The sequence below is a fragment of the Sander lucioperca genome, chromosome 14 (genome assembly GCF_008315115.2).
Source record: "Sander lucioperca isolate FBNREF2018 chromosome 14, SLUC_FBN_1.2, whole genome shotgun sequence".
In the NCBI taxonomy this organism is placed as follows: Eukaryota; Metazoa; Chordata; class Actinopteri; order Perciformes; family Percidae; genus Sander; species Sander lucioperca.
This window is the reverse complement of record NC_050186.1, coordinates 18656619-18728707: the sequence shown is the minus strand read 5'-3', so window position 1 is coordinate 18728707 and position 72089 is coordinate 18656619. Positions and strand designations below refer to the sequence as shown.

General features: G+C 40.0%; 2 long non-coding RNA genes across 2 annotated transcripts; one reads left to right on the top strand and one right to left on the bottom strand.

Moving 5' to 3' along the window:
• The first annotated feature begins 18402 nt into the window (after positions 1–18402).
• LOC116047487 lies at positions 18403–19134 on the top strand. The gene is made up of 3 exons (XR_004104392.1): positions 18403–18508; positions 18621–18699; positions 19063–19134. It is a non-coding gene; the product is annotated as an uncharacterized LOC116047487 (long non-coding RNA).
• Positions 19135–39136: 20002 nt separating this feature from the next.
• On the bottom strand, positions 39137–64487 carry LOC118493120. The gene is made up of 3 exons (XR_004895086.1): positions 64475–64487; positions 49118–49123; positions 39137–39386 (listed from the first exon to the last, which is right to left on the bottom strand). It is a non-coding gene; the product is annotated as an uncharacterized LOC118493120 (long non-coding RNA).
• Positions 64488–72089: the final 7602 nt, after the last annotated feature.

Sequence of the window (72089 nt, the reverse complement as noted above, 5' to 3'; positions counted from 1 at the left end):
GCAGGTGGCCTGAATCTTAGAGGGCTGTGTCTATACTCATAGAATCTGGAGTTACAGTACGTAACTATCGTTCTATTTCGTATAGGCTTCGCCCTCCAAGAGCTATTGCTATTGGGTTAAGGGCAAAGCTGATGTAGTCAATGCCACCTGCGACACAAGGTCCACAAGCAGAACATAGACTAATTTGTCTTCCTATTCCCACTGAACAAGGTTTAATGAATCAAAACACATATTATTTTGATGAGAAAACCCTGTCGTCATCATCATGAGTGCCTACTACTGATATCGAGGCCCATGTCATGTGGATTGTGAAAATGTTTTATAGTGACAAAAAATTAATATCACAATTAATAACTGCAAAAAACCCTGCATTCCTCCAAGCTACTCAAGTGCAGGAGTATGGAGACAGCAGCAAAACCAAACCTGACAGCGCATCATCTGCCGTCAAGTGCGGGTAAAACTGCGTGAGTCATGGGGGACTCAGACGCACCGCGCAGATAAAAACGGATGAACGGGCACGGGGATGCCCAGGAAGCCGCTGCGCAAACGTCGGCCACCATCATGCCTCTTAGGAGGCTGCAGACGCTGACAGCGCTCTCATGGAGTGCGCCCAAATGTTCTGAGGGGGGTTCCACTCTCTCTGCGCTATAGACCTGGGTAATAGCTTCACACAGTCAATGAGACAGACGCTGCAGCGAAAGAGCCGCACCCTGTGAACGTTCTCTGTAGTGAACGAACAGCCGCTGTATTCGCCTGATGTCTGCTGTGCGTAAAACATACTGGAATAACGTGCGCACCGGGCAAGTCGGAGAGACACGACCTCCGCGTCGTCGTTATAAGGTGGAGGGAAAAACTTGCTCACCCAAAAAAGATTGTTAAAACTTTCGGTTTAATGATGGATTTGGCGGTAAAGTGGCAGTGCTCCCATCCCCTCTAATGGAGAGGCAGGATGATGAAACCGGCAGCGCGCATAAATCACTCACCCTCTTAGCCAACGTCAAGGCGAGGAGGAGCGCTGTTTTCAGTGACGGCATCCTGAGAAGGGCTTGTGTCAGAGGCTCGAAAGGAGGATTCCCCAGAGCTCGGAGCACCAGGTCTAAAACTAGAGATGTTCCGATACCGATACCAGTATCGGTATCGGCTCCGATACTGCCTAAAACGCTGGTATCGGTATCGGAAAGTATTGGAGTTTATGCACCGATCCGATACCACATAATAAAGCCCTAAAGAAAATCTACGTTAAAGTAATGTATTTATGTTCTTTTTTCGTTATAACTGACATAATAAAAGAACGTTCTGGGCCGTTCATTGTTCATGTTTCACAAAGAGTTTAACCTGAGCCAGACTGACAACAAAGATATAGAAATAATATCACATCCATGCAGGGATAGTAGTATACAGTTGTTAAAACATAATAAAATATATGACACACTGGTATCGTATCGGTACTCGGTATCGGCCGATACGCAAGTTCAGGTATCAGAATCGGTATCGGGAAGCAAAAAAATGGTATCGGACCATCTCTATCTAAAACCCATTGAGGTGTGAGAGCGCACAGCAGGTTTCTGTCGTCTGACCCCCTTCAAAAAATGTTTTACCAGGGGGTGCGCAAAAACTGACCTCTCTCCATAGCCCTCATGGCAGGACGAACCTAGGGGTTAATAACGTGTACCTAGTCGAACGTTCTCTTGGACATGTTTTCATGCTAATGGAATGCGTCTCTAGCTTTTAATAAGCTACCACAAAACCGGTGGTTATCCGCTAACACTAGCTTTCGAGGCATGGGGTAAATCACTATTTTCTACCACTAACAATGCTCAAAATAGCACCACACTTAAATGTCATCCAGGAAAAACCCTGGATGACATGTTTACACAGCAGTGAGTATCGCGCCCTCCCGCCGCTGTGAAAGGCGGTAGTTCGACTCTCACTCAACACTCTCATCATTCCACGTAATCAGCTGGGAGGTGGAGAAAAAACTGAGTAGGTTATAAGCACGCACTGAGTGGGTGTGTGAGCCTATCAATTCTGACACAGTGTGGCTGGCTCCGACAGCGTACTGCATGTGGGCATGGCAGCGAGCCTGTCTGCGTGTGTGCGAGGTGAAACATGAGGTTCAGCGGCCGCAAGATGTTCAGGAGGGACAAGGCGGACTGACTGAGAGGGAAAACTGCTTTTTAAGGGAACTGTGTGGTCCTTAAAAGTGCCGTTATGTTTCCAACTCTAGCTGGAGTGAGACGCGTTCCTAGTGCCCCGTCATCGTTGTTCTTTGAAGTCTTCAAACTGCTTTTCGCTGAAGAAAAAATGGGAACAGATCTCTGGTCGCGCCACTGTAATATACAGTATCTGTGGACGTAAGAGAGGCCCGTGCGGGGAACAGGGCGTGAAAGAAATCTTCACGACTGCGCATGCACGAAGGGATTAAAGGATTAACCCAATGGCAATAGCTCTTAGAGGGCGAAGCCTATACGAAATAGAACAAAAGGTTCCTTTATCATTGCTTAGACCTAGACAGTCAAAATGCAAAGACATCTTGTCAAATGACACTGTACTCTAAAAGTGTGATAGTTACCCACTTTGTAATATTGTCCAATTGCTAACATTGTATATTCAGGCAGCTGAATAGTATTGATGTCAGCCATGGCACAGACTTTACTTGCTCAATGTATGTACACACCAGCCAACCAAAAATACACAAAGGAATACACAAAGATATACAACAGCAAAATAATCAGGAACTGTTTTGCAAGATGTGCAAAAAAAAGAAAATATGTTGCAAATGCATCAACCTCAAGGGTCATCCAATCTCTTCTCTGTCTGGCCACAAAATTTTATTGAAATCACACCTGATATCCTACCTTGAAATGCGGGAAAAAGAGGGAAAAACTTTTTGCATGACGCAGCCACCCCCTACAACAATCTGCCGTCACCTGTCTGTAATTCAATAGCAAATGAATGCAAACTATTTTGATCTGCAAGGCTTACTCAATGCATTTTGTGCCAAAGCAATGACAAATGACTATAGTCGTGAACAACTGACCTAATGTTCATATAAATAGTCTTATAGTTTGACAAAGTTAAATAGTCATTTCATGATTGTGCCAAAGCGATTGAGAAAAACTATAATGCTGCAATAGGTTTAAAGTCAAGCTGACAAATTTAGAAGTTTGGGAACAGGTTTTGAGGGCCTACCGTTCTTTGTACAGCCCGTTCTCACTCATAAAATACTGACAGTTGGTCAGTGGCTCTCAGCGTCAGATACCAACGCAAATATCACCCTTTAGTGTTTGTATGGGATGCAGCGGGCATAACAGCAGCTTGACCGCGGCGCTGTAAGATGATGTAATATTACATCATCTTAACAGCGCCGCGGTCAACGGTAACGAGCAGTATGAATGACCGAAAATTCGTGTAGGGAGGTTGGTTGGGGTGGTGGCAGGCAACACAGGGCTTTAACAGAAGAGACCAGGGCTGGTGTCCCGCGTGTCACTGAAATGTACATTTTTGTAACCCCACCCATGATCTTTTCCTAACCTTACTGTCCCGTTCTTCCTGACCCAGAGCGTCAAAAAGTGACGCCAAGAGTCCCGACCAAGCTCGTCTAAATATGATGCCAAAGGGCTAGACATGAATCCCAAGAGCGTCAAATAGTGATGCCAAGGTTCCTGACCCAGAGCGTCAAAGTGTGACACCAAGAGTCCTGACCAAGCTTGCTAAATATGCGCTAAAGGAGACCTTTTGCGTCGGTAACAAACGCCAAAGGCACCTGACCAAGTGTCGCTTTTTGACACGATGGGAGTGAGAATGTGTTGCTTCGTAAGGCCACAGGTGTCGACAAAAGTACCACACAGCTGTGATTGGCTGTGGCCTGATTCACTGAGAAAAACAATGTAGGGTCACGACAAGTTGTTACAACTCAACTGGTGTGAGTGCTGCAGTGACTGCTGTTTGGATGAATGTGATGGACCAATTCGTCAGCAGACAAACACTGTGCACGCCAACGCACACAGCACTTCCTTTGGCTGACAAGATCAACCAGGAGTCGGACACAGTCATAATAGCCACTCCAGGCCATTGCTTCAATAAACCCCAGGGTGAGCAAATAGGATAATAAAACATAAGCCAGTAGAAAACCTGAGTGAGCGTGGGCAGGAAGAGAGAACGTAATACTTATATATTTTCTAAATCGATTGATGCCTGAGTAAATGTCCAATTAATTTGCTTTATGATAGCAGGATGAGCTCTGCAGGATGGAATATGTATGAGGTTATTCAGACAGCTCTGTGTTTAAAAAATATTTTCATCCTATGGCCTAAGTGTGGCAGATAAGTGTGTGTGTGTGTGTGTGTGTGTGTGTGTGTGTGTGTGTGTGTGTGTGTGTGTGTGTGTGAGTTTACTTCATACCTCCTACTCAGACCTCTAGGAACCTATCGCTCAGGGAGGAATGGGCTTCATTTCTGGACACACATATTAACATAACCGTAAACATGCATAAATGGGCTTATCAAGCATGTTAACCATCCATCTTCAGAAACATACTCAAACACTCACAGACAGACAACAAAATACAAAAACAGACAAACCCAAAACATGTGCTCAAGTTCTTCAAAACAAGCACAGTGCTACCTGTAATACACACCACACTCAACACAATTATTTCCACACACACAGCTGAGCAGTAGCAGAGTCTCAGGCCGAGTGATCAATCAACCTTGATTTCCTCTAAAGCCAATAATGGGAGAGGATCCAGAGGCTGTGTTGGCAGGGTAATCATTGTGTTTAGTTACACCACACCGTTATCTCCCCTGGGCTCACTACTGCTGCACACGTGTGTGTGTGTGTGTGTGTGTGTGTGTGTGTGTGTGTGTGTGTGTGTGTGTGTAGGGAGTAATCCTGTTTGTATTGGAGCAATATAGCTATAGATGGTGTGTGTGTGGGGCCCATACCCTATGTATCGTCTCCTCTTGACCACATGCCACTGCCTCTTACAGGCCACAGAAAGCTTAAGAGGTACTTGAGAAGTACTTTGTATGAACATGGATGTATGAAGAGGTACAGTACACATCCATTCTCATGCATTTGTTGTAGTTTGATTTTGGTCGTAAGTGTTGATAAGGAAAAGATGCAATTAAGGCTGATGGAAATGCATTATTGTATCATTGTTTTTTTGATACAGTGTTTTGTTGTGTGTTAAGGTATTTTCTAGTAGAGTTGTGTGTGTTTTTATAAAGGCCCATCTAGCAAGGCAAACTTTTACATAGCACAATTCATACACTAGGCAGTTTTGAAGCGCTTTATAGACATTTAAACTTTTAAAAGGGATTGGAACCAAACTTGTGTGTACATGTTTACACATTTGGAGGCAATACTGATATTGACAAAACAAATTGACATTTTTACAAATAAAGACATAGAAGTGATTAACACAGAGTTGTGTTCAGAGCAGAGAAATTAATTAATTCCACCAGCATGAATGCATTCTTAGTTGAGAGGCAGCTATGACGTGCCATAATGTGCCACAGTTACAGAATTCTCATTTTAATTTGTAATCTTGTTATACCCTTTTTATATTCTCATTACATAATGTTCACATTACAGTATATCCACACATCCAGCTGAAACACTCTCTGATTTTCTTTGCTGATTGTTGCAAAATTGCTTAGAATGAAAAAGTAAAGTAGCTTATGTTGTTTGTTCCTAGTGATGCTTACATGCTTTGACTGCTTGCGCTTTTATATGTGTGGGTGTACATGCAGGGTTTTCCCCACCATTATAGGCTGAGGCGCAGCACTCAAGACGTTTTGGGCACCATCTTAACTGACTGAATGTAGCATCAAATCTAACTAAATTACTTTTCTCAGATCTAATGATTGTAGTTGGTCCCCAGTGGACTTCTATAGCAAGTTTTGTCTTTAAGCTTTTTGAGTGTTATTTATTTATTATCTGCTCTAGTTTTTCCAATGTTTTAGACATAGATATGTAATAATAATGGTCCAAAATTATGTTTTTCTAGAGGGAGGACCCCTAACTCCCCCCATCAAATAAGTGCACCTAAGTCTTCCACAAACTTAGGGAAAACCCTAACATGTTTTCTCACATTTGTGCTTGTGAACGGGATGTACAGTACATGCTGCCTTATAGAGCAGAGCTACATATCTGTGTGTTTCCAGGAGAACATGGATCGTCTGCCAACGCTTAAATAAAGACATAACGCATGAGCAGACGAGCGATCGATAAACACAAAGGGACTAATAGAGATGCAACTAATAATAGCACTGCTGAAAAACATGATTGTTCAATAAGTCGAAAAAACAGTAAAACCTTTAATTAGCTGAAATTGTAATTATGTTGATTTGTGTGTCTTTTTTACCAAAACATTGTGTTTTACTGCTTGTCACCTGCATGGCTTTTCCTTGAGTGTCACGGCGGGTCTGGAGAATCTCAGCTGACATTGGGGGAGAGATGGGGTACACCCTGGACAGGTTGCCAGTCAATCACAGGGCTGTCAAATATTAAAAGCACCTCATTCCAATTTATTTACGCCACTGACTTATTTACCAGTTTATTTGATAACAGCAGATTTAGAGAATATTAAAAACCCTTATCATAACTGACCAAATTTAGATTAACTTCCCCAGTCTCGCTGTGTTTCAGCTGAATTAAGTCCATAATTGTGCGGTTGTACAACATGGTGAGAGCTCTGATCAGTGAGCCAGAAAGGCTCTGATCCTCTTATCTTCCCTCCACATTTATACATTTAAGATCTATCTCTGTTTTTTATTCCCCCGAGTTTTGCTCTGTAAATTTGCAAATGCTCCAGTGTTTCTTTTGAGCATGTGTGTGTGTCTCTGTGTGTGTCCGAATTGGAAAAAGCTGTGATGTCTGGCATTATGCTTTAATTTCCATGAAAATAGGTTGCGGGAGAGTGCCCAGAATGAAATGGGAATTTCAGAGGCCCCAGCACATACCAGTTGCAATTTAGCAACTGGCTTTTTGGTACACAACATCAATTCCCACGCACGCACACACACACACACACACACACACACACACACACACACACACACACACACACACACACACACACCTTAGACTGCCTCATTCATGATGTGTCAAGCTACTATTTACTTTAAAATGCAGGATGGAAACATCAGAATCGGTATGAGCAGGTAACTTGGCTGCCATGAGAAATATCTACTTGTCGTAAAATTATTAAAAAAGCACACCCCTATTATTGTTATTACTGACATGAAAAAAACATGAGGCTTTTTTACAGGAACTATCTTATCTTAGATCCAAAAGAGATTACAGGCCCCCAAAAAATGGTGCTGATGGAATGGTCACGACAAAATGCAGTCTCCTAAACTGTGTCTAATTGGAACTGACTCAATAAGAGCCTTTTCCAATATCTTCCCCACACCTGGGGCCTCTGCTGCCACACCAAAATTACTCTCTGACACTGCCTAGCAGGCATGCAAAGCACATAATCACAAAGGCAGACATAAAGACATCTGCGCCTATAGGGTGTAAAGAAAAGAGGTTTTAATATTACCCAATAACACATGCTGCCATGGGGAAGGATCAGAGTTGAGGAAAAATGTGCTACCTAAGCCACGAGTTAAGGATCATATAAGATGCAATGTGAGGGTGTTAATAATCATAGATGATTAGCCGGGTTGAGGGTGCAAGGTGGAGGACAGAGGTGGAGGACAGAGGGAGGGTTGAGGAAAAGGAAGAGTAAGAAATATAAACGAGTGGACGTGCCCTCAAAAGGCCTGGCATAAACAAAAGTAGAGAAGCAGGACTTTAATATTCATAACCTGGGACCAGACAGGCCTGTTGCTTTCATGTGCACAAGGAAACAAGAGAGGAAGGCAGGGCGTTGGGGAGAGATGAGAGAGAAAGAGATAAAGGAAATGAGGAGGGGAATAAAAGTTTGCTGTTAAGTTAGAATATAGGGCGATTTCAAGCTCAATTACAGAACACATGAAAGCCTGAGCCTTTCACGTCTTCGTTCTTCTGTTCTTTCTCTTTGTCCTTCAGTTTTTTATCCCTCCATCCCTTGTCATCTTTAGCAGCCACATCCCTCTGCCTCTGCCTTAAACTCTTGCCCTCTGTCTTTTCCTTAACTTTCTCTCGTTTCATCTCTTCTTTTTTCTTACTTCTCCTCCGGAGGGCATCTCTGTGACGTGGAGCCTTTAAGTGAGCAACAGTCTGGCTGATGTCAATATATTTTCACATTGTGGGTAGAGCCAAACCCACTTGACAATATCTCTGAATATCAATTCCAATAATGAGATGCCCTTTATTTGACTTGCAGACACTTCAGCACAGGTAACTTGCAAAGGGAATCTAACTTCTCTTCACATGAGAGTTACAGCTCCCAAAAACTTGTGGTGTAACAACAGCGAAGACTGTGAACTGGTCTCAGGGAGTGAGGGGGGAAAAGATGAATAAAGGGGAAAATGGATGAAAGGGTTTGAATGGACAGAACAGTTGATTGGAAGAAATGGCTGAACAAGAAGGAAAATAAATGTCCCTTGTTGATAAAGGAAACAATTTACTTTCTGGTTCCATGATGTTCCAAGAAAATAGCAAAACACTGTATGCATGAGGCGACAGGCTCATATCTGGTCAAGTAGCTGTCATTTAACCCACCGTACTGTCTCTATTAATTAAGTGTCATTTCCAAATGTTAACAAATGCTCCACTTCAATGTGGCAGCTGACCATAAAAATGATTTGTTTGATCTATCTCCTCTGACACAAAACCACCATCCACACAGAGTGCACCAAGGTAATAACCATGCAGTATCATTACCTAAGATTAATAGGACTTTTAATGTAGTCATTAAACTCCAGTCTGAAATATAGATGACAGTTGTCAGCAGAGATAGTATTCCATTTCATTTTAGGGTGTTTTGAAGCTCCTTTGGGTGCCCGAGTTATAGGTTCCACCGGTGCTATCAAGAGCTAACAACATCCTTTGGCATTTACACTTCACTGGTTTCCAAACTATGAGCGCTAAACTCATCTGCAGTGTGGCAACCTATCAGGCATGCAATGTCCTTATCACATAATTTCTAAATGTAGCTTTAAAAAAACTTACAACCAGGATATCAGTTTGAGGTTACTTATTAAAAGTGTGTCATGCCTTATTAGACAGTGTACAAAAACAAATGTTGCTAATTACTCATCCTGTGGACGGCATATTACCCGGACATCTTTTCATCTGTACTTGCACTATATTTGTTATAATTAGAGTTATTTATTCTTGATCTGTACTGTCCCCCCACGACCCCCTGGCTTAACTGATAATTCTGCTCATCTCATTTTCGGGTTGTAGCTACCGGTCTTGAACATTAATTAAGCTGCTACTAAATACTGCAGTACTTCTGCATTCTCAGCCAACAAAAGAAAATGTCAGATTTTTGAGTTTTAGTTATCTATAACTTTAATTACTTGCAAATGTTGAGAGCTAAATCTTATTAGATTCGACAATTATTTAAATAAGTGGATACAATACTGGTTTCTGATTCAATAAATTGCTATCAAATCCTGCTGTCAATCTCAGAAACTTTTTATTGTTTATTTTAACATTTATTGCTGTATATATTGTCAGTCACACCCTAAAACAGGCATTATGATCAAAATGATCAGGACAAAGAACTCCTCCACAACCATGTCAGACTCAGAGAAAACTGCACCTCAGAAAGTATTTTTTTTAACCTTTACATAACAAAGCAAGTTGTTAAGAACATATTCTTATCTATAGCAACAGCCTGGGGAAGAAGTATGTGGTCAGACAATTACTATTTAAATCATTTCACAGTTCTATGAAGATAAAGTCGAATGCTCGAAAGCTCTTTGCCTGATTCACTCCTGACCTTAGCTAAAAACAGCATGCCTTGCCATTTCATAATGTTGTTAGTACATTAATAGATTGTTACCACAGCAATAACTTCTCCTTATGTGAACTTAAGGGTTGCTTCAGTACAAAATCCCCTCTGCAGTAGTAATAACCCCAGTACTTCTGGACCTTTTGACAGGGGTTTCAGGTTTTTATTTGTCCCATACGATGAAATAGCACATCCCTTTAGATATGAAAAGACTAGAGATATTTCAACCGTGCAACTGTAAAGACTGGGGTTAACACTGGGCAATAGGAAAAAGCAGAAACCTCGGACTGGGAGGGAGAGAAATCAGAGAAACAACATCTGTATCGTCAAATCTATGGAAAATGCAAAAAAAGGCAGTTTTGGACCCAGTCTTAAAGGAAGGGTTGGTAAGGTTGACAAGCTAGCGAGATTTGAAGGTAGCATCTCCTCTGGGCTTTGTCTAACCCCTCTCCCTGCCCACGGCGCTCCCACCAACACACAAATGTGCGTGAGCACCCCTTCAAAGTGAGACCCGCTCTGCTTCTATTTCAGAGCAGAGTGGAAAAAGGACTGCAATTTCCTTAAAACTCCTTCATTTTACATACAACTACACAATTGACATAGTTTTCCTTTTTTATTTATTCCCAGGAGGAATTAACAGTACAAAGTACCCTTTGTTTTATGATAAACAACTATCAACAAACTATCATAAACAACTATCAAGACATTATATCTCATCTCCGTTCATGCTGCACAAAATAATTACAACCAATGTGGTGTAAAACTTGTTTATTTTTCATGTAAACAATAATAAATATATAGTAATCAAAACTTTGTCCATGGCGTCAGTGTTAGCAGACAGGTCTGGCTCTGGATGTGGCAGCTGTGGTTATTATCAGCTGTGGCAAACTGTTCTGGCGGTGATTGTCCTTGAGAGAGAATATAGGAAGACACCCACAATGAAAAAACAGTACTCTTACCATTTCTCTGGCGCAAATATTTAGTACCAATATCGTTGAGTACGTTTATATGCACACCAATATTCCACTATTATCCGAATATGACAAAATTCCGAATTTGATACAGGTCATGTAAACACCATATTCCGATATTCTGTAGAAGGCCTTTTTCCGAATATAGTATTTTTCGATTAAGACATGTAGGATATTCTGGTGTTATTTGGGTTTTGGACATGCATACAGCGCATTCAGAATATGCGTCTCAGTCAGGGTTTTACCCCAAGTTTACGGCCTCTTGCCTGTTTACAGCTTATGTACACAAACCACCCAGCCAACAGTTTGCAAGGCTGCGGACCCGGTAAGAAGGAGAAACACAGCTACTTTTAAACATTATCAAAGACTTGGATATCAACAGGTTTTTGGCCATGTGCACACATCGCTACGCCGACCTTTTCGAGAAGCTGGCTGAAGGAATGAAAGAGGGAGGCTGTGTTCGCACGGTCCAACAAGTCCACCACCGCTGGTAAACTTAGAAAAAATCTTATTTTGCACGGCTACACGTAAACGGGAATATCAGCGGAATATTCACTTTCATTAGCCATGTAAACAGCTTAGGGGCCGCTCGGTATTTATGGAATGGACCACCGGAGCAAAATAGGGGAGGGTCATGTCTTTTTATTCTTTGTTGAGGGGAGGGTCACCCAACTTTTGTATTCATGAAAACAGCAAAATTTCAAAGTGGCTTGTTTGGTGCATATTCTTCCATGTAGCTCTCAGTCTCGGCCCCCCATCACTAGCAGGTGGGTCTGACCCAACAAAAATTGCACCGCGGACTGCTAGCTGGAAGCAGAAAAACCTCTGTTTCACTCCAGACCCTGTCGGGTGAGGAAACATAAACGTATAATTTGTGCTGATCCTTCCAGCCTTAGCATTTTATGAAAAGATAAGGAGAACATATGAGTTTGTGACTGAAGGAGGCTCCGCTGTCTGTGCGCTGACGCACGGCACAGATGCGCACCCGCCAAGCAAAACACGTTTGTCTTCTTGAGACTCTGCAGTCGTCCTGAGTGAAGCCGTCATGGAGAAATCGAAAAACTTCAGGGTTGACGCCCTGCTTGCTGATGAGACCAACCTTGTGAGCCGAGACCGCTCCCCTGTTCTGAGCAGCGACAGCCCAGCCGGCAGCCCGTTATCCTGCCGTTGCACGGACACCTTGTCTCCACGGGCCGCACAACTTCAAAGAATAATCCACAAACCGGGTGTCCTAAATCTCCCGCATCCAGGTCTTGCTTCAATTCCCGGCATGTATCATGCCCCTATGTACCCGTTATCCGCGTTGCGTGGAAAGCACCCCGCGTTTGCATACATCGGTTTCACACAACTAACACAGACCTACCCAGAGCACCTAAAGGCAGTTGCCATGGCGGGATCTCTGCCCCTGGAGCACTGGATCCGCGCCAGTATCATGATGCCACGACTACCAGATTACAGCAGTAGGCTAAGTATATGATGAAATAAAATGATTTTAAATGCCAAAAATATCCAGACTTTAAAACACAAAAGATTTAGTACATACATATTGTTTATCCTGACCAGATTTAATTTTTCAAACACAGGCACACATCTGTCACTCAAGAACTGTTTTCCGTTATCAGTTTTTACAGTTTTTAATGAGCTCTGAAGAACCGCTGAGGTGTTGTAAACTCATTAAACACACTGACTGTCAAATAAAACTGCAGTTAATTTTTGACTCATAGTGAATAAATCTACTGAAATGGCCACCACCTTGGTGGAGTGTGATGTGTAAGATGAGAAAGCAGAGGTTAAGTCATGTAGCCTATGTCATGATTGTAAAAAAAACAGTGGCTATCTCTTTGCCAAGCGCAATACCAGTACAGAAGGCATCAATAAATTGTTGGGGAGGGTCATGCCTCTTTTCCCAATCATTTTGGAGGGTCATAGAAAAATGTATGGCGAAGGGAGGGGCAAGTCTATTTTGACTAAAGATCACAAAACTCCTCCGGTAGTCCTTTAAATAAAAAATTAACAGTCCCTTAGTCGGAATATCGTCTTTTTCAGAATAAGGGCAAAAACCGGAATATGATGTGCATGTGAATGTAGTCATTGATAACCTATGTGTATGTATTGCCCATCAAAGAGAACAGTAATTGTAATCCATGTTCACTTCTGCATCAAGCTACAGTATAGGCCTAACCCTACCTTACCGAACCCTAGTTACCGATCGGAGAGTGACTTTGAAACAATAGTTGACACAGCAGGGAGAGGTGGTCTCATCAATCTGTGTTTCCACGGTGTCGACGTCGAATTATCCTCGTCATAACTACAAAATAATAATAACACAAAAAAATGCAGACCATGCATCTGCACATTTGTGAAAAGCCAATATGTAAATGACACATATTCAGACTATGGCGACCATATAGTGTTACATAAATTAGTGTTTTGTTAGATAAGAATATGTATGTTATATGTTATATATGTTTATATGTCATATGTTAGCTTGTGTAACTTACGTTAGCCTAGATCGACAGTGAAGCTAACGTTAGCACTGGGCTAATATGACATTTCCTGAAAACAACAAATCATCCGCCCTCCCAAATAAACCAAACAAAACAAAAACGTAACGTACCTGTCCAACAGAAAGACGACAACCACGGCTTCACTTTCCATGCCATGCAGCTTCCTCAGCGATCGCCATTGCTGAAAAGCTATGCCAATGTTTACTCCAGTTTGTCCTCTCAGTATCTGCAGCCCTTTTTAGTTGCCGCTTTTTCAGCTTCAGTCTCTTTTCTTGACCTTTTCAGAAGGGCGGGCGGTTGCAAGTGAGTGCGTCAGCGGCAATTTGTGCTGAGTTTTTCCTCCATTCTTCAGCAGACTTGAAGTAATTCTGGCGGCGACACGGCGTGCACTAAGATCAGGCTTGTACACCGGAGGGGTAGAGTATGCGCAGCGGGGCAATGAGGCCTTTTATTGGTTCTTAAACCAATCAAACTGAACCGGCCGTTCGGTTTGATTGGTCAGTGTTTTTACAGGATTACAGCAGCTACAGGTGATGGATCTTTTTCACTCCTTTTTCAGAGTCCATAAGTTTTTTTATAGCTATCAGGGTGTAAAGACCATTTCAAAAATATATTTAAAAGTGTATATTGGAAAATGTTACCGAACCTACCTTTAACTGGATGAAGTTTTTTTGCATCACCCTAAATATTCTTTGAATGTACGTTAAATACACAGGTGTAACTTCACCACTACAGCAGTAGAAATTTGAAAAAGTACTACTAAGTTTTGATTCCATAGACAATACTGTGGGTAGGCCAAAGGTGTTGTAAAAAAGAATTATGAGAGTAACGAGAAAACTGGATTCACAAAAAAGACTAGCTGTCAAATTAGTCACAATGTCCCTCATGCAAGAAAGAAACAAAGTATAACAAGTGAAAGAACATTTATATCCCATATAGTATAAGTACAACACCAGAATTAATAAAGTAAACATTAACATCAAATCCAGGAAAGTAAAAGTAAAAAGAGCTCATAGTAGCATGGACAGCGACAAAGAGCTTAAAGCAAGAGCTAACCAGCCACGAGAAGCTACTGTCAGACTTTCCATTTCTCCACTGGAAAGACAAGGAGTCTGGTGGAGCTTTAACAGTCACTAAAATCACATGTATGCCCTTCTGTGAGGACACCTGTGTTGTAGCTGTAGCCTGACATTTTCTGACCAAATCCCAAATGCGAGGTATTCTGGAACCTCTCAGCACATTTTCAATTATAATGAGGTATCAACAGCCGTCGACCAAAATGGCTTTGGACCCGATTGGATAGAGCTACAACCAATCAGAGCCATCTTGGTTGTTTTTGAAAATGCCTCAACGGCGCTGCTTTTTACTAAGATAGATTATAACCTCGACAAAAACAAAGTCAACACGTATTTTGCTTAAAGTTCCCATTATTGTAAAAAGTGAGATGTCCATGTCTTTCTTGATTATACAGCACGTTGAGGTGCTATATAAATTCTCTGAAAGTATCAAAATTCAATCCACAGAGAAATGCATACACCTTTTATTTAAAAAAGATACCTTTAAATGAGCTGTCAGGACTTTCGTACGGTTGTGATTTCGCCACTATACTATGTATAGGTAGAAAGTGTGGCTACAGTTTATAATGTCGTGGACAGTCCCCTTTAATTAATAGTACAGGAAAAGGAGCAGTTTAGCCTCTATGGCTAATTTCCAGCTGTAGCTTAAAGAAACAGGCGCAAAAATGGAGCGTTTCAGACAGAGGGTGAAAACAGGTATACTCAGACTTATACCATGGTCTGGGTGAATACTCGATTCTGATTGGCTGCAGGGTGTATAAAAAAGTGTTATAGGACACCTACTAAAGGAGTTCCGGTGAAACTGACTGTTTACTGTTCTAAATGAATGCGCTACATTAAAACAAACAGGAAATGTGAATCTGTTATTTCCAGCACTGTGAGGTGCTTCAGTGCCTCATCCTCTGAACACCACAGGATGGCGCTAACACACAAGCTGCAAGAAGTAAGTTTTAGTGCCCCTCTAAACTGACTTTGTTTCACAGCGAATAACGTTATCTCACATCCCGTTTGCTGTTCAGGTCGCTACTTCAGGCTGCGGCCACATCGCGGATAAAATTGTTCGTAAAAGTCATTATATTGTTTTGGGGACAATGACATGACTGGATAGCTAGCTTGTCTTGTTGTTCAACATACTGTCAACTTATTTTCACTGATTGCCAACTGTACACAATGTTATTGACTTTGAATCTTGCTTGCTTTCTGGCTCATAGCTAAGCTGAAGGGTTATACGAGCTGATCGGACTATAAATATCTCCCGTTGCTAAGAGAGGCAAGTCGTATATAAGGTCCTTCCTATTTCCTGGAGGAGTGAACAACGTTTGCACTGCATAAGAACCTTGCTTCAGGTATTAGTCAAACCCTCAGCCGTAACCAGGGAAACAGAGTTATTGTTTGGAAAAACTTTAGATTTTGATTGTAAAACAAATTAAAATATAAACTAATGTTTTAAAAATATGTTATTTGGCTGCGCGTCGGACGGTTCACACCTCGCCGTCGTCCATTAATACCTGACAATGGACACCACGTCGGGCATTAACCCTTACATAAAGTATGAGAAAAATAATGTATTTTTTCAACATTAAAGCATGTTTTAGTAGAAACGCAAAATACATATGTAATAAGTAGGGATGTCCAGATCCGATCACGTGATCGGAAATCGGACGTTACATCCCGATCAGGACTCGGATATATATGTATATATATTCTCATTATTTTTTAACACATCTATAGTTATGCGGTGGCACAGAGTTAGACCCTTTTGACTCCACACAGAAACAGCAATGCGTGCGGCATGACATCACTTTGTTGCAGAGACGCTATTGGTTAAATGCCGGCAAAGTAGAACACGGAAGCAGCTTGAAGCGGAAAGCGTGAGTATGTCTGCGGTCTGGAGGTATTATAAAGTTGATGACAACAACATTTCCATAGCAAACTGTGAGATATGTAACAGAAGTGCTCTGTTTGTTAACAGAGTTGTTGAATGTTAAAATAAGGTGATTTAAATAAAAAATAAGGAACATCCTGGATCTGTTTTTTCGCTCTTCTTTATTCTTTTTTTATATATTATAGAAGTATCGGATCGGGACTCGGTATCGGTAGATACTCAAAATCAAATGACTCGGACTCGGACTCGAGGGCAAAAAAACCTGATCGGGACATCCCTAGTAATAAGTATGAACCTGAAAATGAATAATATGGGACCTTATCTGTGGGGTCATGTGTTGTGTTTAGCAGTAAACTACTGAATAAATCTATAAAGAGGGGAAATCCACCTCAAATTTTTGAAATCAAATTTGAAATCTGACACACAAGCTAATTCTGACTAGAAGAAAAAGATGGCATTACACACTATGTGTACTGTTGAAAAATCATTAAATTACATTACAGTTCCTCTGTCAGCAAGAATCATTTTAATTCATCACAGAAAAACTAAACAACCCACAAATCAACAATCACAAAATAGCTCTAATAAAAAGAAGATGCCGATAATGCTCGAACAAAGACATTTGCGGATAAGATAAAAGTTGCATGTTTATATTTGCTTGGTCACAGAGGCTGGATTTAACAATGTCAGTAAACTGCCATAGAAATTTGCCAGTATTGGTTGCTACTAGCAACAGAGTGTTCAACTAAAACCAACTGCAGGTGGCATGAAAAGATAAAACTAGGACAAAAAGAGGAGCAAATATCACATTTAAGTTATAGCGCATGTACTGTACACATCTTAACAGCATACTTTAAATAACACCTGTCTTTATTTGACATGTAATTAAGTATACAGGATGTAATCTTGTTGCATGCACAAAATAAGAACACACTGGATTACAGTCGCATACAGTATATCTCATATCTCATCTGCTTGACAGGGCGATAATGCCTTACATCACTTTTCTCCGAGAGTTAATGTGTCATTATCTTTGTAATTGGGTTTGCGTGTCCTCAGGTTGATGTCAAAACTCTAAAAATCCATTATATCTCCCTGTTGTCAACCTAATCATCATGGGTCTTATCTTGATCCCTCTGTTCTGACTGCTGTATCACTAATTGTGATTGTGACTGTGTGCGCTGCAGTTCTCTTCCTTTAATATGTAATCTCATTGTAACTGCCATTACTGATAAGTTTGATTTAATTAGGTTTGAGCCTGCATTCATGTCTCACAGTGGTAGGGTCTGTGCCGAAAGTTTTATTTTATTACACTGGCACTATATGCTAACCTGACGCACCGGATGGTTTGTTACATAGAACCATCTGAGAAGCCGTCATTAGAAACTGATTGGAAGAGGGCTGGCGCTTTCAAAAAATACCTGGCAGGTGACTGGATAAACCATCTGTCTATCATGCCTCCAGTCTTGTTTTGAACAAACAGTCATGGCCGTTACACACACCTTAAAGGACAATTCCGGCGCAAAATGTACCTAGGGGTTAATAACATGTGTACCGAGTCGATCATTCTCTGGGATCTGTTTGCATGCTAATCGAATGTGTCTGTAGCTTGAAACAAGCTAGCTTGCGCTAGCTTTCAGGGCAGAGGGTAAATCGCTATTTCTACACCACTAACAAGGCTCAAAATAGCACCACACTTCAACGGTAGCATAGTGAGGGTCCCTACATGTAAACCGAAGCATTGAGAACTTTGTAAGTGTACAGACAGTTTATTAAAAAGACCACGAACGCTGTGTTTGAGCTATGTTACTGGTTACTGGTTGCACAGCGTTCGTCATTCGACTGGTCATGACTGTTTTCCAAGCCACTGGAACTACTCACATCATAAACCACTTTGTTATTGTCTCATCCAGGCCTCTGCTCAATAACAATGTCCGTCAACATTGTACACAATCAATCAATCAATCAATCAATCAGTCAGTGAACCAAACATTCACTTAGATTATTCAGAACACTTTTCTTTCAATTACTTGACAAACAGTGCTCTTCCCAATCGTCGAAAGACAACCGGTCTGGATTCATAGTTTCACGCAGAGCACCCTGCAGGGGCCTGACTTACTGGACAGCCTCTCTGACAGCAGGGGATGCCAGATTTTCCACGAAACTAGAAGGTATACAGGATTGTTGATTGGTTGCTGGATTTTGTTTTTGGCTCATTACAACATGCATGTAAGGACGTGGCCGTTTATCTTACCCCTGTTCTCTATTTTCCTATTCTTCCAGTCATTTCCTCCATTTTCTTCCAGCAACAAAAGACGCAAATGCATACACACTTACAAATGATGTGTTGTTATCACTTCAGGTGCCTTTAATTTTCTCCTTTTTTTGTCTGTTTCAACATGTAGACATAAAAAAATTCACCATAAATGACTATGCTAAAAAAGGAAATTCATATTACTAAATATTGATTGAGTTGAGATACTGGTTCTCAAGCTGTAAGGCCCCTCGGGGGAACTTTGGGGCGGTCACAAGGTACAATAACTTAAAGAAAGAAAAAAACATGTATTTCAGATGCACACATTTATGCTAATGATCATACATCACATGGAAAAATGGAAATGTACTGCCTTTAGGCTATTTAGAATAATTAATGAAGGAAAAATTGTCTTACCGTAAAATAAATAATAAATAAATAAAAATAGTTTGTGTTGATGTGCGCTTGCAGCAAGAGGTCAGACGTGGGTGTTACTTCATCTGTGGTCACTTGTTCAGGAGGTTGAAATCAATGCCAATAAGATAGGAAATAATGCATTTCTTTTCACTTCAAGAATATCCTGAGGGCTGATCATATTTCTGACATCTCTCATGTAAGGTTTTGACTTGTAACCTGGTGCAAATACACACTGACAACAGAAAAACCTTCTTTGGGGGGGTTGTATGATTCAGTACTGTATTTAGAATACCAACACCTGAATTATGTTTCCTTCCTGGTCTCACATGGATCCACAGTCTTGAATACACACACAGGCATCCAACATGCCTACAGGCACACATTCAAGCACACACACCTAACCTTTTTATATAGACATTGTGACTCGTGGTTTTAATGAGAAATCGAGGCTGCCCAGTTACATTGTCTGATGTTTTCTGGAGAGCTGATTAGTGTTTCACTCTGCCTACAGCTGAATTAATTCAATGATGGTTTGAAGTATTTCATTATTTTTGTATCGCGCTAATTTCACTATCGCATCCACAAGGCAGAACTTACTCTCTCCTCATGGCTTCTCAAAACAGGGGGCTCATCCATTTTACATGTAACATGAGGAAAGACGTGTATAAAATAGAGGCTTGGAATGCTGGAAGGGTAAAACCAGTGGTGTAGTCTACGTGATACGCAGGTATACACAGTATACCCACTAAGAAAGCTTGAGGATTTCCATATACCCACTTAAATGCCCCATGACACGCAACAACATACTTTCCATTATATTTTTGATATATTTTGAATTGTCATCTGTGGTTTTCTTCTACACAAAATAAAGGTATGTCCATCATAAATTGGTTCATAAAAGTGTATCCGAATACAGGAAATAATATCATAAATTACGCTTTATAGGTCTTCATGTAAGTAATATCTAATTAATGCAGGTCAACCCAAAAAAGTCCTTTGACCCTCACACTGCTTTAGTAATTCAGGTCACCATATCTACAGACAGTTTGTCTCAATTAAAGTCTGATCTGTTGGCCGTTCCTAAACTTATAAGAAGCATTTTCTTACTGCTCAGTTGTCTCTGCAACAAAGGGGTTATTGTGTCTTCATATTCTTGTCTTGCACTGGTTAAGGAAGGTCCTCATAAACCACCAAGGTGTGAGGATTCCTAAGGGAATAAATGGACAACATGACAGTCTGCATTGCATGCAAACTGCATGGGGCCCTTCAGTGCAGTGAGGCTCATCAATAACAATTTCCTTAAACACACACACACACACACACACACACACACACACACACACACACACACACACACACACACACACACACACACAAAATGAGAGATCTTTAGTCTCCACAGAGCTCCAGTGGAAATCATTCATGATTGGCTTCTATTGTTAAAGGCTATGTCAAGCACCAGTCTGTGAGCTGCAAGGTGATGAATAGCATAAAAAGCAGATATTTACCCCTGGCAGCTCCTTTTCAATTAAAGAGAAACACTCCTGATTTTAAACATTATCAGCACCAGTAAATGTTGGGTTATCGCTCCATTAGCAGGGATGGGGCTGGGCTGCTGGAGCACTACCTTAAAATGTATTGTCACATTGGAGAGACTTGTTTACCTCATAAATACTACAGATTAAAGCAATTGAAGTATAGTTTGACAGAGTAATCCCAACTCAAGGTCCACTCACTTGCATTTTTCTGCAGCTGTCTACCATATTGTCTTTATCAGTGGATGGAGTTCACTTTGTTATCATGGAGATGGATCTGTTGTCACGTGAGCTAATAGCACTTTTAGGACATCTCTGCAATTATGGCTTAAATGTTGAATTAGTCTTGACCTAACTCAAGGTACACTAACTATGTTTTTCCCAAGCTCTCAACCATATCCCAGTGATTAATCATAACTTAAATAGAACAAAGCATATTTGATATTCCTGTTGAGAAGCACTTGATGAAGGCACAGAGGATAGGTTAGTGTAGGGTGAGGAGTCCGCTTTAAATACCCATGATGGTGTTGGTGACACGTGAAACCTTGCTAATGATATTCAACCTAGTGATCAGCCACAGCAGGACCACTGCGACTGTGTGTGTGTGTGTGTGTCTTGTTTTTTTCAACCTGTCATCCCAGCTCACTCATGAATAATTTATTTGCCACATAAAATCACATCTTCAGAATCACAGATTAATACACCAGGGGCTGAGGGTGATAGGCAACAGAAAAAAAAGAGAAGAAGGGAACGGAACCTGATCACCCACCTGTGTGTTTGTCTTTTGATATGTGTATGTTACCACCATCATATCTCCTTACCTCAGCTCTTGAGCCATCAGCATAATTTCTAAAATCAAATGTAAAGTACTCCAAAAGACTGTGACAGAAAATAGGCAGGGAGTAATACATAAGTGGTGTCAGATCCAACACAGGTATCCCAATCACTGCCCATTAAATCATAGGGTGGCTAAGCAGGTAGAGCTGGCTGGTTGTTTCCCAATCAGACAATAGTCTGATGGTGCTAACTGCAAGTTTTTTAAAAGGAGTGTTTTCTGTCCTATCTAAACCATCTATATCTAAACCACACAACGCAACGGTTGCAGTTTTAAACATGTCATTAACGTTGCAGTTTGGTTAGGTTTAGACTACTTGGTTATGTTTAAGCACCAAATCTCCCTATATACATTTAGAAAAAGATTGCGATTTGGATTAGAATCATCTGTTACGTTACTTACCTTCCGGTTACGCACATAATGCAGAATGTGACGTAGTTCCATTTGTTCTGTAAATTAAAAACCCCTCAGCTGTTTACTTTTATTTTCAAATGGAACACGAACTTGGATCTCCTGGGTGAAAGTCCTGTGTTTGTTTGACCTATCCACCACCCCAACCTGTGTCCTCATGTGTAATTTGGCAGTCATATCCTTTGTCATCTTACTCCCTGCTTTGCTCCACTACAGGGTGCCGCCACTAGAAACGTAAATATGAGTCGTAATTGCTGCTTAAAGAAACGACTTATGGGTGCGTCTTTCGTGGGAGGACAGTCTCCTTTGAGCTTACAGGTGATGAGTGTTTCTAGGTAGATTTTGGTTGCAGTACCACTTAAGGAAAAATACTTACTATACTATGGTTTACTACAACTTGTCTTTTATTTTCATAACTCTGACCATTAGTTCTATTGGCTACACTTGTATCGCAGAGAAAATTGCTAAAAACCGATCCACCAGGGCAACAAAGTCAGACAGGTTTTAAACAAACCCCTAAGTTGGAAAATAAGGAAAAATGACTTCCGAAACTGTCCATTGTAAACATCCACCACAACTGACAGCCCAACTCCTGGTTCACCTTTGACCTACCTTATTTGTCATAGTTGTGCACTCATGGTTTTCCAGTAAATAAAGGTTTATAAGCGACATTACAGGTGTGCTTACTTTTGATTTTACCTTCAAGTACTGTGGTAGCTAATTTTGACAAAACTGGCAGCTTGTTTCCACCAGTATGGTTGTCTGAACACTCCCACTCGTTGCCTTTTGGATCTACTTTAGCTATAATACTGTGTACCGACACTTTAGCAGTTATTTTTGTTGAGTACAATGTTATCATAACTGATAGAACTGATGGCTGAATCAACAAAACCCAATCATAATGAACCGCCCTTTAAACAAGTCTGTTGGTTCATGTTATGTGTATATGAGTTTGTGTGTATGCAATTTTTTGTGTGTTTCACAAGCCAGTTTGCAAAAATGTGCGTAACCTAGTGATTGCTGCAAGAACTAACTCACATTTGGATGCATTACCAGGATCCAAAACACTTTCCTTAACACCACCCAACCTCTCTTGGTTGTTCCCTCGGCTCCTATCGACCTCAGCCCTGCTGAATAAATCAATACATTTACATGCTTACATTTACTGGTGAAAATGACAACTCTGCTTTTCTGAAATTGGGGTGACAGTATATTCTGTGACAGCTGTCTATTTATAGTACATTTCAGCAACCCCTTCTCATCCAACTCTCACACTCTCCTGCTATTTGTGCCCTCATCAAGCCAGTGAGTGCTTTCTCTATGACCTGCTTCCACGGTACCATCAGTGGAGAGGGGCGGAGGGTGCATGCTAGCACAGATATGACCAACATTTGATTAAGGGCTGTTCGGTACATGTTTACATGAAACACTTTTTCATGATGCGTTTCCTTTTTTTCAGTCACATTCATGGCAGTAACAGCTGGCAGGCAGCACACTGTCACAGACTATGTTCCAGGAGGGATTTAAAGGGAGATTAAAGTTAGTTGGCATCCAGTGATTGTGACATTTTTTAGCCACACTATTCCCCTTGTTAATCATGAGTTGTGTTTGCTGTATAATTTAGCTGGGAAGTAGGTGGAAATATAATTAACAGCCTGCTTGTTAAAAGTGATTTTGTTTAAAATGCGTTGTTCGTTTCTTTGCTAAGAGGAGCTTTGCTTTTCATTACACCTCAACGAAGTGTAGCAATGAATAAGACACCTTTTCTAAAAGCCGCAATGACAATACACAATATACAGTCGCAAATTTATTTAAAAGAGAATTTTGAGAAATATAAATGTATTTAGGCTGCAGATACTGAGGTGTGTTATAACAACTGTGAGGGAAGCTCTTTGAATTTAATGAAGCTTCTGTTGTTTGTCACCCTCCTAGTCTGTTGAGAAACTGAATAAACTGAATATGATAATCCAGCACATCTGTTCAGATGTAGCGTAAACAAACCTCTAACAAATTGATCCTAAAATTGCTACAATTATATATCAATTTTAGTAGTCTGTAGGGCTGGGACGGTTACCGCATTACCGCAATACTGCGGTCACGTGACGCCTACCGCGGGTCTGAGCTCGTCACCGTCATCACCGCAAAAAAACATTGGCCTGCACATGTGTACAAGTTGTGTCTAATGTCATGGATTCATTGATTCTAATGACATGGATTGTGTCTGATGACACTGGCCCTCATTTATGAAACGTGCGTACGACCAAAAACAGGCGTAGGACGGGCGTACGCCGATTCCTACGCAAAGCAAGGGATTTATCAATTTGAACGTGAGCGTAGGCTGCGATAAAATCTCACGTCTGGTCTGAACTCGTGTACGCAAGTTTTCGAGTCAGTGTGGACTTGCGGTGCAGCATATAAAAAGTTTAACAGGAGAAGGAGAAGTCATCAATTGATCACTTATTAGCAACAGCAAAGCTGGCTCTTTTAAAAGACCTCTATTCGCCGGTACAACAGTGCACATGTACGCGCACGGGCCACGGTGGAGCGCTCCATCGGATTGATTATTTCCCCATTTTGTTTTACTTTTTTAGCATTTTTTTCAAATGCTAAAAAAGTAAATCAAAAAGATTTTCAGCGCAGTGAATTAAGCAGTTACTTTTTCAGTTTAATGATTGCTGAAGCAGTTTTCAAAGGTTATCAAAGGCGTCAGGGTCAGAAAATCTTGAAAACATATTTTCTCTGAAGGAAAAGCTTATTACAGTATGCATTTGGGGAGTTAGTTAGTTTGTTAAAACATTCTCTAATGTGTCAGCTGTACTTTTAGCGGTTGAAATATTTGGAAACATTTTGGCAAAGAGAACGTAAATAACATAAATAGACTATAGTCCAGTAATATTTGCTTTCAGGATCATTACAATATAAGCAAAACCCTTCCAAGCTAGCGTTTGATGGTAAATTACCTCACAATTTGAAAAAATAAATAAATAAGAAAAACAGGTAAATAAACATCTTGTTTGCTTGGAGCAACCTACAAAAGTAGATGCTCTGAGCCGAAACACACTGTAAGTGCATAAACCTTGATTTTGTTTGCCTTTTGTTTACAAATGTATTCCAGGCGTCTGCTTTCTGTCTTTTTTTTCAATTACTCTCCTGACACCTTGGGTGTCAATTTATGTCTCTTTTCTTCTCTCCTTTTTGAAGCAACGCTGTTGAAGATTAAGCATTTAGCAGTGCCAGAAAAGGTATCTAAAAGTCCTCTCAAGTGATTCTGTTTAAGAAATGATTTCTGAGGTCATTTTTATTTAAAAAACGACATGTGTCAGCTAAACTGAGTTTGCGCACTGTTGAGAGGGTTTGTAGCTTAAAAAACAAGTTGCTTTTGCATAATGGCCTGATTAGTATTAACACAAAGTCACTTTGTGGCCTAATTCCCACAACTGCACCTGCTGAGGGGCCACTACATTAGTGTTACAAACTTGAGAACAAATATGGCAACAAATTAGTCAATAACGCATGTCTATATTTCTTCCTCTGCCCGCCTTGTGACCCTTCTGCTGTAGATTTATGTTGCATTGACAGAACCTTCTCTCCTCACTGCGACAACAAACTGACAAGGCATCAATCTCTGCTCCCTAACTGAATGCCACAGCACAGAACACCCACAGAGATGCCAGACGATCGATATTCAGAATAAATTCTACCTTCTGCTTCCTACTGGCACCGAGGGAGAGAGAGGATGGAGAACACACACACGCACACACGCACACACACACACACACACACACACACACACACACACACACACACACACACACACACACACACACACACACACACACACACACACGTGTTAGGGAGGGCAATGTAGTGGACTTGTCAGCGTGCTGCAGGCAGGCAGCGGTGAGCAAAACCCCCTGTGGTGAAACCTTAAAGTGTCATTAGCTTCCTCTGTTGCAGACACCACCTGCCTGGCTGCCATTCAGCTTCTTACATGTATGCAGCATCTCCTTGAATGAAAAAGAAAGGAAACACCTTCTAAGAATACGTGTTCATAACAAATGTTAATTTTGCCCATTTTTTTTAAAAATGACAAGTCAAATCTGTGAGGTATTGTTAAATAAGGACTTGTCTTTGTTGCAGGCTTTTCCTGCAATACTGTTTAAAAAGTGGAAAAAACAGCACACACCACATACAAGTGTTTTAACATGTGCACTCTCTTTCACCCCTGTATTGTCGCCAGTAAGTTTGGAAAAACCAATTGACAAAAGCTATCCGCACCCCACCATTCCTGCCCCTCACATGGTTGTGCAAGAGATGAATTTCTGCAGAGAACTTGATTGCTGCGTCATAACAGATGGAAAGCCTACTCCAGCGAAGTGGCATCTTCCTCAACACTTCTACTTTTATAGCACCAACTCATAAATATTTTTGTTGTGCCCCATCTCTGTGCAGGATGTGGGGGAGATGGTTACATGCAGCTTTCAAATGTGTCATCCACCAAATCCAGCTGACAGAAACAGGAACTTAATTCTGAAATCTCCTAAAACAGAAACACTTTAACCTAAACTCTAGCGACATACCTAAGTACAGTGTTTCCCAAGAGTGGGGTCCCCCACAAGGGGTCGCTAGATAAATCTAAGAGGTTGAGAAAAATGATTAACAGGATAGGCCTTTTTTTTTCAATTACTGGATATTTTTTATTTCAACCAGTTCCACCTTTTTGGTGGAACTGGTTGCAACTGGTGATGAGGGGTTACAAGCAGAAATCGCTTCATTTTAATGGGTCACAAGCCAAACAGGTTGGTGGACCATTGCATTGCTATATTATGCAGCTATTGATTATACTAAAACATACAATTCTCACCTTCCTCCACAGACAGATCAAGTCGCTATATGTCTGAATGGCTGAAACCATTCTTTGAAGTCACCCTGCTCACTTCAACCTCCATATGAAGTAAATCCATTCATCTGTGGTGGAAGGTAGGTGGTATTCATGTCCTTTATTGTAATGTGGAAAAATGATATAAGTGAAAAACCTTGATTCAAAAAAAAAAAAAATTCATATTATTATGAAATTATTATTACTACTGATGTGTGAATGTGTGAACAACTTGTATATGTTGTAGCTGGTCTAGTTGGAGTTAATTTTGACTACTTTTCATACTGTTGGGAATATACAACAATGTATCATTTTGTAAAAGCATTAATAGATTTCTATAAAAAAAAATCCTAATCTGCAAAGTAACTTGTAAAAAAAACCCAATATAACATTTCCTTTTAAAATGTAGTCAAGTAGAAGTATACAATCAAAGCACTGGAAAGCAAATGCCAGTATTTATGTACAGTATTAAGTGAATGTACTAAGTTACATTCAACCATTAGTGGTTCTAGTAAAATAGATAGATAGTATGCAAGAGAAGAAGCAGGCACTTGAAACAAAACAGTGATGTGGCATGACTGTCTTTCTCTCTCTCTCTCTCTCTCTCTCTCTCTCTCTCTCTCTCTCACTCTTTCTCAGCTTCCTCTTTTTTCCCCTAAAGCACTAGTGATTCTCTCTCCACTCTTCCTTTGATCTTAACACACCACATCTGGAATAATTCCCATGACGGGAAAGTGCGGACGCCAGAGTGACGCCACCATACACTCCATACACTTGTCCCTGAGGAATTTGCTGAGTAAATGTCACTGTGGGTACATACATACAGACAGGCATACACATTCACACACATGAACACAAACAAAAGCCTCCCTCAGCATTACCTCTCTGTCACCTTACTTCATAACAACCACAGTACATGACAGTCTTAGAAACGCTCCCGAGTCTAAGCCGGGAGAGTAATCCTGGCCATGATCCATACAGTGCAGACATGGTGAAGGTGATGCTTCTTCGTCACTGATGGCTGCATGAGGAAATCGTGTCTTAAGATGCTTTTGGTTTAAGGGTCCAGGACCATTTAAACCCCAGGGGTCAGACAAAGGACAGTTAAATAAATCCTCATGCTCCCAGTCCCTGTGGTTGCGAGGGTGCTTCCTAACACACTAATGTCAGACAAAAACTGTACAGAACAATGTATGATATCATGCAGTGAAAAAGAATAAAATGAATCATGAATAATAAAAAATGAGAAAAATATAAAAAATATCTGAAATTGATAACAAAAATTACTCAAAATGAACAAAGAACACAACCACCCACTGGCAAAAATATCTCTCGTACTGAATTCAAACCAAACAAAAGATTATATAAAATATGAGCCACACCAAAATGCCTAAAACCACAAATACAAAAAAACATATATGCAGAAATGTACAGATTTAGTGAAACAGCCTCCGTGACAATCACCAACTTAATTTTTCTTTATACTTCTCTATATTTTCCTAAATGGTTAGTTGAGTCTAAATTGTTTTGCTAATTTAACCTTGATGAACATGCGTCAAATGCTGTTGCACACTCCAAAGCAACTGTGAAAAGCAAAATTCTTAAAGTAACAACCTCAGATTGTATTATTAAGGGGATGTTTGCTGAAAGCCTAAATTCAACTAATTGTAGTTGTTGACTTGTTCTTGCTCTCAGGTAAGACACAGCAACTCTCAGTTCTGGCTTGTTGACCATGTTAGTAAAAGCTCCTCAGGTAGGTCATGACTTTATGATACTTCTGGAACTTTTCAGGGTGAGAGAGAAAGAAGAAGAGCTACAGAGAGAAAGAGGGAGTGTGGGTGTGTTCGCATGTCTCTCAGCTTGGGCAGTAAGAAAATGAAGTGGCACTATATATGAACACAAGGCTGGTATATAAGCTGTGGTACACAAGTTGCTTTATCTCTGTTGCATCAGCCAGAGTAGGCTGCCCTCTCTCGCTCTGTGTTTATGCAACTGGTTATCAGATATGAGCCAGCCTTCTTATCATATTGTGTGTCTCCAGGCTGTGAGTGGGTGCGCTCAAACTTTCCCCAGTAAAGTAAACGATTGAAACGGAACAGAAACTTTTAGTCCTCAAGACTCGTTGCCCGCCGTGTGAACCCCAAACTCTCAAATCCCATTTCTGCAGTGTGGAGAAACGGAATAAATAGAGGGAAGGAGATGAGCATAGAGGAAGGGGGGGAGAAAAGATGTCGGGGTAGAAAGGGGAGGGGGTTGGCATGCTCAATTGTCTTAGTAGATAAGAAATAAGCTCATATAGCTTGAAATCTCCCTGGATGTGCTTTCAACAAGGTGCATAAGCAGATATAAATATATTAATGGCAGCAGCCTCCACAATTTATTAAAGAGGGAATCCACCACATTTCCGTGGTGCAGAGGATGGCACCCTGAGGGGTAATGAATGACACAATGATTCATCTGTTTTGTTGTGTGTGTTTGCGTGTGTGCGTTCGGTATGACTCTTATAGACACGCAGACATCTGTGAGCTGTCACAGAGTTTGCGTGTCAGTCAGAGGAGGGCCAGATGTTTTGCCGCGGTCATGCTATTTGTCTGATCTTAACAGCAGTTCAGACTCTTGTTGTCATGTATGGTCCCAGCGCTTCTGTTTAATTAATATCCAACATTTCATTGGTAAACAAAGTCAAAGAAGAATTCTGATGAGTTCTGCTTTCCTGAGAGCCATCCTCTTTTGTCTCCCCATTATGTTTCTCTCAGTTTCTCATCTCCCCCTCTTCATACAGGTTTTCATTTTTCGTTTGCAGCCTGCCTATAGGCTCCTATATTATTCATGAACTCCATATTGTTTTGAGCTGATGCAGAATATATGTTTTCCCTCCTATAACCCACATACATTCTCCTCTCTGAAGCCTCATCTACAATTTAGCAGGGCTAAACTTCAGGATTACTGTAGGTTATTGCATTAATAATTAATTTTCATTACACTTTAACCTCATCATATAGTAGGCCTATGCTCAGTGACAGTATGGGATAGAGAAAGGGGGATGGTTTGACAAAGGTTGTGAACCGGACTTTATCTTTGCCAGCTGACACTGGCACCTTCCATGTAATTTACTACTGTGTCATGTCATCAAGTTGAAACCAGTTCCTTAAAAGTTACACTTTTGAAGATACAATATTTTTACCTGTCTCTTTAACTTTAAATACAACAAAATAGTGTGACGTGGTTATGGTGACAAAGAGTCTATAGAGGATGAGTTCAGGGCAGATAGTGTCAAAAGTCTGACACAGTAGACTTCTTTTTTTCTTCCCATTTCCAAGCAGCAGTTTCTATGACCGAAAACCTTCCTACACTAAACTATAACAAGTCGTTATTGTACCTAAATGTCAATTTCAAAGGATGTTTTTGATGTTTAGTATGGAAGACTTGTTAAATATTTCCCCCTGAAGTGCAGAGTTAAAGTAAAAGAGTTTACAAGAAGAAGAACACATTTTGTTCTTGAGACTTGGTATGAAAACTAATAATTGGAAAGTGCATCTGTAAGCAGGAGTAGTGTGTGAGCAGTGTTACTTCTATACATTATGTATACTGGCAAGAAGCCTTCCTCAAGGTATAGATTTGTTTTGTCATATTCCTTAATTCTTTGTAATTGACAATACTGATTCTCTCCCCTCACAGTGACCTCCTCTATCTTCTCTGAGTTTTCTTTTGAGTGACGGCAGAATGAATGCCCGCTTGTCTTTGAGAAGTTAAAGTCTACTTTTCCAGTTTCTGTACTTTCTTTCCCCAGCTATTTTCTCACAGCTGTCTTTCTGCCAATCTCATCCCCTCACGCTGGCTCCTGCCATCATCCACCCTGATATTATAAGTCGCAGGATTCTGTGCCAAGTAATCTACCTCATCAAACATGATGATATGCAAATAAGTTGATTATAATATGACAGCAATCAGCGGGGCCCCTTTTAGCCATCGTATTGGAACTAAAAATGGCTGCCAACCTTCTTGCATTCTGAAGAAATGACACTAATGCCAGGCATTAGTGAAATGGGGTGTGTGACTGTCAGCATACACTTATAAAATGTGTATAATCCATACCATTCATAATCTGTAAAAACCTTGTATTTTTAAATGGAAGATAGCGGCCATAGAAGCATATTCATTAATTCTTTTGTTGTTGTCTTGGATTAACATTAAAAACACCACCAAATGGAAAACATGGAGAAGTGAGGTTTTCTGTAAGCCACCAAACATGTAATTAAAGCACCATTCATGTGGAGTTCATGCATGCATCATTTTCTATTAGTCACCAACAAGGTCTCACTGATACACTCCTTGTGAGCAGGGTCAGTGTTAGCGCCAAGGGTCAAGTTAATTATCCTTTACTTGTGGTCTGATTTTCATCCCTTAACCTTTGACTTTCCTCTTGACCTCTTGCGCACCCAAAGTTTTGCTGTGTGTATGTGTGTTTGTACTCGTAAGCCCATTTTTTTGTGTTCCCGCGTGGGTGTATGCGCGCTAAAGACCTGTCTGAGCACCAGACACCGAAGCAGTTTCATTAGGATTGCTGGTTCCCGGGAGGGGGGTATGTGAATAATTACCAATTAGACTGTTGTCAAGAGCCAGTGGTGGAGCAGCGCTGTGGCAACCATGGAAGGTTAGGGTGGGTGTGTGCATGCCTACGTACTTGTTTGACATGAGTATGAGTGTGTGTGTGTGTGTGTGTGTGTGTGTGTGTGTGTGTGTGTGTGTGTGTGTGTGTGTGTGTGTGTGTGTGTGTGTGAGGTTTTCTGATTGCACTCCCCGAGCACTGGAGCATGCGGTCGTGACTGTTAAATACAGAACGTTGTTTAATCTAATGCTAATCTAATGCTTCAGTCACTTGCTGGGGTTTTTGTCAGCTTTGTCAGCTAATTATAAAGTAGCCACATGGGTTACACACTCTTTCTCTCTCTCATTTTTCTTTAGATATGTCTTTTCCTCACCTCTCCTCTTTCTGTATTTGTCTGTGTACAAGCTGACAAGGGTGGAATGAAAGACATGTTGACATTACATTGAATAGCTATTAGTGTTTTTCAGGTGGAAGTACTTTTAGTAGATGTACTGTGTTTTTCTTATTATTTAAAAGCCTATTTGCCTGCCATGTCTGTGTGAAAACCTGCCACGATAAACAACCTGACCTTTCTCAATAAATACCCCTCTTTGAGAAGTCTGATATTTTTGCCTGAGCTAAAGGTTTACATACATAATCCAATAAAACTTGTTGTATAATTTCAAAAAGATGATCTGAGTTTTTCTGCTCCTAATTCCCGAAACAGCTTTATTTGCTCTTGCAGTTTTACTCTTTATGTACTGTTTCCCCGTTTTATCACATTATTTTGTTGGCCTCTTTGCCTCTGTTTTATTCTCTGTATCTGTATTTAATGTGTCTCTTGTAGTTTTCATTTTATTATAAGACACATTGTAATGCTGTTAAAAAAGGTGTAAATACATTTGACTGTTAGTGATATTACTTTTTGGAGGGTTTAAGGTCTAAATTGTATTGTAGTGTGAATCAGATAAACCATAATCATAAAAGCAATGTCACAGTAGCTCAGACGAAAGAGGAGTAAAAAAAACAAACCCTGCCATTGTTGTTCCTATATTTTATTCATACTTACAGTAGTGCTAACAGGCCTGTGATGTTTTATTACAAAAAGAAAGTGATAGACAAAATGGGGCTTCTCTAACAAATAGGCTGATGAAATAGGCAATGTATTTCTTTATTCTCACAGGATTCACCTGCGTGGGAAAAAGGAGATAGAGGAGGGCAATAATACAGTATGGTCAAACTCACCTCACTCATCTCTACCCTTTTCATCTTCTTTTTCTCATGTTTCCCCTCGTTTTTCATTCTGCTTGGCTCGTTTCTTGACAGGGGGAGATAGGGTGATAGGAAGAGAGGCAAGGTGTTTGGGTGATGGCTAGTCTCACATTGCCAGACCTTCCTCCACAGCGCTGCGGAGGAGGGTCTGGCTAGTCCACACAGCATTCCAGGAGGGGAGAAAAACGTGCTCTGGTTTATTGGCATTTCTTTAAACTAGGGCTGTCAATCGATTAAAAAATGTAATCTAATTAATGACATACTCTGTGATTAATTAATCGAAATTAATCGCATACATAATTAACGGTGCCTGAACCGATACTTTTTAAGAAAGTAAAAAAAGAAAAGAAAACAAAGGGTACTAAACAACAGTTGGTGACATTAAAGAACGGCTTGTTTATTGCTAAGGCCATATGGTCAAAATGAAATGATTTAATAATAATGTATAACAATAACAATAACTTATTTCACTAGTAAATTGCTGTTGAACGACAAAAACAACCACCAAATGGGAAATGGACATTTACAATAACTTCAAATGCACCACGAGGCTGTAGTTTACCAGTTTCATTGAACGCACCGTCTGTGTTGTTTTTCCGACGGTAGCTCGGCAGCTGCAGGTTGTTACATCCCGGTGTTGAGTCACAGTCCTCTACAGTAAAACACAGTCAAACTTTACACCGTTTAGCGTTAGCTGTCAGCATTTTAACCGTGTTTAATCCAGCTACTAGCTAGCGGTAAGCTAACGTTAGTTGCTGTTGAGTATAGTGTTAACTAGCGTCACGTGCAGCGGTGTTTGTGTTGCCTGTAGGCTATCGTCTGTTTCAGAGCATCCGAGAGAAGCGCAGACATATCAGTGGCACCAGATTTCGGTAGCCAGGGTTGGCAGGAAGAAGATTTTTACAAGTAAATGTTCCAGTTAATGATCCAGGCAGCACATTCTCGTCTCCCTCCTTCATTTTACAGTCCAATGGTGGCTAGAACGGCTCCGGGTCAAACGTCAATATGGAACGGATTAATCTGCGTTATTTTTTCTCAGATTAATTAATCGAAATTAACGCGTTATTTTGACAGCCCTACTTTAAACCAATCACAATCGTCCTGGGCGGTGCTAAGCACCGAGCGGAGCCACGGTGCCTCTGCAAAAAAGCCTCAGGAAGGAAGGTTTTGGTGGAACATGTGTACGTTCAAAAGTTTTCTTTAGTCGTGCAACAGAAAACTCAGATTCGACAGATCTAGCTAGCTGTCCGGATTTCCCCTGCAGAGATCTGAGGAGCAGTTAACCATAGTCCTCATAAAGTGTCCTGAGTTTAAAATTGCAACACAAAGAAAGCAGAAGGTAACGAGCCATCTGAAAACCGTAAAGAGTGAAATCCGGCAGAATTTCCGGCAGTACAAGAGCCATCTCGGAAGATGGACGTCGTGCATATAGACTAGGTGATGGGTTGCATTGCCAGCTCTCCACCTCCTTTTTTCCCTCTTCTCTTACTCCTCCTCTCACCTTGTTCTGCTAACGTTTCTCTTGACCTCTTTTGTCTTCCTTTCATCTTTTTTTACCTGCAGCTACACTGTTTCCTGCTTCTCTCTTGTTTCTCTTCCTACATCTCTCACTCCTTTTCTTGTCTGCTTGCCCCGATGAGGAACATTTCAAAGAGATAGGACAGAGAAGAAGTTTCAGACACTGTGCTGTGGACTATTAGCCTAGAAATCTAGATGCACCCTATCGGCAGCAAATGTAATTTGCAGCCAGTGCTCCGTTGGCTTGCGAGCTAGAAAAGCCAAACTCCAGCCGGGCCAATCACATCGTGTATAGAGTTGGTGGGCAGAGTTACGACGGTTCCGCGTGAATTCCCTGCTACTTGAAAACAAGACGATCGAATCAGCTTTCGCTGCGACTCTGGAGACTTGGAGTTAAGCTTTTCTTTGAGAAAAGAACAAAGAATGGCACTGAAGTCATTCTTAAAAAAGGAAGATGTGTTCGGAGTTTTGCTGACCGGATACCTTGTTTGTTGCTCTGGTTGGTTGTAGCGCTATCCTCAAGTGTTTATCCCACCCCTCGGATTGAGCCCTGCCAATGGTGAGTTCCCAGACCCAACATCTTGATGTGGGTCTGGCTTGTCAGGCTAGTGGACTATCATAACATGTTACAATATTTCTCAATCTCCTCCTCGATATTTAATTTGATCTATTTCTGGGTTTCTCTCCTTTGTCTCTGTCTGCCTCAGATCTTTATCTTGTACTTCAGAAAAACAATAATTCAATTAAATTCAATTTTATTTATGGTATCAAATCATAACTAGAGTTATCTCAGGACACTTTACAGATAGACTAGGTCTAGACCACACTCTATAATTTACAAAGACCCAACAATTCCAGTAATTCTACAATAGCGTTCAGTTTCACAAGTCACTGTCCTTGTCTCACAGATTAATCTCCCCTTCTTTTCTCGCTCCTCTTGTCTCTCCTGCGCATCTTTTTTGGACCACCTCCTACCTTTATCTCCCATGCCAGGAAATAAAAAAGGAGTATTTAGCCAGAGAGAAACTTGTACGCCAGAAAAGACAAGACACTTGAACTCTTTATCTCTCTCTTTCTGTCATGTCTTTATAATTTTCTCATCAGCAGCTCCCTTTTCTGACATCTGTGATCTGCTGATCTGCTGACATTTGTAGCATTAACTGAAATGTCTCAACAACTTTTGGATGGACTGCCGTGAAATTGTAATTGAAAGTTTTTTCTCTAGTACCACCATCAGGTAGAAATTTTATTTTGTCCAGTTCTTTGATTTATGACCGTAATACCTGCAAAACTAATGACATTCACATCAACCTCAGCTGTACTTTCTGCTAATTAGCAAATGTTAGCATGCAAACACAATAAACTTACATAGTGAACATCTTACAAATTAGCACTGTGATTGTAAGCATGTAAGCATGCTGATGGTAACGTTGTGCTAACCTCACAGAGGTATGGCAGTCTTATGTAGGGCTGCACAATTAATCACAATTTTATCAAAATCGCAATATGGACTAATGCAATATCAATTAATCAGTCATATGAAATCGACTTTTGGCTTGGTACAGATCCTCGCAAAAATCACACCATGATCATTTTAATATATTTTTCAATGAAAATCATAATAATGATGAAACAATGATCATTCCCTCCAAAATCGCGAATCATACAGCAATTGCAACATCAGTCAAAACAATTGCAATTAGATATTTTCCTCATATCGTGCAGCTCTCTCTAATCAGGTGTAATATTAGAACTGACATGTTACCTGAGTTTTGGTAACTAACATTGAGAAATAAAAACATGTTTTTATTAAAAACTGTTTTTCATTTAACAAAAGAAACCAAAAATCACAAATGTTACATGTTGTTTAAACACACCAGTACTACCGTAGTATAACTTTTGCTTCTAAAATAATCTAAAACTGGTAATTGTTTTGATTAAAATTGGTAACTATCTGATCTAAGCACATTTCAGTCATTACCAAAAACTAATGAGATTTGATACTCAGCCCTTCCTGAAATATATTAGAGACAAATAGTGGGACATATATAGTGGGAGAGATATTGCCAGGGACAGCTTAAGATAATCACCTGAAAAACGCATTCAATCTCAATCTTCATTACGTGTTGTCAGTCGACATGTGTAGTTAAAAACAGTGTTGCTCAATAAGATGTGAAATTATGCCAAGGAAGAAAATTAGTTTTTAAAAGTTAATTTTTAAAAGTAAATTAAAAGTTTGGCACACACGTGAGTTTGTGTGTGTGTGTGTGTGTGTGTGTGTGTGTGTGTGTGTGTGTGTGTGTGTGTGTTTGTGTGTGTGAGAGAGAGAGAGAGAGAGAGAGAGAGAGAGAGAGAGAGAGAGAGTGAGTGCAAGATTTCCTCTGTTAGTCAGTCTTGTCAGGAAATTAACTCATCTCCCAGCCTCATGTCATCAGCTGCTGCTGTTCTCTCCACTTCTAGCTCCTCTCTCACACATCTTCACTCTTTCTTCAAAGCTCCCATACATCCATCAAACAGAGAAAGAGAGAAGGAACTCACACACGCACATACAAATGTAACCACCCACACATAAACACACATCACATGATACTCAACTCACACTCACACAAACTCTTTTCATCCCTCAAATCTAACATAGAAACACTGCAAATCTGAGTAAGTTTGTGTGGTTGAGATAAAAAGTGGTTCTTGAATTTTCATCAGGAGATTTACAAAGTGGTTCAGGGGATTGAAGATTAACATTTCCCAGATTAGAGCGGTGCAGTGGGTGTGATTTAAGTGCAAACCCCATAATGACTCACTAACAGGACAAACTGAGTAGACCCAGTGACCCAGTCCCCTGCTGAAAGCTCTCTTACTTTCACTCTCTTTTTCTCTTTATTTACTGTTTATGACTGACTATATACTCAAATGTATGCAGCAAACCTGAGCTTGGCAGATGACATCAATCCCCTGTCGAATGTTTCCAGACTTCAAACTAATTTTACAACGACGACATTCAGTGACTATTCAATAAATAAAAAGTTGTTAGAGATGTTATATTTATATCTGATGAAATATCTTCAACTCAATACTGTTGATGTGGTCCCATAATGGTTATTTCTAGTATGCTTTCAGGCGGCAATGTTCATTGACAGTGTGCCTCATTCATTTCCATGGAGAAAAAACGAATGCGTCACTTCAGTACATGTCAGTACATTTTTGGTATCTGATCTGATGCTATCTAGCTCAGTATTTCTCAAATCCTGGCTTTGCACCTGCAGGAGGAGAGAAAAAGTGTTCACTTATCGTTTAGAGCGGTTTGCTATTTTTGTATCATATTTGATATAACATAAAAATTATAGTAATCAGCATGCATTATTGTCAATGCCTGTAATTTTTTATAATGAAGTGAATACTTCATAATGATATTGATCATTCATTGTTTTTATTAGTAATATTTAAGTTTTAGGCTCAAACCCAATCCAAACCCACAGTACACACATAAACATGTGCTGGACCCAGCTCAAATTGTCGTGCTTTTTGGGGTTCTAACAGGCTTGATGCAAGTTGCAGACCTGTAGCACATATCATAACATAATCACTGATCATTGTGCTGGTTATTCTCAAGTTGAAACTTTTGACAAAATACCAAGCACTCATGCACCAGTCAACATGAAAATGTTGAATGCCATACAAAATGAAGGTGGTGTCTTTTTATGAGGACGCTCATTCTCCCCAAAACCTGATGTTTCCTATTAAATGCCATTCGAAACGGTGCCAGATGGCCAAGATCCAGATGTAGGTGTGTTCAGTCCTGTTTTATATGATTTGTCTGTGTCTGTCTCCTTCTGTGTGATTCATTGTAATAAGTGATTGTGTGCTTCAGTTTTCAGTGTTGCAAAAAAAACTAAGTTGACTGAACTCAATGACCGTCCCAAAGTCCTCTTTCATTTAACGATTCCTCTACTGGATTTAGAGGCTGTCACTATCAATTAACTTCCCTCCCATCAGTCACAGCTGGAGAGGAGCAAAAGGTTGGTTGAGGGGAGAGTGGGGGACACATAGATTATGTGGTTGAGAATGAGGAAAAAATTAGAGTAGGAAAGCAAAAGAGAGGAGAAGACAGTGATATATACACACATGCGCACACTTGAGGCTGACTGCTACAGTACAGTGGATGGATGGATGGTGGTGGCAGCGGGAGGCGGGTTGTATAATTTGATTTGGATTTAGTGTTGCTTGGAAGAATGACACAAATTCTACAGGGATTAATCCGGCTTTAATTCAATCTGGCCGCTGCAGCCTGAAATAGCCCCGCTCCGGTCCTGCTGTTCCTCTGTGAAAGCACAGCTGCAACTGGCATGGGGTCCAGAGGCCGCACGTGCATGCATGCGTGCGTACGTGCATGTGTGCGTGCGTGCGTGCGTGTGTGTGTGTGTGTGTGTGTGTGTGTGTGTGTGTGAGCATGAGTAAAAATTAATTGTGTATGGATTTGTCTATGTTTGCAAGTACTATCTGTGTGAAGAGAAGTGTTGTGTGTGATGTGGCTATCAGACCAGCGAAACAGACAGCTGTCTGTCTTTGCATCATGGTTGCACATAAACAGTAGACTTTCTAAATCTCAGAATTGCTGTTCTGCTAACACCACAAAACATTTCTTGTCCCCAAAATGCTGTCATGTTGACGTGAGGTTTGGACAAACTACACTTCATTTCAGATGAGGCGTACTGATGACAAGATTATTCCAGTTAGAAAAATCTGTGACTGGGGCAAATCAGTGCTGGAAATGGGCCGAAACTCACCAGTACTGAGTACCGGCACTTCTGTTTTTTGTCCACATGAGTACTGTTAATTCTCACTGCGTACCGCCTGCTCCTGCATTGAGTAGGTATGCATCCCTAAAGACCTGCATAACTGCATCTCTCACATAGCAGCTTAATGCTGAGAAAACAGAGCTGAAAATGACCTTGTTAACATGGATAATTGTATTAGATAAACATATTATTGCAACCCTGATTGCTGGGCCACTGTGCCACTGTGCCAACACCTGACACAGGACAATACACTCCCCATCTCTCATTGCGTAAAATACGGGACTCTTGGCGTCCTTTGGCGTTTGGTATTAACGCTAAAAGTCTCCTTTAGCGTCGGGACTCTTGACATCACTTTTGACGTTCTGGGTCGGGATGTACTGACTGACGTGTGGCACAAGTACGGGACAGTTAGGTTTGGGAAAAGATCGTAGGTGGGGTTATAAAATGTACGTTTCAGTGACACGCGGTACAAGAACGGAACACGAACCCTGGTCTCCTGGGTGAAAGTCCTGTTTTGTTTGACCGATCCACCACTCCAACCAACCTTACGCTGCATTTCGGTCTTTCATACTACTCGCTACCGTCGCTATTAAAGCAACACTAGAAGAAGAACTTTTCCCGCTTCGGTCCCCCTACAGGTTGGAAGCGGAATTGTCCATTATATTACATTGTCCAGTTCATTCGAACTACAGATCCGCTACCCGATCTGGAAAACTTGCATAATGTAATGTAATGGACAATTCCGCTTCCAACCTGTAGGGGGACCAAAGTGGGAAAAGTTATCTAGTGTTGCTTTAATACTACATCATCTTACAGCGCCGCGGTCGCGCTGCTGCTCTGCCCAGTGCGTTCCATAAATACGCTGAACAGCCGTGCTAGAATGTATTTTGACCAGGGGGGGGCTGCCTTACTAATGTGACCAGTTAAGGTCCATGGTAGTTTTTGGTGGCCTGTCCCTGTTTTAAAATGTGCACTAAAAACACATAGCAAGCCTTGCTATTGTGAGTAAAGCGTTGTCAGGAAAAACTGGGTAACAGAGTTGATATTTCAATCGTGTCACACGAGCGCGTGCTCCAAACCACTTTCAATGAATCTTCTCCACCCCTGCACCACTTATACAATAAGAAGCTACTCTTTTAATGAATATTTCATCACTGTTAGAGCCTAAATTTTATGTAGTCTTGATTTGTGTGGTCATTTACATTTAAAAATGTTGTAATTCTAGTTCTTCAAGTAAATTGCAGCACACCACAGTCAACTTTAATCAAATAAAACTACAATAATAATGTAATTTCCCAAAAACTAGTGGCTAGTGAAAATGAAAAAGTCACTAACATTGGAAAAACAATAGCCAGGGTTGCTGGTGAGCAAAAAACGTAATGCCAAGCCCTGCATGTATGTAATGTAATGCATACAAGAATACATTTCAAGTGATATATTACCAAGACACGTGTATAGTATAAATATATCCAAGACTCATGTGATGATCATGACATGCAACTGCTGAATTAGAGAACCGGCACCTCTTTTGGTCCAATTCAGGCACAAGAGCAAATGATCGTGATATTCACCAAAAAAAACATTCGACAAGTGACCTATTAACGTCCGTGGCCTAGTTTTCTGTTGTCTTCTAATTGTATGCTGTTCATCTTTATTTCAGCAGACTCTTCTCTGAGGTGCTGCAACTACAAGTGTATGCAAACTGTCAGTGTCTGAGGCACAAGGTTTAATTGAAGAAATAATGGGTTTCTGTTGGCTAATTAGAAAAAAAGAAGATTCTATGAGTCTATTTTTTTTTCTTCTCTCTCTCTCTCTCTCTCTCTCTCTCTCTACCACACTCTCTCTCTCTCACACACACACACACACACACACACACACACACACACACACACACACACTCATCAGTATTGTTTGGCTCGCTGCCTAGCAATCTCCAGTTCCTTCTAAAGGTGGGGGAGGGGGGGGGGGGGGCTATCTGCGAATTTGGATCCCACAACATTCCTAATCACAACTTCTGTGGTCTCTTTACATCTGCACCTGTACTCAAAAGGCCTATGAAAATAACAGGACTGAGAGTTTATGCTGGTACATTCTGAGTCCAGACCATTTCATGTTCAGACAAACTGTGTAAAGATACTGTTGCACTGGTCCTAAGGCTTATTAAACAAAACGTTCAAAGCTTAAAGCAACAGAAATGTCCCACTGTGTTCAGCAGTGAACAGGACTAATAACATACTAAATATCTTGCTATTTGTACAACCTTCAAAGTAAGTTGGTGAAAAGCTCAAGCACAAAACTGTGATGAAACCTTTTTTGTTTGTGGATCAATGTTTTGACATCTTGACCTTGACCATAAAAATAAGAAAAATACTTTATCTGAGTTACGAATGTGCAGCTTTTACCCTTGTTATTTTGATGTCTAGTCTGGAATAGCAAGTCGTTATGCTTGAAATATTCATACAGCCTTACGGTATGTAGTGGGTCTAAAGATGTGAAGCTTGTCTCTGTGGTACTTTGGCAAAAACTATATGCCCAGCAGATTTAATGCCGATCTGCATAATACATAATTGAATATTGTGACTGTTGGCATTTGGCAAGAATAGAGTGCCATAAAGTGAAAGGGAAATGTTTTTGTGTTCTCTGTGAAGGTAAACAACAAAATACATTTACAAAGTCTGAATCAGAATCATTTTTATAGCCAAGAATGTATGCACATACAGGACATTTCAATCAGGAGAGACTGTTTGCAGATATGCAAAATGTTTTATTGAACAAGAGCATAATTTGAACATAGTATTGGAGATTGAACTCCATCGTTATATTAATACATTTGTATTAATACATTTGATATATTAATACATTTAATATATAGGGGTAGGGAACCATGATGTAACCCCCCGATGGAATCCAGACACCTGTGGCGGTGGAGAAGGCCGGAAGACCAGGCCGAGGAGGCACTGGAGTGACAGCCGTAGAACCACCAGGACGGGAGGTGGAAGGGGAGGAGGAGGGACGACGCCTTTCTGAAATGACAGCTGATAGCACAGGGAGAGAAAGCGCTTTTAAACAGTGTTGAAATGCTGTGATTGGCCTATGGAATCTTTGGCCTTTCCTGATTGGATTATCAGAAGGAGAGCGCCTCAAGCGCTGATTCGCTTTAGGAGAGACTGATTATTGTTAGGTCTTCCTGAAAGAATTTACGCCGAGCTACATTTGTCACAATGATCAGCCAAGGAGAGATGGCCTTTGTACAGCACACCAGATGACTCCCAGATAACAAATCGGCAACAGATGCTTCTAGTATGATGACAGAAGACAAAAAGAATATGATATATAGTCTGAATACTACTGCTGCCACTTGGTTAGAGATGGATAGAATAAAAGATGTGACTGGAAATGTGAAGTGTGTAGAGCATATTTTAAATATATCTGAAACTGCAGATAACGGTTAGGATGAGAGGACAGGGTTGGGGTTAGTTTTTGACCACTAGTGTTTTGAAAACAGACATTTATAACTAACAATTATTTTCATTATTATCAATGAATCTGTTAATTTATTTCTTGAATAATCCATTAAATGTCAGAATATAATAAACGATTGGCATCACAATTTCCCAAAGCCCAAGTTGACATATTCAAATTGTGTCTTTTGTCTGACAAACAGTCCAAAACCCAGTCCAAAGGAGATTTTTTTATATTACAGAAGCAAAAAATAGGGCAAATTTGGGCAATTCTGCTTAAAAAAATGACTTAAACAAAAATGATTTACTGTCATCACTTTCAGCTTTATACTTACCTCAAGTATCTTATCTAATGTTATCTTATCTATCATAGTATATGACAATATTTATAATACTGTCATGTCTATCAAATAAGCAGGGGCTATATGGTTTGGATTTACTGTTGGTGAGAGTAATGTAGCAATCCGCCAGTAAAAAGCAGAGAAGAAGAGGACAGTTGTAACACTGAGGTAAACTATGCAGGTTTAAAAAAAAAATGTTTTTTTAGAAATGATTCATGAGGAGTTAGATGCATTCAACACATTTGTTAGGCCTCAATGATGACACACAATGCATTTTGTCAAGCGCACCACATGTAAACAAAACTGTTTGTTTACAAGAAAGCTCCACAAGGTACCTTTAATGATAGTGTTAGGTTTACTAGGTAGGGGGCTCTGATGTTTGGCTGCAACATCCCCCATTGGAAACACTGTGAGACAAACATCTTTATAGAAAATAAATCATTTTAACCTAGCGAGCTTAATAATAACAAAATGTACCTTATGTACTGTAGCACCATAAAGGGGTCTTAAATACAAACTACTGTTTCATTTTTTCTCCTATCTCAGATCAAAAGGATTTATGTGAAAAACAAACACTGACCCACATTCTTAATGGTCCTTTTTAATTCCCACTGGGGCCACTCATGCTAAAAAATATTTATACTTGCTGTAATGCAAGGCGCTTTGGATAAAAGCCTCCACTAAATAGCTGATATTATGTTGTGTTACTCACATTTGGATTCACTACTGCTGCCATGAATTAGGACACTCATTATGACTCATTAGGAATAAGTTTCACACACAGGCGCCAGAGGCCTCATTTGTAAAGATGAGACTTATGATAAAATCCCATCATACCAATGTTTGTCTACAGAAATTCATTGCAAAAAAACTTATTTATGAATCTGGGCCTTTCACTGCTCCGTTTCAGAGCCAGACTCCTCACTTTTTACTATTACCGATGCTGTGGTGTTGCTGGCTCCAGAGAGAGAAGTATACAAATCAACATTTTGCTCTTTCACAGTTTATCAGGCCAGTGAAGTGCTGCCAGAATACTACATTTAAAGTAACCTCACCAGTAGTAGTTCAAAAGTTTGCCCAAGCAACATTTCTCCAGGCAGCCATGGATGCAACCTTTCATTTCCTAGCCCACTTCTTTTATCATTTTCCTTCATACTGATCAATTCTATGCAACATTTCTAACTTTATAACTTTCATGCCTTTCCTCTTCCTCTTCGCCACCATAAGAACAACGTTGATCAGGGCAAGGAGCACCAGCCTACAGCTTTCCAAAATAACTTAATTTAAATAGTAATTGCTAATCTTAAATTCTTGCCATTTAGTACAAGTAAATGCAGAGCGTAGTCCCTTGTAATTATCTCTAGCTGTTGCAGAGCACCTTTTGCATTATCTACAATGAAGGTAGTGAGTAAAATGTTATTATAACCAATAGTCATAATGGACAAAACATATGTGAATAGGACCCAGGTTGACTGATGCCCTTCAACATCAGGTAAATGAATCTTCAAAATAAAGTGATGGTATTTCATTGAATTACTGTAGAGTATTTAGGTTGGAATACAGTAATATTTAGTTAAAGTATAGTCCTAGACTCGGACAGACCCAGATTCAAACTTCTCCTCCTCCTGCAGACATCCCTGCTGCTGCCCTATGCTCTCATATTCACTCACACACAGGCTGGCGGGCCTGGGATCACCTCAGTGAGGTTTTGTCCTCTGGCCTGAAGCCTGCTAGACTGTTACAATTCATCACAACACACACACACTGTGTGCACACACACATTAAAATACAAATGCACAAACTCTGGCCTTGTTTATAGGAGTTAGTGATGTATTTTAATCTCTTGTTGTAATCTTGGTGTTGTATCTCTGTAGGACACACTTGCACAGACATCTGTGTGTGTGTGTGTGTGTGTGTGTGTGTGTGTGTGTGTGTGTGTGTGCGTGTGCGTGCGTGCGTGCGTGCAAGCATGCATGCGTGCATGGGAATGTGACTTTACATTAAATCTTAATACCTGCACACACACACAGTAATAGTTTGAATGCCCTTTTGTTGTGGGTAGCTGTATGTCAATGCAGAGTGTTAGTTCTGCATGGTTAGCTAGGTGACTTGGCATTTAGACTGCTGCTGATAGCAGCACCCTGCGGTAAGGCGTGTGTGTGTTTGCGCACGAAGGTATATGTGCGTGTTAATCATGTCCCGTGGTAGCAAAAGAAGGACAGCTTGTAGAGGAGACTGAGGACGCCCATTAGCTGTATAGCCTAGGGATTGTATAGTCATATTGGAAGTGTGTGTCTTCTAAATTGTTTGTATCCATGTGCTTTTGAGCATTTGTCTGTGTGTGTTTTACTGATTAAGCTGTTTGCCTTAAACAGATGATATCAAACTTGTGAGCTCAGTTTTTATTATGAGATTTAATTCTGAAAACTGAATTTCAAAAATTAGATCATATTGATGAGCAAATATTTTATGATGATGTGACTTGCTGCGTTTCCTAGACTTTGTTAGAAAATATTACAAACAGGCGTTGTTAGTATAAATGAAGTCATGATTAAGCAACTGCTCGGCCTATTTTCTTGCTTTAAATGTATTTAGGCTGAATGTGTTGTGTCAGAACAGCTGCCGTATTTGTCCAAATAGAAAATCAGCATTGTAATCACAGGCACAGCCTAGCGAGTGGTGTGTTCATCCAATTATTTTACTTTATTCCATTTTATTTTTACGGGTCCTAAAATTGGTTATTTTCAAGTTGCTCCTCGACCAGATGTTGAATTTAGGCATAGTAAAGATAAAACAGACAGCATGTAATATCAAAACAAGAGAAGGAGGAAAACATAAATGCTGGTAAACCAAGAATTAAAAGCTTAACAAGAGTGTAAGTCAAGCGGTATGCTTAGCAGGAAATTGTCATGGCAACCACTTCATCATAATATACGTTTTGTTGTTGTTCATGATCTTTGCTTGTTTTGGTTTTTGACAGACTATTGGTTAAGGCCATATAACTGCAAAGATCCTCCAGATGTTTTAAGAAATAATAAATGCTCTGTTTTAAATAATTATTTTTGTCAGATGTTTTTGTTTCACAGAAAGGTCGATACTCAATTAGGAATTCTTAAAACTACTTCTCCCCCTTTAAAAAGTCAAGATTCTATGAATATGTAAATATATCTCAGTGTATGCACACTCGAGGTTCCATGCTCGTAGGTACTCGTCTCAAACTCAGATTTAAGGTGAGCGCAGAGAAACTTTCCTCCATCAGCAGATTCATTTGATAACAGCCTTTTAGGGCCCTATTTTAACAATCTAAGCACACGGCATGAAGTGTATGGCACAGGTGCATTTAGGGCGTGTCCAAATCCACTTTTGCAAGTTTGACGGCGGAAAAAAGGGTCCGTGCGCCGGGCCCATGGTTCAAAAGGGTTGTACTTAGTGTCTTCATTAATTCATAGTGTGTTTTGGGCATAGCATGCAATAAACCAAGAGTGTCATCTCCCATTCCCTTTAAAAGCCAGGCACGTTTGTACCTTGGTGCATTGCTATTATGATGGAGGATTTGCACCATAATATTTTTATATGCAATCTTTTGCATGTTTGTGTCGTGCTGCGCTTCCTTGTGTGTGTGTGTAACAAGCATAGTGTGTGTGCGCTGTGCACGAGCCTAGGCGCATTTTACTAATTCGCTGTTAAAATAACAATGAAATGCTGCACTATTGACTTTAGACCAGGTTTTTGTTGGTCAATGGCATGATCATTTCACGCTGCCTCAAGAGAGCAATACTCCAAGAATGCACCTGAACACACCTCCCTGTAAGACCAGCACGCCCATGGGCGCAAAGATGGGCGCAGGTGCATTTGCTATTTAAACGACTTGGACGCTGGACGGGAAATTGACAACTGCATCGGTCTTAAACTAGCAAAGACACTTGTGTTGGCCTTTGCGTCAGGCTTTGCGCTGCACCGGGTGCAAGATGCCCCTAGTGTCAAACTCTGTAAACACATCATTTTGGACAGGAAAGCTCAAACATAACAATAAGGAAAACACATTTTTGAGTGGAGGGATACTTTAAAAAGACAAAAAATTACAACTTTTTTTAATTTAAAAACATAAATAAGTGCAAACTGTTAAAGCATGACAACATACTGTATATTCAGTAGCAATTGATTGTAGGAAAGGTTCATATTAATGCCAAATTGCATTGTGCACCCAAATTAAAATGGCATCTGTGCAATTTAATTCCAACATCACCATGCCAGACCACAATGAGGGAATATTTTAGTGTGACTTTTTCAGGCTGGGAGCTGTGTTTTACATGACAAATTGTGTGTGTGTGTGTGTGTGTGTGTGTGTGTGTGTGTGTGTGTGTGTGTGTGTGTGTGTGTGCGTGTGTGTGTGTGTGTGTGTGTGTGTGTGTGTGTGTGTGTGTGTGTGTGTGTGCGTGTGTGTGTGTGTGTGTGTGTGCGTGTGTGTGTGTGTGTGTGTGACTGAATGTGTGACCAATGTGGTATCATTTAAATGTTTGGGTGTCAGGTTCCAGGAAGAGCCGGTCTCATTCTATAATGGTTATTGACAGCTTTAATTGTAGCTGTGCTGACAAACAACCGCAATCCATCCTCCTCAAAATCCAGTTAATCTACGCTCCCCTGCTGCCATAGTGTGTATATTAGTAGAGAAAAGCAGTTTGTTTCAAACCAGCTGTTTCTTGTCCGATATAGTTAGAGGTCAGAGAAGCAATTGTGTGTGTTGTGCATGTATACAGGGAGTAAGGTGGGTTTGATGGGTTTGCTCGTCCCGAGTCGAGTCTTTGATATAGATGTTTTGACAGGTTGGAAAAGAAGAAAGACAATAAAATAGTTTTGAGTGAAAGAAAAATAATCTTTTCAAATTCTTTTTGAACCCTGTTGTGAATGTCAATAGTAGCTGATCTAATCCCCTTTAACTGTGTCAACCTGCCAGTCTGCTTCATTTCTCTCTCTCTGTCTGAGGTTCACAAAAAGGTCTCGCAGTCATGTCGTGTCTTTCTCTGAGTGTGTTTGTGTGCGTGCTTCTGCGAGTTCTCGTTACAGGTGTTTGGACAAGATAGGATGGAGACAAAAATCAAAGATGTAAAATAGTTTGAGGCGTGAGAAGAACTCTTTTTGAAATCTGGGTCCCAAGAGTGGATGTTTAAAAAAAGCACTGATGCAGCCTCAATGTTGTCAGGGTTCACACAGAGTTCAGCCATATTCATGCTGATTTCAACTAGTCTCTGGCTCCTCTTCCTCAGCCAGAAGACATTAGCAGCTCTTTTTTTATCGTTATCTCTGAATAACTGGGGTTCCATCCAATTAGTTTTGTGAAATTATTAGGCTGAAAAATAAGATGCTGAAGTTTTCACACTCTTGAAGGAATTTGTTCTGTTGAAATTATCAAGAAATCATTAGAAATGAGGATGAAAAGAAGTTTTTGTGGTAAATTATGATGCACCTGTAGGAATGGGATGATAAATCGTTAAAGTGCATTTATAAAACAGCTCAAAAGTGGTTTAGATGTCCTTGAAATGTCCACCAGAGCGTCAAAGAAGTGTCTCACACACTGTCACTGCTTTTCAAACCCCATATTGTTTTCCTGTCGAAGTTGCTGCATTTAAGGAATCAATTTCAGTTCTTTGTTGATGTTTTTTGATGACATGAAAAAGACATTAGGAGACTCAGAAGCACAGTTTGACAGTAAGACAAATACTAATACATTCCTAAAATATTCTTTGTTATCCAAGAAGCTTTTTACTCACGAAAACCCAAATTTATTTCATGTTTTTGAAAAAACAAAAAGGTTTTTATATACAGTAACTTGCTTGACAATTACATAAGATAAACACTGTAGCTCATGTCCCTGTAAATCAGTCTCTTTCCCCCTCTTTTTTATGCTAACTTTTCCAGAGTGCCTGTTTCTCCATGTCTTCTTGACCTCTCTTTTCCTCTCGCTTTCAGCGCCTAAATTCCTATGCACCTCGCATCACCGGCCTCCACAGTTTGATGCCCCTGTTCTCCCTCTGTTCATCTTTATCCCACCTTCATCTCCCTCTCTGTGCTTCCTCCATCCATCTACAGTATTCAGCTCCTTGGGGGAGGGGGTCTTTGAGGCTCTCCGTCCGCTCTTTTTTTCCAATGCTAATAGGAAGGAGAATCATACGAAACCTTTGAACAGGATTCTGCACTGAATATGTGTGTGTGTGTGTGTGTGTGTGTGTGTGTGTGTGTGTGTGCGTGTGTGTGTGTGTGTGTGTGTGCGTGCGATCAAGCAATGCATTCCCACTGGAGCTCTCTAAAATTCCTATGCTCAGCCATAAGGTACCAGTGCCGCCACACTGACGAGCGACAGAGTAAAACTGGGACCCTTGGGAGAACTTGATAAAACACCTTCCTCTCCTTAACATGTCCAATCATTTTCACTCAAATTCCTCCCCCTCTCTCTTTCTCTCTCTCTCTCCACACACCTCTTTCTACTGATGCTTTGTTGCCATCAGGAAACGAAACACTGTAACATGAAAAGGAGTATCTCAGTTCAGCGAAGGAGTTAGACTCCATCGCTTTCCACTCAAGTCTGTCCACTGTTGCTTTTTTATTTCCGTCATCCTGTTCTACATTAGCCTCGTGAGACCGTCCTGATCTCGCGAGCTCGTGCGAGGCACTGGAGGCTTTTCTCGGAGGAAAAGATGTTTTTGCTCTTCTCCCGACTGGTTTCAGCAAGTGTTTGATATATCGTTGATCTGATTGGTTGATTTGGCTCATCTATCACCAACATAGGTAGGGTGGGGGTGGTCTATTAATTTGTCCCCCCCAGATTTGTGTTTTATTTTAGCCTTCCCTTATTTTATTTATTAAAATGTAGAGGTGCAACAATGAATCGATTAATCGATTAGTTGTCAACTATTAAATTAATCGCCAACTATTTTGATAAATCGATTAATCGTTTGAGTAATTCTTTTATTAAAAAAAAATAACATTTCTCTGATTCCAGCGTGTTAAATGTGAATATCTCCTCTGTGACAGTAAACTGAATATCTTTGAGTTTTGGACAAAACAAGACATTTGAGGACATCATCTTGGGCTTTTTGGGGAACACTGATCCACATTTTTCATAATTTTCTGACATTTTAGAGACTAATTGATCGATTGATCGACTAATCGATTAATCAAGAAAATAATCAACAGATTAATCGACTATGAAAATAATTGTTAGTTGCAGCCCTATTAAAATTATTATTTAATTTACATATTGTGGTTGAAAGTATAGTACATCTTAAATTCTTTAGGATTTGCCTTTTTTAGTTATTAACTGAAACAATATGTACCAACTCTATAAGTCAAGGGGGAAAAACATAACGCTAAATGGAGGGCCTTGCTTTTTCAAAAAGTATAACACCCCAACAACTGCCTTACAGTCCCTTATAACATACATCTACAGAATAGTGAATACATGCCATAAAATGCAACATATTTGTCATTGTCAACCTGCTATATGTCGTTATCTAAATACTGTTTAATTTTGTAATAAATGCAGGGGTACAAACTTAAACAAAGTGGATAAATACAATTTCTTTATTTTATTTTTTATTTTGAAGGCTGTCCACACATGATAAGAAGTCTGAGCTGTGCTTGCTGCCGGGTTAGGCATAGAGTCAATGTTGAAAGCTCAGCTCAATGCTAATCTATAATATAATAAGATGTGAAAAAACAAACTTATTTTTAAATTTTACTATTAAATGAAGATATTCAGAGATGGTGACTTTTGTTTGAATTTCTTGGTCAATAAAATCCAAATCTTTTGACACACTCTTAAAGCTCAGCAGAAAACAGGGTTAAAGGTGATTTTGTGCAAAGTGGCAAGATGTTAATTCTGAGTCGTGAACAGCACCCAAAGTACCACAGCTTTGGAGTTTGATGTCATTGCTTTCTCCATAACACTCAGGTGCATTTAGTCCAGATGTGCCACAACTGAAAACAGGAACATAATAGCTGTAAATGAACATAATACCATCCTGCTAACATATTTTCTTTTTGTTTGGCACAAAGCCACCACAGTTAAAGTTTCGTGGACTTAATACTCCTCCAAACCGAGTGTTGATGATTATTGTTGTGATAGAAGTGTTGCATGAGTCATCTTCTATGACAGCTTGGCCTCTAGGCTGAGATCGGTGGGAACTTTCTCCCCATTGAATGTGCAAGTGGCTGTAGAGCTGTTGTCTCCTCTTTGACAAACACCATCTCATGAGGGCATAATTCAACTGTACTGAAACATGACCTAGTTAAGTCAGGCAGTGAAAGATGCAGAGCCTCTGAAAGCCAAGGTCTTGGGACTTTTGTAAAAGCAGCTTTATTTGTTGCTGTGTGTAGATGGCTGCCTCAGCCTGACCGTGGTCCTCTCCTCGAACTCACAGCCAGCATTCCGCAACAATACAACTCTCAGCAGGCAGCGAAGATAGAGATAGCAGGTGGGAAGGAGAGGGAAGTGAGGAGAGAGAGAGGAAGTAGAAGAGAAACGTGGAGGGAAGTAGAAGAAGCGAGATACAGTAGAAATAAAGGAAAAAGAGCAAACGTGAGGAACAGTATGAGACAGAGAAACAATGAGAAAGAGAGAGAAAACCAAGGTAACGAAAGCGTCAGAAATGAGCAGCTTAAGAGCTTAGCCGGCATTAGAGACGCCTAATTTTCCAGTGAAACCATCTCCCTGTACAGCGACAGGAGGCGAGAGCCTTATGCCCAGAGAACAATAAAGCACTATTTCATCATTTGTTTCTCACTCCACTGACACTTCTTTTTTTGTTTATATACTAATCTTGGCCATCGTCATTACTCAAGTCTCTGAGGTATTGAGAGATAAACAAAAATATTCGGGTTGTCCAACAACAACAGTAGCGAACTGATATTGTGCTGCTTATCAGCTGCAATTCTGTCAAGACTTGAAAACATAAAAGCATCAGAGGGATAACTCCTGAGGATCTGCCTGCACACGTCAATGGAAATCTTGACGTATCCACAATGAGGTGGATATAAAGAATCCTTTGTTCCCACCAGTTGTCCCCCTCTGCGAGTGAAGTTGCAACAACAGAGACATTAAGCGGGATACATATCTCTCAGGTGATCAACTCACTTTTCTCACAAATCAGATTTGTAGAAAGAAGCTGCAACTGATCTTTGAATATATCGCACCATTGGCTCAGGGGTATATCCGTGGAAGTTAACACACTTCCATCGTTCTTTTGTGCTTTTTTACTTTAACTAATCCCAATTCTACGAGCAATGGATGTCTAGACGTAATAATAAAATATAGGGATCGCTGTTTGGCTTCAAGCCTGCTCTTACAAAAGCGGAGGGGTTTCTTACATCATCTCATTTTCAGGCATATTTTCCAAGTGAGAAGGTGAGCGATGAGAGGAGGAAGTGAGTGAAAATGAGAGGAAATGAGCAAATGGAAGAGAAGGAGGGAAGCAATAGGAGATAAGAGGTGAAATGAGTAAAGAGTGGAGGACTGGAGAGGAGAGTATCATAGATTAGAAGGAGGGAAGAGACAAGACCCCGTCCACCGATGAGGGAAAGTGAGCTTTGCCTGGGAGACTCAGAGGATGAGAAATGAATAAAAAAGACCACTAGAGAGTCTGAAAAACCTTATTTTCCTCTCTTTTTGCCAAAATGCAGTTCTCCTCTGCTCTCACAAGACGGGAGGGAGCAGAGAGAGTTCACCAAAAAGTCAGAAGGAGAATAGAAAAAAGTAGTGGGAGAAACTGCCAAGACAGATGAACGGAAACCTTTATCTACATGTATGCTCTATAAACTCATCCCTCCCACAGCAAAAAGCATTTATCTCATTTTTATCTGCCAAAAGAAACTTGTTTCATAACCTCTTTACCTCTTCCTTCTCATTTACCCCCAAGCAACACAGATACACAAACACAGACACAAATATCCATGGTTTTGTTTTGGACTCACCCCAACTGAAATTCTTCTGTTGTCGTTTCAAATTAGTTTCATTGCGAATATGTTTTTCTTTTTATATTTCTTGGTGGTTTTTCATGCTGCTGCACTGTTACTTAACTTCTAATAGCAACTGTTCAGAAATTCTTCTTTGGTTCACCTTCAAACTATTAGGTAATGGTGGAGGCAGCCAGGTACAGACACAAATTATGAATCATTTCACTGATTCAAATCCTTTTCTAATTCCATTTTAAATATTCATAGTCAGGGGAGAGTTTAGTCGTGACAATGAGGTTAGAGATTCTCTAATGTCACTGACTGAAGTTTTGTGCTCTTGTTTTTCTTCTTAAATCTTCTTTTTTTTGTAAAGTATCAGTTCAGGCACCATTTAGGCACCAGCACTGTTTAAAAAGCACTGGAGACTAATTTAAGTTTTAGCACAGGTATTGAAAAAAAAACGATAATATGAATAATACAACCCAAGTAACAAGTCATAAACATTTGATATAAGATATAGATATATATTTAGTCTGTAACTGTTTCATGCAGGGGCAGGGTGTGTGTCCTCCATCTGCGACTGTAGTTCATGATGCGCGCCCCCTACTACATGTTCTCATTAAATAGATGCAGAGGGATGCAGACTCAGGCTCTTCTTTAGTGACTCGGACTTGGACTTGGATTTGAACACTGGGGACTCGAGAATCGACTTGGACTCAAACTCAGGTAATGGGGACTCGACTCGCACTCTTCTTTGGTGACTCAGACATGAACTCGGACTCAAACACTAGGGACTCGAGACTTGACTCAGACTTGACAGTTGGTGACTCGAGTACAACACTGATGCCATCTGCCTCCAGCTCCACATGTAACCCACTGACATGAGAGTGGTATCAATCTCATCTCACAGCTCGTCTACACAGGAGGCGTTTCAGCTGTGTTTTTCAGTCGTCACTCCTTCTCATGTCCGTCTCAACGGCATCTGAGAAAACAGATATGCTACAATTTAAATCAATATAGCTGTCTATACAGGTAGCGCAACAGCTCAAGTTTTTCACATTTTCACTCCTGGGCTGTCTGTGGCGTTGCACCAGTGAGGAGAGCTCCAATGCAAAAGGCTGCGGTTTCGGTCAGTGACACTGATGATTCAGTACACTCAGTGTGATCGATGTAAAAGATTAGTTTGTTGTTCATCAACTGAACACCTCTAATGGCGATTGAAGAGCCTGCAACATGGCCAAAGCAACACATTGCTATGCATCTTATGGTCTAGAAAAACACATAATAGTTGATGGATAAATGTAGGATGTTGCTGCTCTAAAAAACTGGACTTAGAGACTTGGATTACATTTTTTCACAAGTTAGTTTCAAATGCTTTTGTCTTTTGTTTATCTCTGTGGTCCACATCTGTAGAGTCAGACTGAAGGTTTGATGCAAACACACAGCGATAAGATCACTTGCATCAAGCATGTTTTGTCCTTTTGCTGTCCCCAACGTCAACTTATTTAGGCCCTGCACCTGCCACACACACGCACACACACTCCTGCTCTTTAACTGAAAGTATTTTCATCTTGTCTGCTCTGCGACATGCCTGTTGGGGGTTTTAGACTGTGCTACAGGTATGTTGACATGTCTTTAGCTGGCATGTGTGTATATATTTGTGTGTCTCGTCTGCCTAGCAGTGTACTGTTCCCGGGGCACCCACACTCATTTCATTCTCTCGCCTGTGCAGTCCCAACTCTGTTTTCATGGCGACCTGTCAGATTTGCACTAATCCTCAAGATGGGGATGCCATGTAGCCTGTGGCGCTCCCTTTCTTTTTGTTTCTCTTCGGCACTCTGTTTTCACTCCTCTATGTCTTAGTCTTCTTTTACTCTGTCTGTGCTTCTATGTAAGTCTGCTCTCTGTCTCGCTCTCTGTCCATGTAATCGTGTTTTCCTGACTAATCTGAGCTGTGTAGGACTGTGTTGTGAGGCGTGTTTGCTAGCAGTGTGTGAGCCTGTATGTGTTCATACAGTGTGTGTGGATAAATTGTGTTTGAAAAAAACGGGTGGGCAAGTGCAACTGTAATTACATCAAAATGTGTGGGACAGCTGAGGAGATTGTCAAAGCATGAATACGTGTTTGTGTATGTGAAACCTGCTGCCTGGTTAACTCTGCTTCAGGTGCTTTCAGGGCCAATTAACACTTCCCCTGTATAGTGTTTTTCCTCACAGTTCAATTCATTAACAAGTCTGCAGTCTGTGCTGCTACATTAGTTTTGGCAGAGAATTATTTGTTCCAAAATTAGACATACCTGTATACCACAAAGTGATACATGTTACAAAATGATTAGTTCCTTGAAAATTCACTGTGGAGGTAACAAAGCATAGTGTTAGTTTAGTCAGGAAGACAATTTCATGTTTAAAGTTGTAATACGATTTCAGACAAACTCACAATGTTTGCAACTCTTCATCTAACAGCTCACTGTGGCGACTCCTTGTTCCATTACTCCTAGCAATATTTAAAACTATCCACTGATGAAAACATGCAGCAAATGGCTGTTGTTTTGTAGATCGCAGTAGTCAGCTCTAATCGCAGTGACAACCACATCATGCTTCCTGTATCAGCTGCATAATAAAAACCACCCATGTTTCACCAATGTAACGTGTTTAATGTGAGGCAGGGCCAGTAATATGTTATCAATTAGTTAAAATTGCACTGGTTTACAGACTGTACATGCATTTTTTTTCCCGTGGATCCCTAGTGCTTCGGTAGGCAATCTAAATCCGGCGAACTCCACCACTACCAATTAATATGATTAAGGCCACGTCCACACGTACCAAAACGGTCTTTTTTTCCCCCGTCTTCCCTGGAACCGTGTCAAAAGAAATGTGCGTCCAAACGGATCCATTTGTAAAAGACTCAACACGCTACTTCATATTCCAGGCCTATAGGTTTCTGCTACAGAAATTCACCAAAACGAAGAAGAGCATAGTCTTCAGTCACTTCCACTTCCGTTCATAACATGACTAGACTTTAATAACTTTCACCACTGCTCATTTTATAAAGGCTGCCGCAAGAAAATGTGTCTTTGTTTACACTGTATAATGTGCTGTTGGATTGCTTTTTATTTTGCAATTCTGTCTGCCATCGGACATGATTGCAGCACGCTAGCTAGCAGAGGCAGTCAAACAAACATCAATGATCCAATGTCTTTTTGATAATCTACATGTTTTTCTTGTGGTAGCCTTTCTACAATAAGCTGTGCTAAAAGTTACCATAATCCGTTCAAGGAGTTGATAAGCAGACAGATTAGCTAGCTAGATGATAAATTGTCTACTTTCACTTTATAAACAGCTAACCATAGCAGCCAACGTTAATGTTACGTCCCTGCTGGAGTGGTCAGCTACTTTAGCAATGTTTAACGTTAGCTACATAACGTTACCAATATATCTTGTGTAGAATCCAGGACCAGCAGAGCAGAGGGAAGTGTCAGGGAGCAGAGACAAAGTATTTTGGCCCAAACGATGCAAAACGTGTGCGTTTGCATCAAAAAGCGTCTCTGTGTGGATGGCCCCTAAGACTACTATATAGAGAGAAAATTACTGAATGAAAACACAAATTACTGAAGGCCCACATCTTCCATCCTCACCCTGAGCACCGGTCTGCCGCAAGATTGTGTGCTGAGCCCCCTCCTCTCTGCACTTTTCACCCATGACTGTCAACCCACCCATGAATCGAACATCATCGTGAAATTTGCAGACGACACGACTATCATCGGGCTAATATCAAACAATAATGAAACAGAGATGACGCTACTCAACCTGGACATGGGTTGTTTGAGCTTCTCCCATCAGGCAGGCACTACAGATTACCCAGAATATGCACTAACAGACTGAAAAATAGCTATTTCCCAACTGCTATAACACTACTGAACTCAGGAAATGGCATGTAACAATAATCAGGAGGGCAATGTGCAATACAAATGTTACTGCTTATTTATTCTACTGTGCAATATAACCATGTGGCAATAAGGAATCCTGATGCTATAACGCAACTTGTGCATTTATGATTAGCTCCTACTTATATAATGTTAGCTTTTATTCATATATAAATATCATATACATTTATATATTTCAGTACTTTTATCTAACATTTTGGCATTTGTTTTATTATTATTACACTTCTTTATATTTATTTAATTGTTCAAGTACTATTGAACATGTCTTTTTTTTAATCACTTTTAGCGCACCCTTAGGCTGTCACAAAGTAATCTCGTTGTGCTACACAATGACAATAAAGTGTTTGTACTTGAAATACATTAAATGTTTACAATACAATGCAGACCTTAAATTGTATTAAAAACGTTTTTTTTGGTTGGATTTTTTGACACTCCTAAGGATGATAACTTAAATGAACTTTTTTTTCTGTTCGCATCTCAATCTTACTCAGCTGACTGAGTACGTTCACACTTTTCTGTTCAACCAATCAGACTTTGCCACCACCTCCGTGATCATCTAATTGCAGTCAGACTTTGAAATCGGTTCCCTTCACTGCTGCTGTCAGCTTTGTGTCCAATTGATGTGACCTACTTCCACCCCATTCAACTCCAGTTTTCATCAGAATCAGCTGTCCAATGAGTCCTTCTAATCAACTCATTAGAAATCTGGCTCCAAATCACATCCATTGATGTTCAGCCATCGGTCTTCTTCACACCCACCACCACCAGTGTCTAGACTCTTGGATCTGATAAGTTATGCTATTTTACTGCCATAGAAAAAAACAATTTGGTTTCATTTTGATTTTGATTTCTTATATTTGGATCCATGCAAAGAGCCTGCACACCCCAACAGGATCCACCTACATATGAAAAAATCAGTAAAAGTAATATTGCAAACATCAAATCAACCCCCAGCTAAGATTTGATTAAAGCACAACACCTCCCTTGATGTGCATGCTGTGAGCTCCAGTCTCTTCTTCAATACTTTCACCACTTATTTTCTTTTTATCTTTCTCCCTCTCACATGCATGTTTGTACAGGTTTTTTTCAGTTGTTTACCTGTTTTCAGCCTGTCATCTTGTCGCCAACAGAATTGAGGGAGAAAAAGCACTATACCTGACCATGAAAGGGATGTGAAATCACTGGAAAAGTATTTACATAAGCCCCTCAAGGAGGGATGGAGGGTGGGGGGGAAAAGGGAAAAAAGGGGGGGGTTGTTGATAGTAGGATAAGCAGGATGTTCTATTTCTGTTGGATCTGGGCTGGGATCAGTAGCGGATCGAGGCTCAACGCATCACTCAACCACTACAAAGATAAATATATAATTGAAAGAGGAAGAGAAACAGAGACATGTGGGATGACAGATGTGTGATTCAGACTTGTGTCCAAACCTTTGAGGCAATCCGGTGCACATCATTAGCCATGTTTTCTTCTCACCCTTGAGTACCTGCATATATGTGTGCAATGTGTATTCTCTGTGTTTGTGTATTTACAAAGGACTGTGTGGACAAAGTATATGACGACTACCGTGTGAGTGTGTTTTTCATCATCTATGCATATTTGTGTTGGATTTTTGAGCAAACAAATTTGTGTACATTTGTACTAATATGTGATTCCAAGCGTATTGGACAATTAAGTAGTATTTTCTATCAGAAGGGTGTGTGTGTGTGTGTGTGTGTGTGTGTGTGTGTGTGTGTGTGTGTGTGTGTGTGTGTTGGATCTTTTGTAGTTGTGCACGCATGGATAGCAGCGTGCACAAAACAGCACTTGTTTATGTGTAATCATGAAAAAGATCCCACACTCCCTGGTTGAGGGAAATAGAGGAAGAAGAAAGGGATATAAACAAGGCTGGATGGGAATTGTATGAGTAGAAGGGACTCCCCAGGGGCCAATAAACTTGCTTAATTATGGGAGGCCTTGTTAATTTAGTCTCTGGCAATGCAGAAGATCTCTGTCTTGCCAAGGAAACACTGCAGCAGCTGCAGCAGCTGACTCTTCCCAGAACTCTACATGGCCTCGTCCCAGTCCGCACAGTGCAAGCAGGGAGAGATTTATGTACGGTACATGTTTTTTTGTAATAGATTGACAATGTTGTCTAAAGTTCTTGGAAAGCAGAGTGAAAAGCCTGTGTCATAGAGAGGGGCGAGATCATCGTTTAAATATGGGGATAACAGCGCACATGTTCAGTCTCCTCTGGAAGACATTGATGTTAACTCAGTTGTTCAAAAGGAAGGTGACAGAAATAGTTGTGTAAAGAATGAAAAAAAGAGACCTTCGCACATCTGGCCAATCACGGCATGAAGTGAGTGTAAATGTTGGATTGAAAAGTTACAGAAATTCATCAGAAAGATGTTTGTGTTTGGGGGAGCGGTTCTGACGTTTTCAAACATCCAACAAACAGTTCTGATGGAGTTTGACTACAAGCAGAATATTAAAATATTTCCTCCAATTATAATTGTAACATCCAGTGTTAAAGCAGTGGAAACTGTCTCTTCTTTTGCCACTTTGTCACTGCGTTTGTTATTGTTACCATTTTTATTTTCATTTGGTTGACTTATTTGTGCTTATTTGATACTAGAGTTGGCAGACTGGAGGCTGTTAACTTATATTTTTATTACTTTGAAGTGATCTAACAATTTTGATAAATACAAGCTAAACAAACTCTCAATTTTATATTGGTCTTTAATTGACTCATGCTACTTTCTTGATGAAAACTGTATTTAACTTTTACAAGGGCCATACTGTTGGGTGTGCTACTGATGGTACTGGGAGATTAATTATCTTGCACCATTTTGGCAACCTGTCACATGTCTTAAGAAAACATAATAAAATAGAGCCACAAGCGGCAATTTGCGGGTTCAAACCATTTTTGCCCCGCCCTTTGGGAAGTTCTTTGATTGATGACAGTCATGTTTTATGATGAATCTTGCTCATATATAATGGGTCTCTCAGTCCTGCAAGACCATATACAAATTTTGGTCTTGATAGAATCAAAATTGACAAAGTTCTATTCATTTAATTGTTTTTCACATTATGCAAATTAGCTAAATACCATGCCCATATGCACCAATCAATATGACACTGCAGATCCTGGTTACTACTCACCCCCAGACCATGTGTACCAATTTTGGTGAAATTCCATCTACCGGGTTTTGCGGTAAAAACTTATTATATTTTTGTATTATTATATTTTATGTATGGTATTTTTGGCAGCCCCTATGGGTTAAACTCATAATCCTTGCGTCAGCCTATTCCTCATGACGCACTGAAGATATATTACAAGTTTTATGATGATTGGTCAAACCATTAGTGAGTTATGGCCAATTTACTACTAATCCCCACTCTTGGTGTAATTCTTTAATTGATGGCGGCCATGTTTTTTCACCAATCTTATATTCTTATATCTTATATTCTATACCAATTTTGGTGTTGATAGGATCAAAATTGACAAAGTTCTATTCATTTTACTGTTTTTCACATTATGCAAATTAGCCAAAAATTCCATCACTGCGGACCTCTATGGTCCAAGAGGCTTTTTGTAGAGCACATTGAGCTGCATATGTGTGAGAAATTTCAAGTCAATCGGACTTATGGCCTGAGGGGCGTTTTCTAATTGTAGCGCCACCATGTGGCAGATTGGGCTCATATTTCTTGGGAACCGAAAGCACATCATTTCCAGTCATTGGGCCAAGTTTCGTGTTTCTAGCTCATTCCAGCTCACGGGAATTTGAGTCGTGGCAGAAGACGACAAATAATGCTAAACCGGGAGAAAAACAATAGGGTTTGAACCCTAACAAAGAAACAATCAAAGAACATAGTAAATTATGCGGTCTCAAGGGGGTTTTCCCATTCCATAAGTTGTGGTGTAAAGGAGGGGAGAGAGAGTTGTTGATTTTAAAAGAGCAGAAACTCAGATCACATTTAAAAGTTGAGATGTTATTACCCCCTCCCCTTCTGTCTTAGAACGAGTGTGAGCGTGTGTATATGTGTGTAGGGTACATTACAACATATTGCTACACAAATGATCCCACTGTGAAATAGAAGGGAGTAAGGCAGGCAGGAAAGGAGAGAGGGATTTAAAATCTAGAGGGAGAGTCATTGATTAAATGCTGCAAAGTGAGAGTAATTCTGCAAGTGCTGGGAATAAACACACCACACTCTTTCCATTATTCATGCTTCTGCATTTCTCTCTTCACCTTCCTCTCCTTTCATTCTCTGTCTCTCTCTACCCTCTCTCTCTCTCTCTCATCTGTGAGCTGGCTGTCGCTGACTGATGATAAACTGTGGCCGGTGTAGAACCTGCGTTTAGTTCTGTCATTATTCAATAACAAGTGCAGCAGAAATCAAGGCAGCCTGGCAGTTATTGTACTGCTGCTGGCACCATGTGATTATACGCCATAATTTACTTTACTGCCCTGTCCTATAGAACCAGCGTTAACTTGAGTTGTTTGTCTAACTGGGAGAGGAAAGAACTGTGGGTGTCCACCAGTTTGAACAACTACTTCAGTGTAATAAGAAACAAAGTGTTTCACGGTTGTAGATAATGAGAAAGGTGGCAGCGCTTTATAAGGGATGTAGTGCACGGTGGCCTTTATCTTTGGCAGCTTGTGAAGACACAACATGGAAGCTGCAGAAAGTGTCCTTGAGATATCGATTAAAGAATGGCTTTAATCGAATGTAGATTGACATATAGTATATATAACGGAAATATAGTTCTACATCTTATAAGATGTCATAAAATAGCTATTTTTGCTAAGGTGATGTCATTTTAGAGCTTGTTTTGTCTGACAAAAAGTCCAAAACACAAATACTCTCAATTCACAGTGCAGTGTTTCCCACAGAATTAAATTCTATTTGCAGTGGTAGCTGACCTGGGGGTGGGGGGTCCACGCGCGGAAAGAGGTGCAGAATTCTTATATTAATTGTACTGCAAATATTTTTGGCAACTTTGTATAACAGCTGAAATGGACAATCTGCCCACAGTCCCATCGACAAGGTTATAAGGGTGCAGTGGCAGTTACAGCACACAATGTAATCATTTCTCATCACTTTCAACAAACAAAAAAAAACAAATTTTCTCTTTGACAAAACAAAAGATACCACAAGTTGTAATTCTGTTTAACAGCCAGATGCTGTTCACCTCTTTTGACCTTCTGCATGCAAGACAAAAAAAAAGAAACTTAAATGTTACTGTATATGATGTTAACTTGTTGAACATTTGAACATGAACAAAATTGAAAACAAAATGTTTGCAACTTACCCAATAACCCAAGTGGGGATTGGTTTGTGTTACAGCATACAGCACAGCTCGACACCGCAGCTGATAACATGTGCTAATTTTATATCTTTACTAGCTAACGTTAGGCATCTTACATTACTAATAACATGCAAATAACTTCTTTGAATTTCTACGAGATTATAAGCGTGTTAAGAACATAATACATTAACCTTAACTTGAATGCATCCGTGTTGGAGAAATTGTTCTGAGGTGTTCATAATATCAAAAATTTTGAGCATCAAAAACTTCATTTCCTGCATTCTGATACATTTTCCCCAAGTAGTATGCCAGGTCTCATCTGCTACAATGAGTTTTTTTTATTTTTTGCCCCCCCTGGCTCGAATGTCAAACTCCGCTTATGAGACAGAAAGCAGTCGGAGCTTCCGCGGATGGAGATCTCTGCGTCCAACAGCAGCGGTTTCTCGCTGCGCCGCCGGTCCCCAGAGCAGCATGGTCACCTGGAGAGTCCGGTACAGTCTCTGCAAGCGGACATACCATCAGCGCTATACAGCGGAGCGTTCCGATCCAGTCAAATCAGCGCCAGCCACATGTGTATATACAGTAGTGACTGTGGATGAGAGAGAGGCTGGCTGCTGAAAATCAGACGTTTTGGCGCTGGCTAAAACCTCTTTGAAGGGCGCCAAAACTTTCTCCATACAGTAAAAACCCTGAATAAATACCGGTAATAAATTCATAATAATAACCATTAAACTCTGGTTGGACTCCTTTGTCTGTCAAGCTTTTGTTCACATACAGTATGCAGTTAATGATGATAATAATAATAGATTTACCACTGAAAATTATTGAAACATTGAATCATTTTTGAAACAATGCATCCTTGATTTCAAATGCAGGATTCTCTTCTGAAATGACATATTTGCTCGACGATTTTATCAGCGACAGCTAGTTGACAAATCAAGCTAACGTTAGCTCTAGGGGATGGTTAAAAACATTGCCTCTTCCTGACTTTTTTATGTTTTCAGCTAACTGCTTATGTCTTAAATATTTACTTGATTGTTACATGTATGGTATGAAACGTTACACACTTCCTGTCTCCTAAAGGGGCGTGGCCTCTTTTGAAAGTGTTGTGAACGTCGTGTGGATGGATAATTTGTATAATTTATTAATATTTACTTGCTAATGTTAGATATTTACACAGCTAAAAGAAATATTTAGCATTACAGAGATTAGTTTTGTTAGGGCATTCACGAACTTTAGTTGCTGTTAGCTTCTCTGTGTTGCCAGATCTCGTGAGAGTTTGGTCCTGAGACAGAAACAGGTCTCAAACAAAGTTAATTTTCTCCTGATGTGTCTGTCTGAAAAATGCCATTTTAGTGTCGGAATGTTCTGAAGATATGTGGCTGGTGAAGAATGGCTTCAATATTTACTTTGGTGACTATGGGGCGAAAGAATCGCTCCTAATCTGCGTTCACGTTCAGTTCTCCCATTGGAATCAATACATTCAGCTAGTCTCCTAAAGAGGTGTGGCAGTGGCGGAGCCCACGTGACACAGATACAGGAAACTACTCTGAGTTGGGGCGTCTCGGTTCTAAACAAGGGGGTAAGCTTCTCCTCAGACCGTGAACCTCCTATGGTGCCATTTTGATGCTACCAAGCCATCACCTCCCGTTAGCATTCTATTGACTGCCATTCATTTTGGCGCCACTTTGACAGCGAATAACTTTACATCTGAAGCGTTTAAAGACCCTATTTGACCATTGTTTATTTCTAAAGAAACACGACGTATAACGATGTATAAAAGCCTCCATTACCTCGTACCTCACGTTATGGCTCCGTAGCAGACGTTTTTGTAAAAATAGGCGAACGATTGTGTCATAACCACGCGACTTACTGTCGCATAGTAGAGGAATTACCGTATAATACAGGAGAAGCGCGCAGGCAGTTTCGTCTCACATTAGCTGTTTAAGTGTAATTACTAATGTTAACTACCATTTTAGTTAGCAATAATTAGCCTGCGCCTATGTTATCTCCTTACATATATCTACGCTCTCCGTCTCTGCAAGATTGGGAATGATTGAGATTTCTCTTGGCACAGCTACCAGAAGACTTACAACTTTCAGACAGGTTGCTCACGGCACATTTATGTCGTCTCTCTCAGTTGGAGGCTGCGCAGTAACGCTCAGCCATCACCGGAAAAGTCCTTCTAATGGCCTTCACTGGTCTCCGTCCAGAACAACGGGATCTGTTGATCCATTCTTATATACTGTCTATGGTTCTAAATCATCTCTGCTGGCATGCTAATGATTTTAGCTAACATCAGAGCAGATTATTCATTTCTTACAATTGTGTTGTTGTGTTTTTTGGTTTTAGAAACACAGCTTGACAGACCGTTCATGCTCAGACACGTTTGCTAAGCTATGATTGGATGATTGTTCTTTAAGGGAGGTGTTTAGTGAACTGTCAATTGACTAATTGTTTCTGTAGGTGTGTTGGAAAGCCTGTCCACGCCCCCTGCAGGTGGACGGCGATACTGCAGTCTGATGTCGGTTGAGCGAGCGGCACTGCGCTTTGATGTCTGTTTAGAGGCAGCGGTCTTTTCCTTATTCCTTATCTTCATTCTGTCTGGTTTGTGCGTTCGTGAGGAAAACGTGAGTATTGTACATGTGGAGTTTGTTGTGTGACCACATGCAGGTACAATATATGTGTTAGTTAACTGTTAATATAGTTAACTGTATAGTTTAATTATTTAGATCGAAGTTATGGCAGGAGTTGTCACGTAAGCTTTATTTTCCTTTCTCCACGGCACACTCGTTAGAGTCTAACTAGCTAATTATCGCCGTTAATATGTGATAACGCCGGTTTATATCACGCTTTGTGTGTGCTTTGAGTGTTTATATGTTCACTTCTATAATATAATGTAGGATGTTATTGTGAAGTGAATCTCAATTGCTGTGCTTTGTATGCTATGTGCATTTAGTCACCTCGTGATTTATTCAACGCTCCATGTCTGTAGCCTATTTATAACGTTGGTAACAGCTAATATTTGTGCACTTTAAGTTTAAAGCTGCTGTTTTTTTCTTTCCTATATTAACCACTGTTGATTCCTATACCATTCATAATTATTAGTATAGCTCCTTTATTATTGATATTATTATACTGCAGCTTAAATTGATACTCTTATTGTATTTATCTTTGTTTCTTGTAGACCACAAACACCAACTCAAAATAAAGCTCTGTTAACCAGATATACTTCCTCTGGAGCCTGATTCTTTGACTGGAGTCGAGTCCGTATCTGCCGCCTCAACCAGTGAAATTGTGGGAGGTCACACCCCTCCGCTTCAAGGTGAATACTGTTGGTTATGAAATCATATACTTGCATTGCCTGAGAATGTCTCATGACCTCTACATTAGTAGTTTTGACTGTCACAGCTGGAGTCCTGCCAGCCCAGCCTGTCCCTCTGCAGCTGGAGCAGATATATCAGCCTGCTCACCTTAAACCCCATTGATATGTGGGGGATTCATTCTACAGTATGTTAAGCCAACGAACTGCAGCCTGCTGACTTATATTGGAGCTGGCCACAGCGATGGCCTATAGGGGTTAATGGGTTGGCAGTGGGGGCTGAGGACAGAATTAGGCCTCTGCTACTAATTATACATGGGAAAGATTTGTTTAAATTGGGAAGGAATAAGCCTGCAGGGCTACAGTGGGGGGTACTCAGCCGAATATGTTGAGGCACTAGAGAAGTCAGGCTGCAACTGGGGAGCTTCATTGACAAAAGCAGGCACAGGGATAGTTGCTCACTTTATGGATATCACAGAATTTGTTCCATTTATGATCACTTTTTGCTGGCCGACACTGCTGTAGCTCCGATATTTGTTTTTCTTTGAGTTCAGGCCGGAGTAAGTTAAGTAAATATTACCTGTTTTTACAGTACTGCAGACTGGTAATAAATTAAAAGAACTTATTAGTGTGATCACTAGCCAAAGCCTTCATTTAAACATAATACCACCACTGTTTGAACTTGAAAACTTACAACAACAGTAAATATTGCATGTTATTTCCAAATTCAACATCCCTCCCTCTTGGCTAACAGTCGCTAATCGTGTTCATGTTTCTCCCAGCAGCACTCCCTGAGATTATGTTTGAAGATGGAGTTTCCACTCTCTGCAGCTATACTCCCAATAAAGGATGCAGCTGAGGATAACAAGGCTCTTCAAGCATATTGTTATTAAGATGCATTTATGTTTATCTCTTTATAAGCTCTTTTGCTTTTTTCACTCCCCTCCTTTGAATGTCCTCCTCTCTGACGCTCTGTTAAACCCGCTGTCTGATGTGTTAATGAGGCACTAATGAGACAAGGTCCGTCTTAATCTCAGGCAGAGAATCGGAGCGGTGGACAATTTTTAACAGTCCGGGGGATTAGCAGAGGGAAGAGCGTTCTGCGAGGTAGGGCGTGAGAGAAAGAAATGGAAGGAGAAAGCGAGACTGAGAGAGACAAAGGTGAAAAGCAGAGCTGTATATATGCGTGTGTGATGTAAATTAGTTTTAGACTTAGTGCACTGTTCTGTGCTAATGACTTTAGAACATGAGTGGGTGGAAGGAGTCAGTATCTGTAGAAGAGACTTGTGACCCTGATGGGAAATAAATAATGAGGCAGTTGTTGTGCGCACACTCAAAGCCCACACATTTGTTTTAAAAAGAAAATGGACCGAAGGTGCAGTCTTCATCCCTCGTGAAGCCTCTTTACTGGTTTTAAAGCTTCAGCTTCATTCATCCTTTCTCTCAGGTGCAGTCCAACTGTCCTGTGGCCGTCTCTTTGTCTTTTCTTCCGCTTTCTGAAAGATGAAGAAATGTCCTTTATTTCTCTTGATGAAAAGTCGGGAAGCTGCACTGCAGATGTTCTGTCGCTCCCTCCGCGTTCACCGGTGGGATCACTCCAATCAATCAAGTCAGTTATAACTGAAGTCTCATCATCTCCCCTCATCACAGATTGATTTGTGTTTGATTTCCTTGAAAGTTCGCCACAGTGACTTTATCTCGACTCACAAGAACTTATGGTGGGTAAAAGTTTTTGCTTTTCTTTTTCCTAAATTTAGAAGCATAAATTAACTCAGGAGCGGTGAATTCCTTTCTTTTAAATTGTCACTGCTGGCTTTGCTATGAGTCAGGGGTTTGAGAACTTTTGACTTGCTGCAGACTTGTAAAGCTGACAGCTGATTTCAGCTGTCGCAGTCTGAACTGTGGCTGTGAAGTTGCCCTCCTTCTTGCCTTCACACTCTTTTTGTCTGACGCCATATGTTGCTTTTTTGACCGAGATTCTGCCCGAGGGATTATCTCGGATTATCCAAAAAGTCTCTGCTTCGAGCTCCAATCTCACTTCTGCCTTCTTCCTTTGCCTTCTGATTCCCCTCTGCAACCAGAGACTTTCCTCTAGATGATGCATGCAGAACTTAACATTGTTATAAAATGCAAAAAACACAGATGGATGGATTCTCATGATTACCTGAAGCCTTTAATCAAATGTGTCTCAGATAAGAGTAAGTTATTTTCTACAGAATAGGAAAAGTTGAATTTTAGTAGAATTTCTTGAAAATTTAAATTCCACAAACTATACCAAACATGTAATATGGAACTACACAATCAACTTCCTTTCTGTAAAAAAAAAAAAAAAAGTATATATAAATTAAGGAAATATATTTTTATCCATTACATTTTTTTTTTTTTTTTTTTTTAATTAATTTTTTTTTTTTTTTTGGCCAACTGTTGTTTCCAATGTTAAAACAGCTTTCACACTCAAGTTATATATGATTGTCCTTTTATGCTGGACTTTCTGATGCAGTCTACCACTCTTAAATGATGTTATTCTAAATATGTTGTAAAGTACTTAAGTTACAACTTATTTAAGTTTATTTACTTACTGTAATTCATTACTTTTACCAGTGAATACTAGTCAACATGAAACATTATCATACTGGCTTTATGAGACCATCAGCCACATCACAGATATATACAGTAGTAGCAAATGGGTTAATAACATAACTTAAAAATGGATTAAAACATTGTTAATATATTCTATTCCAAATAATGTATTATGTAACAGTGATGCTTAGATTGCAGCATGTTATAATTTAATGACAGCATTAACTGTTTTTAAGTATGTTAAGTCTTTAATACTACATATAGGTTTTAGCAGTGCAACAAAAAACACTAGAGATTTATGCAATGCTGTGTTTTCCACCCTTTACCTTTCCAAATGTGTACATTATCTAACTATATGGGAAATGTTACAACATTTTAACATATTTGGTTATATTTATCCTATGCACAAGAAAAGTGTAACAGAATACATGTGCTAACATGCAGGACTTGTCTTGTACAGTGTAAATGACAGTGGGATTATGGGAAGTGGAGCTGCAGCGATCTGTCTCCTCGTAACAGAACTGGGTCTCACGCCACATCATGCCACATGGGGAAAGTGTCAGAGAAGTGATTTCTTTTTCAGGATTTGCTGCATTAATATTTAGGACACACACGATACACATAGGCTGTAGGGTCGGTGCATTCATGCAAACAGTGAGATACACACATGCACTGTGTGTGAATGGGTTTATGTACATTATGCACAGATGCTTTCAGTACACACACACACACACACACACACACACACACACACACACACACACACACACAAACAAACACTGCTGATCTGCTTCAGGCTTGCATCCTGTGCACTCTAAGGCAACCAGAGGCAGCTCCTGTTTGCATGCCAACTGTAACATACTTGAATTGTGTGAACTCGAATCCACTCAAGTGATTTATGCAGAAAATGACCTGAGAGAGAGAGAGAGAGAGAGAGAGAGAGAGAGAGAGAGAGAGAGAGAGAGAGAGAGAGAGTATGTGGCGGGATGCTGCCCCACTTGAAAATGGAATATTTATGACACAATTCACTTTCACTAAGGCTCTCTCTCTCTCTCTCTCTCTCTCTCTCTCTCTCTCTCTCTCTCTCTCTCTCTCTCTCTCTCTCTCCTGTTAAAGTGATGAATCTATTTCCCAAGGTTGTTATTACATACCATTGTTTCATTTCTCACCTCTGTGTATCCCTGCGCAAATAAAGTGAACTAAGCAAAAACTAAACTGAATTTAAATGAACAGAACCAAAGTCACGGCAAACTAAAATGAATATAAACTAAACTAATATTCCCTCTACCTCCCATTTTTTCTTCTTCTTTATCTCTGTTTTGTCATCTCTTATTATATCGAAACAACAAACCTTCCAGGCTGTCCGGGTTTCTGTGCACCTGCTGCATGTGGCCATTTCATCATTCCCTCCCGTAGAAGGAATGACGTAAACAGGCCATACACATTGTATAAATATGTCAGCTGCAGAAGCTGATATAACATAACCTAATACACTAATGCAAATGATATGTGGAACCATAAGAAGATTGGTCACACCTGGATACACACGGTAATGTGTTCTGATACATATGTATACACATATGTATACGCATAACACTCATATTGATAGCAGCTAACCTGCACGCACAGTAATGAGTTAGGTTGTGTACAAATGTATAAATGCTATGAATTTATTAATATGACGCTTTTTGACATGACACCTTTTTTTTACTCTTCTTTCCCAAATATTACAATATAACAGCATTTTTTTTAAAGTTGTTACCAGATTAAAACATGAGTATTTCTATTTTAGCCTTAATACTAGTGATAATTGCTAAGACAAGGTGTCAGATCCTTCAAACAAGAAAAATCTTATTCTTAAATGAAATCTGTAAATCCTACATTAAAATCAGCTAAATTTTCACACTTTGGACATCATAAAGAAAAAAGAGAAAGTTTGTTAAATAATTAAAAATGTTTTATGGAGAAGGGGTAGGATTAAATAAGAAAAACAAAATCAAGTGTTTTGTTATGATGTATCCATGTTATCAATATTATTATTTTCTGAATGAGCTGATTTTCTGTTTTCTTTTACATGATGTTTACATCAAAGAAAAATAAAAAATAAATAACATTGTGAAAACCCTAATATTAAATGTAAAGATGAGCATATCTTCTGTCTCACTACCAAAGAATACACATTTATACACACTTATACACAATTATATTTTTCAGCATTTTCAGTCATTTCATGAGCAAAAATGTGAAACACTTTGTGGTTCCAGCTCCCATGTGAGGATCTTCTGCTTTTTTAATTTTGAAATTATTGTAAACCAAGTATATTTGTGTTTTGGACTGCTGGTCAAGACATTTTTATAAATTACTTTGGGCTCTGGGAAATTTTTATAGGCATTTTTATCAGATTTTGTATTGACCAAACAATTAACAGATTAATCAAGACAATAACTGGCAGATTAATTGATATATGGACTCTGTCTAAAAGAGATTCAAATAAACAAATCATTAATGATATTAGTCATTCATATTAGCCCTAATGGTAGCTATGTAACCTTTTCCTCAAACCTGTTCCTTAATGTAGGAAACCACATGTAAAGGATATTGTGACATCACTTTGAATTGCTAATTTTAGAAAATGCAACTATTGCATGATATCTAAGAAGCATTTTAGCTTAAAAGTCTACAATAAAATTTACCTTTACTGAAAAGCCAAGTTTGGCTCTGTAAAAATGACAACCCGATAAACGTTCTCTAAACATTGCTTTCACTGCTCAAGACTTTACCACTCTTCTTGCAAAACTGTCACCACAAATAAAAACAGACATTTATAGCTAAAGGACATCTGGATTGTCATTCTCTTTTATTGGCCAACTTTTGAATTCAGAAGAACCTTAAAGCTTCCAAGCTTTTCAAAGCTGGACTTCCTAGAATTTATGTTATTCAGCATCACTTCATGTCAGATGAAGAACTGGCTTTCCACTTTTAAAAGCAGGCAGATTAAATGCAGTTGTAAATCTTTCACCAGACAACTCTAGACACTTACCCTGTGTGTACTGATGTGTTTTTCAGGGTGGCTAATTAAATACCTGTCGTATGAGTCCTGATTATGGTAATCGACTGCCAAGCAGGCAGCTCTCTGTAGATCAGACAGTGGATGTCCTTGTGATTAGAAGTGCAGCAGAGCTGGAGAGGACCAGCGGAGTAGATCATTAGTAGGTCTAAATGTGGTAGCACCACTCAGGGGGCCCTATGATCTCTCCTGAGAGAGCGGGAGGCACACAGAGAGGAGAGAGATTGTGTTTTTGCGAAGGCCTGTTTCCCTTCAATTCTGTTCCATCAGCCAAGGCAGCGAGTGAGGTAAGGTTTAGGGTAGATTAAACATCAAAAAGATAAGAGATGATAGATATCTTTACTTCAGCACCTAAGTCTTACCTGATCCCGTTCCAAACTGAGTTACTTTGATGTAGCTGGGAGCTCAGAGTATGGCGTGAACAGGACGGTTTTTAACTGAATTTCACTATTTAAATTAAAGAAGATCACTGCTAAACATGTAGTAAAACAATGTACTAAAAGAAAGAACAGTGTTGGTAACCCACTCAACCAACCGCACTCTTTGCATTGTGTATGGGCCCTGTCGCCTCCGTGTCTTCAATAAGTTCAGTGCACACAGAGAAGTCTATATTCCATGGCAGCTTCATTATACACACAGAGACCCAAACAAACACTACTCCTATACCGGAATAACATTACCTTTCAGTTAGTTTGTAGAATTTAGTTTTAACAATTTTAATTAAGAATATGTGCCATGTCTGTAAAATATAACCTGAAAAAGTGAAGGTGTTAAAACTAAATCTTGACGCAGGCAGGCCTCCTTTACGAAATAGGGGGACAAGATCAGGTAATAATGCTGTGTTGATATTGTACTTTATTATTTGGTAATGTGCAACTACTCAAATGACAATTTGAATGAATTGAAAAACACAGTGAACCTGGAGCTTTTCATCATTTTATTGAAAGGTACTTTGTATGTTTTAAATCTGTGGATCTGCTTTCAGTGGAAGAACAGTTTTAAAGTCATACTAGAAAATAGCCTTTGGAAATGTATTTGGTACAAGCAGAAGTCCTAATGAGACTTTTGGAAAAAACTGACTGGTATTGGTGATTTTTTAAATAAATATGTATATACATTTATTTATTTTTTTATTTGTGGCTAGAATAGAAATTACATGAGGCGAAAACTGTTAAGAGCACTGATTAGGTCTGAGCTCTGAAATACAGTATGTGATGAGATTAGTTGTGCTGCCATGGCAACACTATCTGTGACCTTAATTGGAATGGAAAATATACAGCATAACAGTA